The following is a 72,089-nucleotide window of genomic DNA, read 5'->3' as shown; positions in this document are numbered from 1 at the left end:
AGCTTCGGGTGTAAAAGACTATCTTGAGCACTTCGCAATGAAGGGCCTAGATATTTAAAAAACTCGGCTATTTTCAGACTCTTGTGTATCCCAAAATAAGACTAGTATTTTAATAGAATCTGTGGCACGTTTCCTCAAAAAGTCTTAAGTTTTCACATCAGTTGAACATTATTTTCCCATTCGAGGTCATAGCTTTTTGCCGCCAGATCGAGTGTTCGGGAACGTAGAGAAAAAATACAGAGAGAAGGAAGATATTGTATCGCCTATGGAGTATCATAGTCTACTCAGTGATCACGGACAAGTTTGAATACTGCAAAAAGATTGGAACATATATGATCTGAAGGCAAAATCAAAAAAGATTTTGAAAGGGAAACTACCTTTCAACATCACGAAAACCCGCATCATTCAATACAGGAAACATGAAAACTTCAAGGTACAAGTCGCTGTTCGATACACATACAGTGGTGAATCAACCATTGTAGAAATACTCAATAAAGGAAAGATTTCCTTCAAAGAAATGTACTTGGCTCCAAAAATGGAAATAGTAAATCACGTTAGTAAGGAAACGAGCCAAGATATGGCAAAATTAATGAAATACTTACAAATACCTGGGGAAGCTAAGGAGTTCTATGAAGCGGTCCTTAAAGGAAAACATACCAAGAACAAGCTGAATGTAAGTGATATGATGGAGGATACAGAAGTTGGAGAAACTGATTGAGAAATAAAGAGGTCTAGTCAATAAAGACAGAGATTCATTAATTTTATGTCTGTTAAATTTTGAAACACTGGTATCGTATATACTATTACCACTACCATTCTTCATTTATAGTATTGTGATAATGTCTGTGTGTAAATTCTGACATTTTATGTTTTTAAATTTGTATTATATATGCTGTGGAGGAAATTTTTACTCAACAGGATTATGCAATGAGTGAGTTTTGAAAAAAACCGAACATTTTCCCCTACTTTTTTTGTAAGAAGTATTCAAATTTGTGCTTTTGGCTATACTTATATCAGATTGTAACTAACAAATAAACTGTTTAAGATCTACTTTGTCAAAGTATCCTTTTTACTCTATTGTCTAACCAGTTTTTTGTCTCTCCTGAAAAAGTATGATTTTGCAAGGAGCGAGTTTTGAAAAAACGGTCCTCAATTGCACTCATTTTTGAAAGTAGTCTCCCATGATCCACCCTATCAAATGCTTTAGACATGTCAATCGCGATACAGTCCATTTGACCTCCAGAATCCAAGATATCTGCTATATCTTGCTGGAATCCTACAAGTTGAGCTTCAGTGGAATAACCTTTCCTAAAACCGAACTGCCTTCTATCGAACCAGTTATTAATTTGACAAACATGTCTAATATAATCAGAAATAATGCCTTCCCAAAGCTTACATACAATGCTTGTCAAACTTACTGGACTGTAATTTTCAGCTTTATGTCTATCGTCCTTTCCTTTATACACAGGGGCTACTATAGCTACTCTCCATTCATCTGGTATAGCTCCTCCGACCAAACAATAATCAAAGAAGTACTTCCGATATGGTACTATATCCCAACCCATTGTCTTTAGTATATCCCGAGAAATCTGATCAATTCCAGCCGCTTTTCTAGTTTTCAACTTTTGTATCTTATTGTAAATGTCATTGTTATCATATGTAAATTTTATTACTTCTTTGGGCTTAGTCTCCTCCTCTATCTCGACATCATCTTTGTAACCAACAATTTTTACATACTGCTGACTGAATACTTCTGCCTTTTGAAGATCCTCACATACACACTCCCCTTGTTCATTAATTATTCCTGGAATGTCCTTCTTGGAACCAGTTTCTGCCTTAAAATACCTATACATACCCTTCCATTTTTCACTAAAATTTGTATGCCTGCCAATTATGCTTGCCATCATGTTATCCTTAGCTGCCTTCTTTGCTAGATTTAATTTTCTAGTAAGTTCCTTCAATTTCTCCTTACTTCCACAGCCATTTCTAAGTCTATTTCTTTCCAGTCTGCACCTCCTTCTTAGTATCTTTATTTCTCTATTATAATAAGGTGGGTCTTTACCATTCCTTACCACCCTTAAAGGTACAAACCTGTTTTCGCATTCCTCAACAATTTCTTTAAACCCATCCCAGAGTCTGTTTACATTTATATTTACCGTTTTCCACCGATCATAGTTACTTTCTAGAAACTGCCTCATGCCTGCTTTATCAGCCATATGGTACTGCCTAACAGTCCTACTTTTAAGACCTTCCTTTCTATCACATTTATTTTGAACTACGACAAAAACAGCTTCATGATCACTAATACCATCTACTACTTCAGTTTCCCTATAGAGCTCATCTCGTTTTATCAGCACGACATCCAGGATATTTTTCCCTCTGGTTGGTTCCATCACTTTCTGAATCAGCTGTCCTTCCCATATTAACTTATTGAAATGTTAACAAGAATAGCTTGTCATGGAGTCATTGTTTCTTTAATTCATTCATTAGCCTCGGTAATGTCAAAGTTAACAAACGTTGCATCTTTAGTGACGCTTCATCTTTAATTTCTGATTTTACGCCAAGACACAATATCTTTCTTTCTTTCTTTCTTCATCTGTTTACTCTCCAGGGTTGGATTTTTTCCCGGGACTCAGCGAGGGATCCCACCTCTACCACCTCAGGGGCATTGTCCTGAAGCGTGAGACTTTGGGTCGGGGATACAACTGGAGACGAGGGCCAATACCTCGCCCAGGTGACGTCACCTGCTATGCTGAACAGAGGCCTTGTGGATGAGATGGGAAGATCGGAAGGGATAGACAAGGAAGAAGGATCGAAGCGGCCTTGGCCTTAAGTTAGGTACAATCCCGGCATTTGCCTGGAGGAGAAGTGGAAAACCACGGAAAAGCACTTCGAGGATGGCTGAGGTGGTAATCGGACCTCCCTCTACTCAGTTAATCTCCCAAGGCTGAGTGGACCCCGTTCCAGCCCTCGTACCACTTTTCAAAAAATTTCGTGGCCAAGCCGGGAATCGAACCCGGATCACTGGGGGTGGCAGCTAATCACACTAACCACTACACCACAGACGCGGAAAGCAATACCTTCTCTCTATATTAACATTGCTCTATCTGCCCGCCAGTCGCCAGCGGGAAACAGGAGAGAGCACCTGGCACAGAAGATGACTACTCCAGCAGTAGTCGAAACGTCTGGACGGAATGAGAAGAGTGGACCACGGCATAATAGCCCGGAAGATTTTTATTATAATGACACCGGCCGTGAAAGCCTTCACACTTTGATTGCTCTATTTCCTCGTCTGTCGTGGTCAAATGGACTGTATCGCGATTGACCTGTCTAAAGCATTGATAGGGTGGATCATGGGAGACTATTGGCAAAAATGAGTGCAATTGGACTAGACAAAAGAGTAACTGAATGGGTTGCTATATTTATAGAAAATAGATCTGAGAGAGAGTAGGTGAAGCTTTATCTGACCCTGTAATAATTAAGAGGGGAATTCCTCAAGGTAGTGTTATCGGACCTTTATGTTTTCTTATATATATAAATTATATGTGTAAAGAAGTGGAATCAGAGGTAAAGCTTTTTGCGGATGATGTTATTCTCTGTAGAGTAATAAATAAGTTACAAGATTGTGAGCAACTGCAATGTGATCTTGAAAACGTTGTGAGATGGACAGCAGGCAATGGTATGTTGATAAACGGGGTTAAAAGTCAGGTTGTGAGTTTCACAAATAGAAAAAGACATCTCAGTTTTAAATACTGCGTTGAGGGGGTGAAAGTTCCTTTTGGGGAACATTGTAGGTATCCAGGTGTTAATATAAAGATCTTCATTGGGGTAATCAGATAAATGGGATTGTAAATAAAGGGTACAGATCTCTGCACATAGTTATGAGGGTGTTTAGGAGTTGTAGTAAGGATGTAAAGGAGAGGGCATATAAGTCTCTAGTAAGACCCCAACTAGAGTATGGTTCCAGTGTATGGGACCCTCACCAGGATTACCTGATTCAAGAACTGGAAAAAATCCAAAGAAAATCAGCTCGATTTGTTCTGGGTGATTCCGACAAAAGAGTAGCGTTACAAAAATGTTGCAAAGTTTGGGCTGCGAAGGATTGAGAGAAAGAAGAAGAGCTGCTCGACTAAGTGGTACGTTCCGAGCTGTCAGCGGAGAGATGGCTTGAAATGACATTAGTAGACGAATAAGTTTGAGTGGCGGTTAAAAGTAGGAAAGTTCACAATATGAAGATAAAGTTGGAATTCAAGACGACAAACTGGGGCAAATATTCATTTATAGTAAGGGGAGTTAGGGATTGTAATAACTTACCAGGGAGATGTTCAATAAATTTCCAATTTCTTTGAAATCATTTAGGAAAAGGCTAGGAAAACAACAGATAGGGAATCTGCCACCTGGGAGACTGCCCTAAATGCAGATCAGTATTGATTGATTGATTTATTGATTGATTTCACTGAGAACATGCAATATACCGTAGATCTACTAAAATTTGGCAGTTTGGGTTATTGTTTGCAGAAGCCACAACCGTGTTCAGATTTGGCACCTCAGTAGAACTCGTGAACCTTATCGTATTTAACCTGCCTAGTATTATCGTGAACTACCTTTCATCTTCCCCACTTTTTTTGTGGGACTTCTCAGCGACCCTTCGGTGCCTCTCGTTCTTATTTAAAAATAGTGGACCTCGAAACTCTTAAAACTGACGCGGTATTTATTTTTGCTAGCGGTGTAACGTCGCACTAACAGACTGAAGACCGGGTGAGTTGACCGTGCAGTTAGGGGCGCGCAGCTGTGAGTATGCATCCGGGAGATAGTGTGTTCGAACCCCACTGTCGGCAGCCCTGAAGTTTTTTCCGTGGTTTCCCATTTTCACACCAGGGAAATGCTGGGGCTGTAACTTAATTAAGGCCACGGCCGCTTCCTTCCGTCTCCTAGGCCTTTTTATATCCCAAAGTCGCCATAACACCTGTCTGTGTCGGTGCGACGTAAAGTAAATTGTAATAATAATTTAAAAAAAAACACAGACTGAAGGTTTCCGGAGAAGAAAGGGTAGGAAGTGGCTAGGATTGAGAAGGAAGCGACCGCGGCCTTAATGACGTAACAGCCCAGCACTTGCCTTGGCGCGGCCTCATTTACTACCCAACTCACACGTCGTTCCGGATGTTCCTTTTCTTTTTTTTTTTTTTTTCAAGTATAAAAATAAATTTACCACTGTCTAACACCCCTTCCTTCTGAGCACCTGGCCACTCTTTCTCCGCATACACTCCTCCATAATTTTAAATAATTTTAAATTATGAACCCACTACACTAACACATAAGAATGACATTTAACACGCAGCACTTATTATAAAATCCTCTGTACACTGCTCCTTTCTGAGATTCGCTATGGCAACACACTGCGGCAATTTTGACGATTGAGCCATATTTCAAACGTTTAATTTGCTGGAAGCAAAGCTATTATAAATATTTTCAACATCTTGCCATATTCTATGACATTAACAGTGCAGAGTTGAGTAAATTTCCTTTCACTATAGAATATAACTTCATCGGACAAAAAATTCGTCACTTCTGAAGAAATAATTACAAGCATCAATTAGTACCGTATAAGTGGGCCTCTGGACTTGATAAACGCCTGGATTCGGTTAGGAAGAGAGTCCACCAGGTGGTGCAGGTATGTCGCATCCAGGTTAAGCCACTCGCTGAGAATATGATCGCGCAATTCCACCAAAGTGCGGGGATGCTAATGTCGGGTGTTTTACCCGCTGTTTCAACACGACCAGCAGATTTTCAATGGGGTTCAAGTCAGGTGATCTTGCAGGCCAATCGTGATGTAATAGGTTCGTGGGGTGGGAGTGTTCATAAAACCAGTCACATATGCGCCCAGCCCGATGGACTTTGCTGTTGTCATCTTGAAAAGTCGGGATATCAATAGCATACTCATCATGCAGATGTTGACTGAAAGGCAACACCTGATCATCCAGAATGTTTAAATAAACATGCTGGTTCATGTTAGTGGTCACCTCAGCGAACGGGCATAATCCATGATAAGAAAAACAGCCCCAAAACATCACAGACCCACCTCCGGCTTGAACCTGACCTTGCACACATCTAGGTTGAAATGTTTAATTTGGCCTTCGGTGCACTCGATGATCTGCGTCATTGGAATACAGCCAACTACTGAAGACGTGCAGCTTTATGCGCCTGTGTGAGCAATGGCCTCTTGCGAGGTGACCGACTCCAAATGTTCTCTCACTAACAAGTGGGGATGGACCTTCATGCTCTGACTGCAGCAATTGCGCGCGGGTTTGAAAGCGGTTTTGTTTCACAAGCCGTGTGAAACGCGTCTCCGGTACCTCTCAGTCAGGATCTTTTTGACGTCGTGTTTCATGGCCACGTGTTGTACACCACTGCTTGTAGACACGATGAACAATCCACTGCAAAACACTAACAAATCCAGCAACTTCACGGCACGGCCAAACACGATTGCCCCTTCTTGCCACTCTGACACATCCTTACATGTATTGTTCCCATGGTGACGTACACTGACCGCTTGGAACATCCTTGTCTCGCTGATCGCTACTGCCATGGGGTTGGGCGTGCGTGCGCACTAGGATAACTAATTTTGTGTCTGGTGAGCTTATTTACAGCTCCTCCCCCATGGCTCTACTGCCCTTGAAGGGTCTTGGCCTACCAAGCAACCGCTGCTCATCCCCAAGGCCTGCAGATTGCGAGGTGTCCTGTGGTCAGCACGACGAGTCCTCTCGGTCGGTATTCTTGGCTTTCTAGACCGGGGCCGCTATCTCACCGTCAGATAGCTCCTCAATTCTAATCACTTAGGCTGAGTGGACCTCGAACCAGCCCTCAAGTCTAGGTAAAAATCCCTGACCTCGCCGGGAATCGAACCCGGGGCCTCCGGGTAAGAGGCAGGCACGCTACCCCTACACCATGGGGCTGGCTTTTGTTATGTTAATACTTATAAAATCATTATTTGTTCATATTATCACCTAAGTCTCTATCGTTGACAAGTTTACGTAACTTAAAAAATACTGTACTCATATACGCATGATTCAAGTGATTTGATAGAATCTAGAATGTTCTTGTAGAACGAAACATGTCATCTTTGTATAATGATGTGTTCTTTACAGATATGTTTACAGTGTTATAGTTTATATTGACATTTTTTGTGTGTTTGACAGACCTGAAAGATTTTATGTTACATTTTACTAAGTTGACATTGGAAAGTATGGCTTCCTTCTTAACAAAAAATGAAAAAATTAAAAAAAATTCTCATCTACATAATTATCAGCATCTTTCCACCTCTTCTTTCTTATTAGTGCTAAGGTTATGAATATTGGAAGCCTTTACCTTCCACACCTTCATGGGCCTTCATAGACCGTGCCCAGGTGGCTTCACACTTATCACTGCATGCGATATGACCACGCATAAAACTCTTCGACTCTATTCTCTAAAGTAATTTTCTCACACCACGAGTCTCTTAAAAGTGACACAAGACCCCATTCTAGAGGAATATTTCGAGAAGTGCGTTGGTAAACTGAACGATGTGGGGGATGGCAGCCGCAAGTGGACCACTGGCACCTGCGGAATGTAACGTGACCCACTTAGGAGCTGCGCACGTGTTTTATGAATGGACAGCGCCGAATCTACTCATGACTTTACTGGAGCCTCGCAAAGGCTAACATCGCAATTAATTTATTTTCACAGATCAAACATTCTGATATTTACTAAGACAACTGTCAAATCCAAAGCCACTGTCTACCACAAAAATGATTGTCATTGGGACACCAATTACCGCTTATTCTTATGTCAGTTCAATAAACATAATGTTATGAAAACTGCAAAAAAATATTGTCATTACTGGAGTCTATACTTAAGTAAAATTTAATGTGCCTTAATACTGATTGCTATACTTCCTCTCATATCAAATATACTGTATTTCCTGCTTTATTTTCCCTGTTTGTCTTTCTTTTTACAGGTGTGTCGATTTAAGACTAAATACTAATAGATACGAAGTCAGGTGGTGCAGGAAATATTAGATTCGGAAACGAAGTCTTAAAGCAAGTAGTTGTACATTGTTACTTGGGTAGTACAATAACTGACGATGGCAAAAGTAAGAAGGACATAAAATGCAGATTAGGACAAACAAGGAAGGCTTCTCCTAAATAAAAAAGAAATTTGCTCACTTCGAACATTGATATAGAAATTAGAAAGGTGGTTTTTGAAAACTTTCGTCTGGAGAATGGCATAGTATGGAACGATAACTAGCTCAGAAAGAAGGTAAGGTAAGGGTTTTTCTGCCCGAAGGCAGGTCCGAACCTCCCCAGAGGTGTTCCTGAGCCGGAGTTTACGTGCGGTAGGGTGGCCAGTTCCTTTCCGCTCCTCCATTCCCTTACCCCCCCACCAACAGCGCGTGGCAACCCATCCAACTCCTGACCACGCCCAATGTTGCTTAACTTCGGAGATCTCACGGGATCCGGTGTTTCAACACGGCTACGGCCGTTGGCGATTGAATCACGAATGAATAGATACTGAATCGAATTGGTGTGAGGAGATCGATTGGGCTAAATTTGACCCTAAGAATATATATAATGATAGGACACATCTTAAGACACCCAGGATTTGTTCAGTTGTTTTTTGAGCGAAGTGTATGTGATAATAACGCTAGGGGTAGACCAAGGTTCATATGACAAGCAGATTAGAGCAGATATACGATGCCGTAGTTAGGTAGAAATGAAGAGATTAGCACAGGATAGGGTGGCATGGAGGGCTGCATCAAGCCAGTCTATGGACTGATGACTCAAACAACAACAAGAACAACAAAAACCACAAATAATTCTTAATTTCTTTCATGTTCATGTATTTCTTTTTAGATATTAAGTATTTTAGGTGATCTGTCTACTTCGAATTTGAAAAGGTATTAATGTGGCCCGCCTCCATGGTGTAGTGTTTAGTGTGATTAGCTGCCATCGCCGAAGTTCCGGGTTCAATTCACGGTTCTGCTACGAAATTTGAAAAGTGGTACAAAAGCTGGAACGGGGTCCACTCAGCCTCGAAAGGTCAGCTGACTAGAGGGGTTCGATTCCCACTTCAGTCATCCTCGAAGTCGTTCTTCGTGGTTTCCCACTTCTTCTCCAGGCAAATGTTGGGACCGTACATAACTTAAGGCCACGGCCGCTTCCTTCCCTCTTCCTTGTCTACCCTTTCCAATTTTCTCGTCCCCCTCAAGGCCACTGTTCGGCATAGCAGGTGAGACAGCCTGGCGAGGTACTGGTCCTCCTCCGTAGTTGTATCCCTCGATCAAATGTCTTACGCTCTCATTGCCCTTGATTTAATAAAGGTGAGACCCCTCGCTGCGTCTGAGGGGAAAACAACCCTAGAGTGTAAAATTATTAAGAAAGAAAGAAAGAAAGAAAGAAAGACTTCACTGGAGCCTAGAAAAGACTAACATCATACTTAAGTTATTATCTCGGAGTCTAAAGAAGGCCGAAATAATAATAATAATAATAATAATAATAATAATAATAATAATAATAATAATAATAATAATAATAATAATAATAATAATAATAATAGTAATAAAGATTATTACGGGGGTACCCGTGGAGCAGAAAGAGGTGAAAGAAGGTGCTGGGGTGAATGGGTCTAACTACGGTATCAAAGTTAATTTAAAACTTTAACAAAGGTTATATTTCTTTAGAATTTCAAAAATCAACAGCTAACGACGTAACAGGTACAATTAGCAATTTAGCAACAAGGCAAGGAAAATACAATATAGTGAATTCTACAAGTCCTGGGCTTCAAGCCGCTCGTTTTACGATTCTTGAGCTCTCAGCTCAAATTTACAAAGAGCACAAATTTACTCAAGGGCAGAAACCCCCTAATTCATGGAGCACTTGCTCCCAAAAGAAAACATCTAGCCTTCCAAAGGCACTCTACAATTACAAAATTTGAACAAGAGCTAACAGGCTCTCAGTTTCTTACTGCCTACTTAAGGCAACATCAACTTACAAATACTGGCCTCTCAAGGCACAACTTGCGATATGATAACTGATTTATACAGGTGTATTTAATACCCAACCTACGGGGGCCTTCATAGAAAAGGAACAGGTTAAATAACTGGCCCAAACACAAAGTGAATGGAGGCGTACCCTGCACTCCAAGGTAATAAACACTAAAAGCCTAAAGGGCTCTAGGCCGATGAAACAGGGGCTATTCCCAAACTACTGAGGTGACTCGTACAGAAATAACATTACCACGTTACAGAATAAAAAGCAGTTATGAAACATAGTCACCTCAAACCAAGATGAAGGGGAGCTCGAGAGGGTACATCACTCTCTATCCCCGATTTACAGTCAAAGATTTTATGAAACTTTTTACATTAGTCAGCAGAAGTTACGTTTAATAAACGTAGGTTACATAGTTAAAGAATTGGACCTTCCCCTTGGAAATAATCTGCGACGGCAGCGACAACAAGAAAGATGGAATTATGTGGCCATACCTGTTAGCAGTTCTAGCTGCCGACGAAAAGGCCGCCCGCCTCAAGCTTAACACACACACTCAGAAGATGTCGATCAATTGGCCAAGAAACGTGAAAATCCGCAGTTTATAAACCCTCAGGGAAGGTTCGAGACCATTCATGATTAAACTAGCCACACCCTCTCAAGTTTATTGCTTAATTTTAAAGTTACACTCAGAATCGAAGAAGAAGCCTGTGATAGGTGGAAAATTAATTACAGAGATTAGGAATTGGCTAGATTCAAAACTGGCGGAAATAAAAAGTAAATATTGCCAACCCAAAAATAAATGAACATCAATCAATAAAAAACTTATGAATACAAAATTTATTTGAATTATAAATTCTTATACCTCGCACCAGGGTGCATGATCATAGTTTTTTGTAGTGTCATCTGTGGGAGAATGTCCAAACTTCTTGATGAATGGAAAATAAAACACTGAGAAATTCACTCAGGTTAGGCAACTTCATAATATAAAATATCATAATATTTTAGTGGTGACATCTTGTGATTAAAGTTCCAAGTAGGTGTAGTTGCAGTTTCACTGTTTTACCAATAGAGGAGTTCTTTAAGCGCTGAATTTGAATGCGCGGTGTTGGGGTGTAACTCTCGGTATAATAATAATAATAATAATAATAATAATAATAATAATAATAATAATAATAATAATAATAATAATAATAATAATAATAATAATAATAATAATAATAAAAAGTAATAATAATAATAATAATACTTTTATGCCACCCTTATTTATTTTTCGTAGACTTGGAGGTGCCTGAACTTTTTCACGCAAGAGTACTTTTGCGTGCGATAACTTTACCAACAAGAGTTTGGTGAGCACCTTCAAATAGCACTGGACTTAGCCGGGATAAAACCCGCTAACTTGGGCTTGGAAGGACAACTTTCATCTGTCTAAGCCACTCAACCCGGCAAGAACTTTGACTAGCGGCATAGTCTATTGGTCGAAATGCAACATCGAAATCGACATAGTACCGAAAGGAATCAATCAATCAATCAATCAATCAATCAATCAATCAATCAATCAATCAATCAATCAATCAATCAATCAATCAATCAATCAATCAATCAATCAATCAATCAATCATCTGCATTTAGATCTGTCGCCCAGGTGGCCGATTCCCTATTAACAGCATAGGCTACCTAGTCGTTTCGTAGATGATTTCAATGAACTTGGAAATTTATTATGCCGGCGCTGATGTATAGGGATAACGTCCCTGCTTCTTACCCGGAGGCCCCGCGTTCGATTGCCTTTCAGGTCAGGGATTTTTACCTGGATCTCAGGGCTGGTTCGAGGTCCACTCAGCCTACGTGATTACAATTGAAGAGCTATCTGACAGTGAGATAGCGGCCCCGGTCTAGAAAGCCAAGAATAACGGCCGAGAGGATTCATCGTGCTGACTATACGACACCTCCTAATATGCAGGCCTTCGGGCTGAGCAGAGGTCGTTTGGTAGGCCATGGCCCTTCGGGGCGCTATGTCATGGGGTGTGGTGTGGTTTGGTTTGGTTATTTAATGTATGTTTCCCTTCTTAAATTATTCCAATCCCTGATACCTCGTCCTATAAATATTTGCCCCAATTCATTCTCTTGAATTCCAACTTTACCTTCATTCTTTCCTGCCTTTGAAAGCTCCACTTAAGCGTATTTTTCTACTTATACCATTTCACGCCACATATCCACTTACTGTTCGGAACAAACCGCTTAGTCGAGCAGCTCGTCTCCTTACTCAAAAGTCTTCCCAGCCCTAAGTGTGCAACATATTTGTAACACTTCTGTTTTGTCGGAAATCACCCAGAACAAATCGTGCTTTTTTCCTTCAGATATTTACCATTTCTTGTATCAACAAGTCCTGGTGTGAGTCCTATACACTGGAATCAGAGACGCATGCGTCCTCTCATTTACTAGGACCCTTTTAGTTTGACAGCCGATGTCGTGTTATCATTGGGTGGTTTGACATAACTCAGTTGAATTGATTTCTAAACTACAAAGCACGTCTTCAAACATGAATGTATTTCTGTGGAGTGCAGAACAGAAAGAACAGTATTGTGGTTAAATTGTAGGTGAGATATCGTGCAGTATTCGTTGCCCTCAATAATGACCGACTTGAGTTCTTCTTGTATACATGACCTATAAACACAGCTCGTAAAAAACTACCCGTTGACTGTGAATAAGTTTAAACAAACATTAATTTTAACTAATTTGTTGCGACTGGGATTTTAGTCGCATCTTAAACCTTGTAGTTTAAGTTGACTGTTTTTTGTTTACTTCGGGTCGAAGTTCATGACCTCTTATGTATTAGCTGGTGTAACAGGACGGGCATTGGCCTCACATGTTAACAGGGAGGATTCAGGTTTAACATCCACGGTATCGTCTGCCTGTTGTAAGAGGTGGACCAGCGGTTCTCAACTCGGCGCCCTCCTGTGGGTTGGCGACCACGGTTCTCCTAGCTGAGTCTGGCATCGATTCAACTTACTGGTGTTAGGTTCCTCACTTTCATCTTTCCTGTCCGGCCTCCCTTGGCCAACTCTTGTTCTCTTCCGATCCCGACGGTGTGGGTTTTCGAGGTCTAGGGAAACTTTCATTTTCATGCCTTTCATGGCCCTTGTCTTTCTTTTTGCCGATACCTTCATTCTTCGAAGTGTCAGACTTATTCAATTTTCCTCTTGATTAGTGTTAATAGTGGAAGATTGCCCAGTTGTACTTCCACCATCTGCAGAGGCCTCATACGGGCCAATAGGGGCCACTTTCCAAAAAAGGAAATCTTGTTTCTGAATTACTTGTTGCGAACCGAACCCACGTCCTTCCAGACAAACCGAACACTCATTTACAGTTTATTTATTTTATTGGCAGGGCGAATCAGAACCTTCAACTACTTTTACGATTTTCGAAGACGATGAGTTTCTGCAAATTTTGCCCGTTGGAATTATTTTACGATTTGGTACATTTACCAGTACGAAGCAGACCTTTTTCGAGCACCTTCAAATAACACAGGACTGAGCCCGGATCGAATACATTCAGAAAGCCAACGTTTTATCCTCTGTAACAGTCAAGCCAATTCTGTCATTTACAAAGTAGGCTATATATATCTTTCTCTTCCGCGTGGTTAACATTTTGTGTCTACGAAATATCGCTCACAGTCTTCTGTATCCTTCAGCTTAGTTTCTTGTTAATTACGCATGTAATTGCTTTTATATAGCACTCAGTTACCGAGTCAGAAAATTTGACTAAATACGGTTGAAGTCCGTCACCCGATGGGAACGGGAATTGAACCCAGGGTCCGAAGGCCGCTACAATGATAGCGAATCCACGTGGCTTCCCCAAGGTCAGATTTTATTATCCTGTGGTGCACTGCCCTTGCTATAATAATAATAATAATAATAATAATAATAATAATAATAATAATAATAATAATAATAATAATAATAAATTATTTTACGTCGCACCAACACAGAAAGGTCATAAGTCGACGATGGGGTAGGAAAGGGTTAAGAGAGGGAAGAAAGGGGCCGTGGCCTTAATTAAGGCAGGGTCTCAGCATTTGTCTTGAGTGGAAATGGGAAACCACGTAAAACCATCTTCAGAGCTTCCGACAGTGGAGTTCGAACCCACTATCTCCCGAACGCAAGCTCACAGCTGCGCGCCCTAACCGCACGGCCAACTCGCTCGGTGCTATTATTTTGCCCGAACTTCTTTGCCCAAATCTTGAACCTTGTTATCCTGAACTATTTAGGGTATCAAAAGAGTAGGATTTTTCGATTTTAACTTGTACATGAATGATGAGATCATTTCTTGTGCCCAAATACTCTGTTTCATTCCAGTGAAAAGTAGGTGGATTTTGAGTACCGTTACAGGAATAAAAGTATTTCACCATATCTGTCCAGGCAGAAAAGCAGGATAACTTCGGAGTACGCTCTAGTGTTTGCTCACAGAATTACAACTCGCTTGCTATAGTTTGTCAACTAAAACTTCGATGTTCCCTAATTGAAGGTCTGATTGCCAATGTGCGAACTCCTGGGGACAAGAGAACGTCTAAACTGATGGAAAAGTTTCTCAGATGGTGATTTGAATCTTCAGGAACGTATGATTTCTGTTCATGGTCTTCCATGTTTACGTGGTACCCGAAACAGTGCGAACACAGCTTTTAAAAAAAAGAAGATAGTCATTGGACAGAATTCGAAACACGCAATAGCGATCGGAATGTGTGACACAGTTCGTATGCGCAACGACATCAGTGTGGGAAAAGCGGTAGTAGAAGAAGAAGAAGTCACTGACCAAAATACGAACCACTCCCACACTGGTGAGATACAAGATATTGTGACCCTATCGGCACTATGAATATTTATTATGGAATTAATATATGGGAAGTATACATGCTTCGAGCTTATTTGTTCATAAGCAAGCTAAGTAGCATCATATTGCGGAACATCCCCGACTGGCTGGTGCCGAATTCAGGCGTTTCGTAGCTGAAGGAACCCCCAAAGCGAGAGCGCACGATGAGGAAAGACAAGGAAGAAAAATATATCTAGCTAACTCCGCCCCTAAAACAAAACAAATGCCGGATCACAGTAGAGCCAACGTGAGAAGGTGATTTTGGAAGCATACTTGGTAAAACGTCACCTAACTTATACATAAAACACACGTCAAAGTAAAATCGAGAATATTTGGTCCTTGGCAAAATTATAAATCAGGTTAATATAGCATTATTTATGAAATTACGCCACCAAGCAGTTTTGCAATCGACCGGAGCGTACCCACGCTAGCTGTGAACTAAGACCGCCAATAGGGATTCCCCGCTGGAGGCCTGGTATTGATGGCAAATTATAATTGAACTACTGTTCGGTTTGTGTTCCGCACCTCAGCAAGTAATAGTGATTGTTGGGTCACACAATCTGTCGCATCGCTATTACCGTAGACCTTGTATATCTTGAGATCTAGAAATTGGAGTAGCGACCTGCTCTCTGTTCACCTCCCACCCTGGGTGAAACCATATAAGCTTCCGCCTGTGAGGGTGGAAAGATAGTCATCGCCAAGTCTTTGAAGTAGCCACACGGCCGTTCTGTGGTCGCACTTTCCTTTGTTTGTGCGTAAAACCGTGCAAATAAACGGAAGTGTGGTAATTGCATACATTTATAGCACATTAACAGTGCAAACTTCGAATAAACGGTAGTGCCGTACATTCGCATCGCGAGATCATGACGCTGCATCGTGCCGAATATCACGTGAGAAATACTACTCTCTAGACAATGCCTTGTAATAGAGAAGGAGCCCGCGGTGTGTGCGTGAATAAACTGTGAAACCGTGTGGGTAAACACGCGGGTATCGAAGGAGGAAATTCCATGAAAAACAATGGGAATAGAATTTTAAGTTTAAACTGTACTGAAAAATTACGAAGTGATAGTCTTTGCGTGAAGAAAATCAGATATCTGAGGCAGGGTTTGAACATAGGAATCCAATATCACACTCTTTTAAAATTTCTTAAACTGTAACAGTGTCGTAACAGTGTTTGCTGTGTACTAACTTTGTCTGATTAAAGTATAAATGCTTTTGCCAGAGAGCGAAAGCAATTATTGAATTGCCAGTCTCGAGTAAATATAACTGTGACGTGTGGAGGAGTCTCTGTGAACGTGGTGTGATTAGTATTGTTCCAGTGCTCGTGAATTCAAGGACCATGGATACTTCAAGAATCAACGAGGGACATTTGGAACCCATGGCCTACCAGAGCTGCAACATGGAGTAGACTAACGCTGCGAGCCTTCCGAGGTTCGAACGATGGGCGACCCGACACAATGTTGAGTATGATTTTTACGATTTTTGGAATGCGAATATTCTTTATTTTAAATAGGTAGAGAATGATAGGATAGGATTAGAATAATTTGATAAATATTAAATTGTTAGATTAGATTAGCTTGGAATGGTCAGTAGGATTAAATTTTTTAAATTTTAGATTATGTGGGAAGGAAAAGTGTGAGGCTAATTTCAAGCACTTTAGTCCGATTTATTTAACTGCATGAGCATGTGTTTGTTTAATTTGTGGTCAAGAGTGCTTTAGAAAGGGGGAAAATTTCTTAACACTGGTATTAGTTTAAAGTAGTAGTCTTCCTCTAAGTTAATTATTCAATATGAGTCAGGATAGCATGACGACAGGGTCTTCGCCACTGCCTGTTGACTGTATCTTAAATGTGGGGATAGAAAAGGCACTCTATTCATAATCTTAAATTTTGTGGTGTAGATTGCATGTTAGAGTAATAAATAGCTGTATAACCTGTGTGTGAAGAAAACGACGTGCCCAGATTCGAAAGTTCGTCCTCCCAAAATGTAGCTAGGCCCATGTTTATTTCGTATTTGAGATTATATACTTTACTTTATTTAAAGTAAATTCATTTTCCGATCACATGTCTTTGTTCGAGGTAATGGTGATTTTAGCTTGCGAGAAAGAGGAAACCGTGGTTAAATCTCTGATGCAAGGAGCTGTGTCTGAACTCCGGCCTTCTGAGAATATGAGATGAATTAAAATGGTATAGGGGCATGATATTTTGAGATATTTAAAGAGTGTAATGAACGCACGAGCTGATTTGAGCATTGAGAGTGATGCTTCAGTGTTATTGTGTTGAAATAATTAGTACGGGGCGAGTTGGCCGTGCGGTTAGAAGCTGCTATGAGCTTACATCCGGGAGATAGTGAGTTCGAATCCCAATTTTGTCAGCCCTGAAGATGGTTTTCTGTGGTTTCTCATTTTCACGCCAGGTAAATGCTGGGGCTGTACCTTAATTAAGGCCACGGCCGCTTCCTTCCCATTCCTAGGCTTTCATATTCCATCGTCGCCATAAGACCTATCTGTGTTGGTGCAACGTAAAACAAAATAGAAATAATTAGCCGCAGAAGATGCATTGAGAATGTATTTATTTGTAGGGAAACTTGGTTTGACATAAAGTTCCTTCCTTGTGTCGTGGGCGCGGCTAGACTAAGATTTATGGCTGTCCGCTAGGCCTGGAGCGAAGGGGAGTTTTTGAAGGGACCGTCAAGCGAATAGAAATCTCAGTGTTGTATAAGATGACGGGTTTCTACACACAATTTCAGCTTTTTGTAGGAGATATGTTTCTATTTGGTTTCCGTATTTTAGTGACAAGGCATGATTAAATTAATGTCAGAATAACTAATTATTACCCCTATGGAGGCGATAGCTAGGATTTCCAGGATTCCCTACTGGTGGTGAAATCGAGGCCACCAGTTCGAGTCCCAGGGCACAAGAGGATTACCAGTCGCACAGCTACGTGTTAATACAAGAATACAGCCAATGTTTGTGTCATATGTCTTTCTTTTCCAGGTGTTATAGATGTCTGTGTATGTTCTATGTAAATGTTGCTTTGTTTGAAATTAGACTTCGGGAGATTCATTTGTAGTGTTCGTTGACGTGAAGAGGTTCTCATCCTCTCGACTTTGTACTGTTGGTCATCAAACGGGGTGAGATTTGTGTTTACGCTGGTTCAGTTTATTGTAATTATTAGTGGATTATGTGTCGTAATTATACGGGATGTGTTTTTATCTTTTTCTTCATCTTACGTTCTGTGTATAATTTAGTTGCGCTGTATTTAAAGTAGGCGACCACTCTAAAACTAATCCCAGATTAAATAAGTGTTGTTTGAATATGTAAATTGGGAATATTTTCGGGGAATATCTTCGCATTCGCAAAATCGTTAATCATGTCTAAATGGATGTTGTGTTTGGATGTTATTGTGAAAGGAGTTTAAAATTCGTACTCAGCAAGTGATAATTAAAAGAAGGTTTGATCAGTAGAGGAATCACTCAGTTATTTAATTAACAAACGAATGTAAAATTCCATTAACAATTTAATTGATTATTGAAACTGTTACCAGGATTTTGTGGATCGAAGAGAGGTGAAAGAAGGTGCGGTTCAAATCCCGTCACAAGGTGATATCTCTAATTTTATTATTATTTCATTCGTGATATTATTATTGTATCATTATTATTATTGTTATTATTATTTTTATTATTTTTATTATTATTATTATTATTATTATTATTATTATTATTATTATGCCCATACTATGATTATTTTATCTGTGAGATTACTATTATTGTATTATAATTATTATTCAATTCAATTCTGCAATGCTTGTCGCTTGCGTGATTGTAGTTAAATGTATGCATGTATACGTGTGTGTAGATTAACACTAAAAACATGTACAGTGAGAATTGCTATATATCAGATGTTGGATGTGACATTGCTACATTGTGCAATACTGCTGGAGTAAATGCAGAGTCATCGCTACGTCATCGCTACGTCATGGTGCACATTTAGCGATGAGCTCACGTTCTGGAGATACCTACTAGGAGCCGTCGGCGATTTCGCCATAGTGTGTAATATTTGTCGCGAGGTGGGAGTAGATCATAGTTATTTCTGGAGATTACGTAGGTGCGTCAACCAACCTATATAAGGTGGCTGCATAGTGTAGCGTCAGTCATTATTCAATTCGAAGCAGAGTCCACAGTTGGTCGGAGAGTGAACGAGATGGAGTGGCCCAGTCAGTCAACGGGAGCCATTAGTTAAACGGAAGGTGAAGAGAGAAGAAGTAAAGCGGATGGTGAACAGTGATGGAGTCATAGAAGGATACACTTGCAATGAAGTCATACCGTGCAGACTTACCAAGAAGTCACATGATACGGAGAAGAAGCAGTCACATGGATACATCACCAAATTAGGCGTGACACATCTACAGTAAACACCAGATCTAAGGAATACGTCGTAATTACACTCAACGTGTTGAAGGTACAGTCAAGTGAACCAGTGAGGGATATATTTCGTATAAATTGTTAAATGTCCGATCAAGAAGAATTCAAATTCATGCCTAGTTTCTTTCAGTTGCAATGTTATAATTTCATATTCTCATCTGTTTAAATTGCAGCAGTTCTCACTATTTTATTGAAATTATTTCAAGAATATATTTTGTTCTATCAAATTAATTTAGCGTTTCATTTCCAGAATACAATAACATTACCTCAAATTTAATGGGGAAATCGAACGCCAATCTCCTTTTCCCAGAACTTATATGGTATGTTGTCAAAAGTAAGCTTATTACCCCACACCCTAGAGAGAGTCAAGATTCTCATTCTATTATTGCTACACTGAGTGGTAGCTGGCGCCCATCAAATAACGTATGTGTAAGTAAGCAGGTAATAAGTAAGTGAGAGTACAAGGTCCGACGATTGTGTATTTTATTTAATGAATATTAATTCTCATATTTTCAATTTAAACGCAGTTTTATACTGTTAAAGCAAGCAGGAGAGTTAGGAACATCTCAGTCTTCACATAGTGAAGGAAAACCAATGTATCAGATACAATGACAATTTTGATACCAGAATAGAAAACCCCAGAATAGGGAATTTAACACATTTGGGCTTCAAGCCCCTAATTTACAAATTAACAATGTCGCCAATGTAGCGTTTACACAGATGAAGAGAGAAATCTCCCAAGACAGAGCACCTTGCTCCAACCGATACACATTTACAGCCTTCCAGAGGCACCCCTCAATATTACACAAAAACCAGAAAGATTTTACAATCTCTCCGAATTCAACAAAAAAGACTGGCTCCCAATTTCTTACAGCCCGCTCAAGGCAACATTACACCAAAAAAATCTTACAAATTTCTGGCCTCTCTAGGCCCATTCTACGATTTACAATTTTAGTACACAGGGGTATCTATTACCCAAACTACTGGGCCTTCGTGGAAAAGAAGAACAGGTTAAATTACTGGTCCAAACCCAACATGTATGGAGGCGTACACTTGCACTCCTTGAAACTCAGTTTAAAACCCTACTTGGGCTTGTGGCCCGATGATACACAGGCTAATCCCACACTACTGAGGTGACTAGAAGAACAAGTTACTTGGTAATTTACAGGAGAAAAACGGTTACAGAGTCGTAGTCACCTCAAGATAAATTGAAGGGGAACTCGAGAGGGTAACGCACTCTCTATCCCCGATTTACAATTTAAGTCTTTATGAAATTTTACATTAGCCGAAGGAAAGTTTATATTTTAGAAAACAGGAGGTTACATAATTAGAAATTAGAACCTTCCCCTCGTGTAAGTCTGCGAAGGTAGGTACAGAAATATAAAACATGTGGTCATTACCTAGGCTGCTGTTCAGCCTGCCGAAGAATAAGGCACCCCGCCTCCTGTCTTAACACACACACTCTCAGTAAGTCGACGATCAATAAAACAAGGTAGCTGGAAAAGCCGCAGCTTACACACCCGAGGGGATGATTCGAGATTGTTCTGGACTAAATTCGGACACACCCTCCCATTTTTATAGAAAAGTTTAAAAGGTACAAGAAGCCTATTATTGGTTGAAAAATAATTACAAAACATTTGTGATTGGCCAGATTCAAAAGCTGGCGGAATGAGAAGGAAGTGTTGCAAACCTTGAAATATAAAAATAAATAAGGGTTAGTTTAGTTGTGAAAACTTATAAACACAAAACTTCTTTAAGTCACTAATTCTTCTACCTTGCACCAGAGTGCATTAGATCTGTTTTTTGTAATGACATCTATGGAGAAAGGTCAAACTTCTTGACGTAAACCAAAACAAAACAAATAAATCCCGTCAGTTTAGGCAACTTCAAAATAACACATTACTCAATATGCAGTGGTGACTTCTGGTCAATGTCCCAACTTCATGCCGTAGCTGTTTCACGTTTTGTTTGATAGATAGAGTTCCTTAAGGTGCTTCTTTTAAATGTGCGGAGTTGAGGTGTACCTCCCGGTACAGAAACTATGAACTTGATAATCCAATTAATGACACTAGTGAAAGGTGCGATCAGTAATTTATTTGATTTTTTACAACATGGAGTTGAATCTCCATTGCTTCATTGAGTTTTAATTAATTTATTCAAATTAATTTATATTTTTTATTTTCATCAGGGTTGTAAAAATTTGGTTGTGTGTTTTAACGAAAGTAATTAAACCTATTAAAGCCTTTTGAAACCTTTTTATGCTTATCATTTGCCAAGAATGCATCCTAGTCTCTTCCGTTCATTTAGGCCTGTAAGTTAGATGTAAGTTGGTTATGTTTTCGTAGCCGCGGACGGATTATGGCCCTGAGAGGCCGATGCTCGTATCTCGGAACGGTGGAGTTGCGGCTGACCTCGCATTGTCGTAAGGGCATTTTTTATCTCATGAGCTCGGATTACTTTCCACAATCTAAATGAGGTGGCATTTGTCACTAGACAGAAAAGGTCCCTTGACTGTTGATCTCTGTGGTGCGTGGTCCCATCTGTTCATAACCCGTTCGGGGTAAATTTCGTTATCACATGGTCCCATGAGCTATGTGCGTTGATGGGAAAGGTCCCAATATGATGTCACTCAGTTATCCTGACACTTAAAATTAAACATACGTCCTTCCGGATGAACAAGCACGTCAATACTACCCTATGAGTGCAACCGAGAATATTGGCAGCACAGTAAGTTTACGGCTTATACAGAGGGTCCGGCTTGAATTTTCTTTTTCTATTGCTTTTCCTACATCTGTGGGGTCGCAGGTGCGGACTGTGTCGCACATGTGGATTTGGCCCTGTTTTGCGGCTGGACGCCCTTCCTGACGCCAACCCTGTATGCAGCGGTGTAATCACTATTGTGTGTTTCTGTGGTGGTTGGTAGTGCAGTGTGTTGTCTGAATATGAAGAGGAAAGTTTTGGGACAAACACAAACACCCAGTCCCCGGGCCAGATAAATCAATCACAGGCGATTAAAATCCCCGACCCAGCCGGGAATCGAACCCGTGACCCTCTGAACCGAAGGCCTCAACGCTGACCATTCAGCCAATGAGTCAGTGTTCGGCTTGAATGTATAATAAAATAAAAAATAAGATCTTGAGAAGTAGCCTCCGTGGCTCAGGCGACAGCGCGTCGGCCTCTCACCATTGGGTTCCGTGGTTCAAATCCCTGTCACTCGATTTGAGATTTGTGCTGGACAAAGTGGAGGCAGGACAGGTTTTTCTCCGGGTTCTCCGGTTTTCCCTGTCATCTTTCTTTCCAGCAACACTTTCCACTATCATTTCATTTCACCTGTCAGTCATTAATCATTGCGCCAGAAGAGTGCGACAGGCTTCGGCAGCCGGCACAATTCCTATCCGCACCGCAAGATGGGGGCTTCATTCATTCATCCCTGACCCGGCCACAGACTGGAAAACAGGTTGTAGGTTTCATCTTGAGAAGTAATAGGCATAATCATTGACGGTTTGGTTCTAGAGAAGAGTAGAGAAACTCAAAAGGTTTCTTTAATACCGAATACACCTCGATATGCCCATCATTAATGGTGCGACATACGCCGAATCTGTATTGTACTCCTCCCTCCCCCCATCAGCGTGCTTGGCGTTGTGGGCCGAACACGAAAGAGATCTGGCTGTTTCCCGAAGGTGTCTGTTCCATTGCTCGATTGATATGTACGCGCCGGGCTGACTGGCACAGACGGTTGAGGCGCTGACCTTCTGACCCCAGTTTGGCCTCAGTCCGGTGGTATTTGAAGGTGCTCACATACGTCAGCCTCGTATCGGTAGGTTTACTGGCACGTGGGACTAAATTCCGGCAACTTGGCGTCTCCGAAAACCGAAAATGTAGTTAGTGGGACGAAAAGCCATTAACATTATTATTAGATTATTATTATTATTATTATTATTATTATTATTATTATTATTATTATTATTATTATTATTATTATTATTATTATTATTATTATTATTATTATTATTGATATGTACGAGGGGAATATCGTCAGTTAATCGCAGTTGACACTCCAGCCGAACACGACGTTGTACAAGCGTGCTGTGTTGCGCAGCAGTCTGACCTGCCTAACCTTCAATGAGGAGAGACAGATGGGACACTTTTCTCGCGGGCCAGCTTTATGTTGGGATGATTACTAATTAATGAAACATTCACACGTTAGTTTTCACATTTAAATGCAGCTATCGCAAATGCTACAAAACACATGGAGAAAGGTGGAATACGGTTTCGACCTCTGTCACACCGTTAATGGTGCGCATATGGAAATGTATTAGATATGTAAAAAATGATTGAATTTCTCTAGTTTTAAAACCAAACCAAAAGTGATTATGTCTATCACTTCTCAAGTTATTAATTTTTATTTCATTATACATTCAATCCGGACACTCTGTATAGCTGTAACTTGTATTCAGGAGATAATGGGTTCAACCCCCACCGACATCCACGTTAAGTTACGCTCAGGACAACTTTCATCTGTCCGAGCCGCTCAGCCCTGCAGGAACTTAAGACTAGTGTCACAGCCTTTTGTTCGGAATGCAATATCGAAATCGACACACTATCAAAAGACTTCAATCAATCAATCAATCAATCAATCAATCAATCAATCAATCAATCAATCAATCAATCAATCAATCAATCAATCAATCAATCAATCAGACTTTCGTTTTCTCCAGCTGACTGTTGTTAGTATTTATTTATTTATTTATTTATTTATTTATTTATTTAAAACCTGAGATGAATGACCAAGTATTTCTTTCGAAACATTCATTGCTTTTTAATATGTAAGGGATTTGAAACCATCTTCAGGGATGACGATGGTGGGGATTCGAACCCACCATCTTCCGAATGCAAAGTCACAGTTACGCGACCCAAATCCCAGGGCAAACTCGCTCGGAAACTAGAAAAAAAAAAACATAGTGAAACGTAATTCAAATCAATCCAACTTAATTTTTCACGTACCTACCTCAAGTCTAACTCATTTAACCACTACTATTACTTCCCCACACGAGAGCACGTGATTACACAGTTTCGAACGGTCTTCACGGGTTTGTGAACCTACTGCCCATTCCAGTGTGTCTAATTCGATCAACGATCATTTTCGTTCCCGCTTTAATTTTAGCACCTCTTAATCTGGTCAAGCACGCACGTGTTCATCATCCAATTATATTGGTTACTCTGAAACGTATTTTGCAACCGTATCGTACCTTCTAATTTATTATTAGTACCCCGCTACATGTAGACCGGTCTACATACCACGGGACTGTACTTCCTGGTTCTAGCGCTACATTCTTCTTCTTTTTCTACCACCTTTCCCACACCTGTGCGGTCGCGAATGCGAACTATGTCGCACAAGTGGAATTGGCCCTGTTTTACGACCGGATACCCTTCCTGACGCCAACCCTATATGGGGGGATGTAATCACTATTGCGTGTTTCAGTGGTGGTTGGCAGTGTAGTGTTTTGTCTGAATTTGAAGAGGAAAGTGTTGGGACGAATACAAATCCCCGACCCGGCCGGCAATCGAACCAGGGACTCTCTGAGCCGAAGGCCTCAACGCTGACCATTCAGCCAATGAGTCGGACCCTTGTTATTGAGCTACGTAGCCAATCGAAATGATCCATTAACGATTGCAGTATAATGATAACTGTACCGAGCGGTACACCTCCACACCGTTTATTTAAAAGTTGCGCCAGTTAATACTCCTCTTCTGGAGGAAATCTGAACTTTATCTACGGTCTTAATTTTCAAATTTCTCAGAAGATGTCACTACCTGGAAAATTTTGAGTTTGTGAACTGTGTCATTTTCGATGTACTTTTGTTTTGCTTGTATTAAGAAGTGTGAACTTTCTCTTCTAGAGGACACTACTGAAGATCAACAATAGTGCAACCTAGTGCAGAGTCAAAGAACTATTTTGTTGGAGAAAATTTAATTTCAGGAGTTTGTTCTTTGTTAAATTTATTTCTATCATTGTTTAAGTTGGCAATATTTACCCCTTTCTTCCCCTTGCTTTGAATGTATCCAATCACGAATTTCTTCTATGAATTTCTGGCCAATCAGGGGTATCTTCCCCCAACTTGTATCTGTTGCGGGGTCCTACCCAATAAAATCTTTGTGGGAGGGTGTTTTCTTTCCCCTAACGCCTAGAATTCTCTGCGAGAGTATTTAAACTGCTGATTTTAGGGTCTCCGGGCCACTTCTGTTCCATCTTTCTGTGTATTAAGTACATAGCAGGAGGCGGGAAGCGCCTCTTTCCTCGGCAGCGTTCTACTACCAGGTAATGGCCTATTAATATCTTCTTTTCTTGCTAGGTCGGCAGTTTAACTCTCGCGGCGGGTTCGAAGCGTTTTCCATCATGTAACCTTTTCCTAAAATGTAACTACTCTTTTCTTCTATTCTCTTGTAAAGCCACATTATGGGATAGAGAGTGCTAACCCTCTCGAGTTCCCACTCACATCGTCTTGAGGTGAACTTATTTTTCTCACCCAATTCTCCCGTAATGTAATGTAAATTGCCATTAAGTCACCTCCGTAGTATGGGATTAGCCCTTGTAGTAACGGCCTAGTGCCAAGTAGGTCTTAAGCAAAGTGTATTAGGAGTGCAAGTTCGCCTCCTCTCAAGTTGTATTTTAGAGGTCATGTATTAATCTTTTCTCTCCTAATAGACCTCAGTAGGTTGGGTATTTTACCCCTGTGTATATGTCCTTTGAGGACAACTTGAAAGTTGAGTTTGGTGTGGCCTGGGAGAGGCTTAACTTTAAGAGCGAGTGGCTCTTTTCTAAAACTGAGAGTTGTATGCCTCGAGGAGGCTTTGCTGTGTAATTTGGAGCAAGGGCTCCAGGGTTTGATTGGGGTCTTCTGCCCCTTTTGTTGAAATTGGTATATCGTAAAGTTGAGCTAGTTGCTCAAGAATTGTGTTTTCAGGGCTCGAAGCCCAAATTCTTTAATCCCTGTAATTGTACATTTCAAGTTGTATTTCGGCTACTAAGTACCTATTCTATTTGTTGTTACCTAATTTTGAAAAGAAAATATAACCTTGTTAAAATTTTAAATTTAATTTCTCTTTAGTAGCTTGAGACCTATTCACCACCCAGCACCTTCTTTCATGCTTAACTACCACAAAAACACGGTAACAAGTGGTAGCAGAGCGTGGTTGAATGGGTCTCAATTTAGCCCCTTTTGACGGCTAAACATTGCTTTAATTCGAACTCTAACAATTTTCTCAGTTGCTGGAATTTTTTGAGTTTTTCAAAATTGTTCTGTCATCATGCCCGGCCCTCGCGATGTTCTCCTCCTTAATTACTTGCGCAAGGAGGAGTTGATATATGAATTGACTATTAGAAATGTGCAATCTGGAGGCACGGTTGCAATAGACACTAACAAGCTTAGAGAGTCCCTTGATTTGCCCATTTCCGTCCCCAATTTGGGAGAGAAAGAAATTGACGACTCTCTTTCCACGATCACGGAGAATATTACTGGGCTAGCTTCTGTAGTTAGTTTTTTTGATGAAAATGATCCATCTCCTAATCAAATTAAGCGTGTGCAAGGCAGACTATATCACTTTTCAAATAGAGTTAATGATCTGTTGTCTCTAAAGGTGAATGACGTTCAGAGGAAGGAAGCTAATACGCTCCTTGAAACTATTTCTGAATTGTCTAGTAAAGTCACTCTATTGTTAACGGGGGAGGCTCCTCCCAAATCTGATCAACCCTCCATAGTGAATGCAGGCAGTGAGGAAGCGCCTCCCAAGGGAGAAGTTAATAGGATAACCGTTGCTGCTCAAACTATCTCTGCCCCATTGGACAACGAGTCTGAACGCCGTGCATCGTTGGGTAACATCCGTTCTGAATTAACTTCTTTGCCATTGAAACCTTTACCTACTATGTCACCCGGGTTTAGTAGCTTGCCTCATCCATTGGCAATGTTGCTAAGAGGTATCTCTAAGTTTTCTGTCAACACCACCAGTGAAGTAATTTCGTTTTTAAGATTTCTAGTGGAATTTCAGGATCACGCCCTTGTGTTTTCTCTTTCCCCTTGTCAGATTTTGCAAATTATCTATCCGTATGCTATTGGTGTTCTCTCAGATAAAATAGTAAGAGCCATTGCTGAACAGTCATCTATTGAAGATTTTCACGCACACTTGCTTGCAAATTTCATTCCTGCCCGCGCGAGGTCATCTCTGATTCAGAAATACTATTATCGAGTACAGAGGTTGGATGAAAACTTGGCTGATTTCATACAGGACATTAAGTTTTATACTAGGGTGTTTGCCCTTCATTTTCCTGAAGATCAGATTGTACAGGCTATTGTAGAGGGAATTTCACCTCCCTATAGGTCATATTTGTGTTTCGCGGCGTGCCCGCAAACTTTCTCTGAACTTGAAGCATTGGCCGTTTCAGCGGAAGGAGTTAGATACGCCGATTCTTTGCGTGTCGCGAAAGAACCCCCGCCTTCCTTTTGTAACACTCGGCCTCCACCTCGCCGACCAGTCAATCCCCGTAAATGTTATGCTTGCGGGTCGCCTGACCATCTGCGGAATAAGTGTCCTCTGATCAAGTCTAGTAGGGCAAATAATGGAGCTGGTTCATCACAAGGCTGTTTTAAATGTGGGGCCTTCTCACATATCGCTAAGAATTGTCCCAATTCGAATAGCACCCCCTCCTGCTCAACTTCTGGTGTAACTTCCAACAACAATCAAAAGTGACTAGTGGCTTCGGCTGAGTCAACTAATTCTGCTTCCCAAGGCTCAGCCCCTGGCAAAAAGGTCGAGAATTCAGGGAACGATAAGTCTTCGAATACATCTTTTGAATGCCCCAAAGAGTGTCTTAGGATTGCGGCGGATACACCCGCACCTGTTCCTTTTCTTAAGGTTGAGTTAAATAATGAGCCTATAACAGCTCTATTAGATTCAGGCAGTGTTTGTTCCATTATTTCGGCTGTATGGTACTCGAAATTGAAATCTGTTTGTAAACTACCTGTCTATGACTCTCCTCGTATTCAATATGTTTCGGCTAATTCATCTCCATTAGAAATTCTAGGTTCCGTACTGGTCAAAATTCGTATTTTTAAATTTACCTGGAAAATTAAACTGTTTGTGGCTAAGCACTTGTCTTGCCCCATCATACTGGGAGCGGACTTTATTTCTCACACTGGTCTTGTGCTCGATCTCCAGTCTAGGTCGTGCACATTCAAATTTGCTTCTAGTTGTAAAATACCACTATTAAAGTGTAATTCTGTGTCATGTTCTTCTATTTCGCCTACCCAGGATGAGATGTTGTTAGACCTTAGACATCTACCTGAGGAGCAGGCTGATAGTATTCGCAAACTGTGTCAGTCGTTTCCCGAGGTGTTCTCTGATTCTCTTGGTGTTACTGACCTTATTGAATACAAAATTGAGGTTACGGATTCGATTCCTGTCCGTTTTCCACCGTATAGGCTATCTCCACCTAAAATGAAGGCTCTGAAAGAAATCATCGATCAGATGTTGAAGGATGGTATTATTAGGCCCTCTAAGTCGGCGTATTCATCGCCTATTTTTCTAGTCCCGAAACCCCAAGGAGGCTTCAGGCCTGTCATTGATTACAGGGCTCTCAATCGGAAGGTGGTGTTGCAATCTGTGCCCCTTCCCGACCTTCATTCTTGCTTTTCATGGTTTCGTAAGGCCAAGTTCTTCACTATCTTGGACTTGAATCAGGCCTATAATCAAATTCCCCTTGCCGAAGAGTCTAAACACCTTACAGCGTTTGCCACGGACTGGAATTTATATGAATACAACCGCGTGCCTTTCGGGCTCCCCACGGGAGCAGCTGTACTCACTAGGCTACTAGATAGGGTCTTCTCCGACATCAAATTTGAGTACTTATATCACTACTTGGATGATGTCGTCGTATTTTCAGAGACTTTTGAAGAGCATCTAGATCATCTGCGAGAAGTTCTCGATCGCCTTCGTAAGGCGGGGTTAACTGTTAAGTTGTCCAAGGTTGCCTTCGCTAAGCCCTCTATGTCTTTCCTTGGGCATATTGTGTCACCTGATGGTGTAGCTGTCGATCATTCTAGAACTCAGGCCATCCGTGATTTTAAACCTCCCAAGGACATTAAAGGTATCGCCAGGTTCATTGGCATGGTGAATTTCTTCAGGAAGTTCATTCCTAATTTTGCTAATAGAGCGGCGCCCTTAAACCTTCTTCGTAGGAAAGGCATCAAATTCGAGTGGGGACCTTCTCAACAAGCCGCTTTTGAAGACCTTAAATTAGCTCTTTGTAATGCCCCTGTTCTTGCTATGCCTGATTTCTCGAAGAAATTCATCGTCCAAACCGACGCGTCGTCGTCAGCGGTAGCTGCAGTCCTTCTTCAAGAGACTGAACTAGGGAGGCGCCCCATCGCCTATGCATCTAGGACTTTGTCGGCTCAAGAAGCCAAGTATTCCATCTATGAGCTCGAAGGTTTGGCAGTTTTATTTGCCTTAGAAAAGTTCCGTCTCTATCTGGAACATGTCAAATTCGACCTGGAGACAGATAACCAAGCCTTAAGCTGGGTCTTAGGTAGGCCGCGTCGTACTGGTCGTATAGCCCGTTGGGCTATCCGTATTTCTGCCTTCCAATTCGATGTCAGGCATATCAGAGGTACTGAAAATGTGGTTGCTGATGGACTCAGCCGTATGTTTTCAAACGACGTTGAGAACCATGAACCGGTCGACCGTTCATCACCTCCCGAGTCCACACTAGTTGAGGTTAGTGCCATTTTAACTGATGCCCCCATGCTCTTTAGGGATATCGAGAAATACCAACGTGAAGATCCGACGCTGGCTCCGATAATGGAAACCCTTTCTTCTGGGGAACATGTCGTCCCTTATGTTCTGAGGAATGGTGTTTTATGTTGCCCTTCGAGGCATGACAAGATGATGAAAGTTGTCGTTCCAGCTGTTCTCGTGCCTATGATCTTCAAATACTATCATGAGACCCCATTGGGGGGGCATCTTGGAATCTTTAAAACCCGTGAAAAGATTCGTGAAAGGTTCATCTGGAAAGGTATGGACGGTGAAATTCGTGAACTTGTAAAAGCTTGTAAATCTTGTTTGATCAGTAAACCCACCATGTCCACTAAAGTAGGCCTTTTGTCTTCTCATCAAGCGTCGCGCCCCATGGAACGCCTGTATATTGATTATGTAGGACCCTTCCCCCAGTCGAAGGGAAATGCCAACAAATTTATCTTTGTATGCGTAGATGGTTTTACCAGATTTTCTTGGTTATTTCCGACTAAGCTGGCTACCGCTCAGTCCACCATTACTTGCCTAAATTCTATTTTCGCTTCTTTTGGTCCGTGCCAATACATTGTATCTGATAATGCTAAGGCTTTTACATCTAATTTATTTCGTAAATTCTGTTTTGACTTGTCCATCTCTCATGTAACTACTTCTGCTTATTACCCGCAACCATCTCTGGCTGAACGAGTTAACCGTAATCTCAGGTCCGCTCTCATTGCTTATCATCATGAAGACCCTTCCAGGTGGGACACGTCCCTGCATTGGTTAGCTTTTGCTTTGAATTCGGCGGTTCATGAATCTCACAAGTTTACTCCAGCTTCCTTGATGTTCAAGTTTGTTCCCAACTCGCCGCTCTCTAACCTCTGGTTTCTGAGTGACATTCTGCCCGAGACAATAGATCCGGACAACATTAAAGATCTTTGGAAGAAGGCTAAAGCTAATCTTAAAGTATCTCATGAAAAGGTTAGGGAAAGGTATGATCGTGGACGGAGACCCACCACCTTGAAGGTAGGTGACCAGGTTATGGTCAAAAATTTTGTTCCCGCGGGCAAGCTTGCCCCCAGATTTCATGGGCCTTGTATCATTCTCGATTTTCTTACGCCGGTTACCTTATTGCTAAGTAATCCAGCCACCGAGAGGATATTTAGGGTTCACCTGTCCCAGGTGAAACCGGTGTAATTTCTGTGTTAACTTGCTTCATATTATTTTGAAAGGATATGAAGGTTATATTTTTTTTTTGAGTTTCACTTTTAAGGCATTCTGTCCCTTCTATAGGATTTTGTTTCTTATGTAAGCATGTTTGTGAAACCTGCCCCGACCCATTAAACTGCCATCCTGTCTTTGCCACGGCCATTACCACGCTCCCGTCTCCTGCTCCACTCTACACAGTGGCTTAATGAATTCCATGAATATCTGCACGCCGCTGGCCCCTCACTCTCTCTACAAGCCTGTACCCTCAAAGAAAATGATTGTCCAACACAATTCTGCCGCCTAGCTTTAATGTTTCAGCGCCCCCGCAGCCGCGCAGCGCCGTGCAGCGACTGGGGAGGGGGATGGGCCCCCTCCTCTCCAGCGAGGACGACATGTGCACGGCGAGCCGGAGCTCACCTCCCGGCCAAGGCTGATGTGCGGCGCACGCCCTGCTACTGGCCCGCAGCCTGTATATGTTCACCGCGGGCGCGGCGTGCTTCTACACCTCTGCTCCCCTCATAGTGCGGGCGAGCGGTATCTCAGGGTACTTAAGGGGTCCGAGCGGCCTCCCTTGGACGCAAGCTGCAACGGCCGGTCTGGCCATCCTTCTTAATCTACATCAGCTATATGGACTGTCACCCTAAGCAATAACTACTCTTGGAAATTCAGCAGCAATATTGGGTGGACATTGCAAATTTTTCCTTCACCTTTAACTATTAAAAGCTTATCTTCAGAAATTCAACTTCGATAAACATAAAAACCTTACGTTACCAACTGCAACAAAAATTTTGGAACTGAATTAAGAAATTTCTCAAAAACTTCTGCAAGTTATCTTAATATCAACATCAAAACTTGGAACTTATTTTCAAACAAACGTTTATGTTCTTCTGTGTTACCCCTTGGATGAACTTTTGGGGGGGGAGGTCTGTACCGGGCGGTACACCTCCACACCGTTTATTTAAAAGTTGCGCCAGTTAATACTCCTCTTCTGGAGGAAATCTGAACTTTATCTACGGTCTTAATTTTCAAATTTCTCAGAAGATGTCACTACCTGGAAAATTTTGAGTTTGTGAACTGTGTCATTTTCGATGTACTTTTGTTTTGCTTGTATTAAGAAGTGTGAACTTTCTCTTCTAGAGGACACTACTGAAGATCAACAATAGTGCAACCTAGTGCAGAGTCAAAGAACTATTTTGTTGGAGAAAATTTAATTTCAGGAGTTTGTTCTTTGTTAAATTTATTTCTATCATTGTTTAAGTTGGCAATATTTACCCCTTTCTTCCCCTTGCTTTGAATGTATCCAATCACGAATTTCTTCTATGAATTTCTGGCCAATCAGGGGTATCTTCCCCCAACTTGTATCTGTTGCGGGGTCCTACCCAATAAAATCTTTGTGGGAGGGTGTTTTCTTTCCCCTAACGCCTAGAATTCTCTGCGAGAGTATTTAAACTGCTGATTTTAGGGTCTCCGGGCCACTTCTGTTCCATCTTTCTGTGTATTAAGTACATAGCAGGAGGCGGGAAGCGCCTCTTTCCTCGGCAGCGTTCTACTACCAGGTAATGGCCTATTAATATCTTCTTTTCTTGCTAGGTCGGCAGTTTAACTCTCGCGGCGGGTTCGAAGCGTTTTCCATCATGTAACCTTTTCCTAAAATGTAACTACTCTTTTCTTCTATTCTCTTGTAAAGCCACATTATGGGATAGAGAGTGCTAACCCTCTCGAGTTCCCACTCACATCGTCTTGAGGTGAACTTATTTTTCTCACCCAATTCTCCCGTAATGTAATGTAAATTGCCATTAAGTCACCTCCGTAGTATGGGATTAGCCCTTGTAGTAACGGCCTAGTGCCAAGTAGGTCTTAAGCAAAGTGTATTAGGAGTGCAAGTTCGCCTCCTCTCAAGTTGTATTTTAGAGGTCATGTATTAATCTTTTCTCTCCTAATAGACCTCAGTAGGTTGGGTATTTTACCCCTGTGTATATGTCCTTTGAGGACAACTTGAAAGTTGAGTTTGGTGTGGCCTGGGAGAGGCTTAACTTTAAGAGCGAGTGGCTCTTTTCTAAAACTGAGAGTTGTATGCCTCGAGGAGGCTTTGCTGTGTAATTTGGAGCAAGGGCTCCAGGGTTTGATTGGGGTCTTCTGCCCCTTTTGTTGAAATTGGTATATCGTAAAGTTGAGCTAGTTGCTCAAGAATTGTGTTTTCAGGGCTCGAAGCCCAAATTCTTTAATCCCTGTAATTGTACATTTCAAGTTGTATTTCGGCTACTAAGTACCTGTTCTATTTGTTGTTACCTAATTTTGAAAAGAAAATATAACCTTGTTAAAATTTTAAATTTAATTTCTCTTTAGTAGCTTGAGACCTATTCACCACCCAGCACCTTCTTTCATGCTTAACTACCACAAAAACACGGTAACAATAACAATAAAATGAGTTTTGTACAATTAGTTAATGATATTAACACGAACAGGGTAATTTCAGCCGCTTGAGTAAGGGTGTATTGTATTAGAAAACTTCGCGACCTAACATAAGAAAAACCGGGCGAGCTGGCCGTGCGGTTAGGGGCGCGAAACTGTGACCTCGCATCCCGGAGATAGTGGGTTCGAACACCACCGTCGGCAGTTCTGAAGATGGTTGTCTGTGGTTTCTCATTTTCACACCAAGCAAATGCTGGGGTTGTACCTTAATTAAGGTCACGGCCACTTCCTTCCCACTCCCAGCCCTTCCCTATCCTATCGTCGCCATAAGGCCTGTCTGCGTCGGTGCGACGTAAGAAAAAAGAAAATCCCACTGAATGTAGCCCCGATTTGAGGTGTTCACAGTGAATAATTTACAAACTACTGAATAGCCAAGGTAGGATCTTTCTTTTATGAAATAAATTTAAAATATTGCAAGAAAAATTTTAAGATGCTTTTAGTGTTTTGGTTAGTGCGCGTATATTGCCGACAGTAGGCCTATTTAATTTACGATTAAGTTTAATGTCTCAATTGACGGATAAAATAGGAGGCTACTAGTTGCAAATAAATAAATAAATAAATAAATAAATAAATAAATAAATAAATAAATAAATAAATAAATAAATAAATCTGAAACACAATTTTCATGAAACAGCGCTTCAAAGTAAAGCAACACTTGTGCTCAATATGTGACGTCACACGCATGCTCTGTTATAAGATGGCGCTGTGTTCACTCGCGCGTTGTTGGAGGTTAGCCGTCGTTGCGAATATAATACATCGTGGTCACTTGCATAGAATAACAAATTAAATAGTGGAAAAGAGATGTTTGATTAGGATTCGGCAAAAATGTGCAAAAGAGAGAGTTGAACGAAAAAAGTGAATTGTGACATTTTCTTGTAATATTACTTGCGAACCCTGAAATCATGCGTCTTATTTCTCATATTACAGACCCATGCTACACCGAATTATCACCCACATTCCGAGTGTACCACGTTCTATTAAATAAAATGTAGTATCCGCATAATATTTGCGTGTTATTTCTAATCTAATAAATAAGTCTACGAGACCCTCAAAACCGCGCGGCCTTACAGTAGTGACAGTTTGTTTATTAATAACTTTATGTACATGGCAGGGCTTAGGCTATGAATCCTGCTATTATGACAAATCAAATAATTATACACCTAAAAAAGCAGTCACCTCCGTACAGGCCATGAAGGCCCTTGGAGGAGTGGAAGGTAAAGGCTTCCACCATTGTTAACCTCGGCACGTGATGGGTAGAGTGGTTAGCTATACGCCCGGTTGCCTTTGCCTCCAGGAATTAACCTGGTACTCATTTTTGGTATAGGCTGAGTGAACCTCAGGGCCATATGCACCTTCGGAAGTGAAAATCTCGTTTCTTAAATTTTACGACTTCCTGACGGGGATCGAACCCACGTCCTTCCGGGCCAACCGAGCACGCCTTTACCGCCTCGGCCAGGCAGCCCCTAATTATACACCTACATAAACATAATATATTGAGCCTTAAAACTACGGTAATTAAAATTAAAGAATAAATTTAGTACATTTTAAAGTTAACGTAAAACTTAATTTAAAGATGCCTCTGTGGTGTAGTGGTTAGTGTGATTAGCTGCCACCTCCGGAGGCCCGGGTTCGATTCCCGGCTCTAACACAAAATTTTTGAAAAGTGGTGTGAGATGAGAAATGGAACGGGGTGCACTCAGCCTCGGGAGGTCAACTGAGTAGAGGTGGGTTCGATTCCCACCTCAGCCATACTCCAAGTGGTTTTCCATGGTTTCTCACTTCTCCTCCGGCCAAATGCGGGGATGGTACCTAACTTAAGGCCACGGTCGCTTCCTTCTCTCTTTCTTCCTAACCCTTCCGATCTTCCGAACTCCCACAAGGCCCCTGTTCAGCACAGCAGGTGAGGCCACCTGGACGGGGTACTGGTCGTCATTCCCAGTTGTATACTCCCGACCCAAAGTCTCACGCTCCAGGAAACTGCTCTTGAGGCGGTAAAGGTGGGGTCGCGAGGTTGGAACATTTGCACGGAGCCTTTGCCCTATCTACTGAAAAATGAAATGGCGTATGACTTTTAGTGCCGGGAGTGTCCGAGGACAAGTTCGGATCGCCAGGTGCAGGTCTTTCGATTTGACGCCCGTAGGCGATCTGCGTGTCGTGATGAGGATGAAATTATGACACCCAACCCCATGTCAGCGAAATTAAACAATGATGGCTAAAATTCCCGACAATGCCGGGAATCGAACCCAGGACCCCTGTGACCAAAGGCCAGCATGCTAACCATTTAGCCGTGGAGCCGGAAACCCTATCTACTAACATAAATTAATGAGTCAGAAGTAGGATGGTGATACTTGCACTGAGCCTCGATTTTCGTATTCTCCGGTATTAATAGACGCGCACAGTACTTCTCAAGCCTCGATCGAAGAGCAAGGTGTAAATTGTTGAAATATACTCTCTGTTTTCCCCGCACTTTTCTCTTTTTGGCTACACATTTTCTCACTTCATTCGCCGCTTCATCCGCATTGTAAACGTGACTTGCCTTGCCTAAAACTATATTACTTTTTCTTGTTATTCTTACTTTAAAGCCGGGCTGAGTGGCTGAGACGGTTAAGGCATTGGCTTTCTGAGCCGAAGTTGGCATGTTCGATCCTGGCTCAGTCCGGTGGTATTTGAAGGTGCTCAAATACGACAGCCCCGTGTAGGTAGATTTACAGGCACATATCGGCAACTCGGCGTACCCGAAACCGTAAAAGCAGTTATCGGCACGTACACTAATATCATCATCATTATTATTATTGAAAACCTACAATCTGTTTTCCAGTCTTTGATCGGGTCAGTGATGTAATGAATGAAACATATATAGGCTATTATTACAATGGGGTCGCCACTTCCAAGTTGATTTATTTATGAGTGATAAATGCTATGAAATGATATTGGAGAGTGTTGCTGGAATGAAAGATGACAGGGAAAGCCGGAGTACCCGGAGAAAAACCTGTCCCTCCTCCGCTTTGTCCAGCACAAATCTCACATGGAGTGACCGGGTGAGAGGCCGACGCGCTGCCGTCTGAGCCACTGATTCTATTATTATTATTATTATTATTATTATTATTATTATTATTATTATTATTATTATTATTATTATTATTATTATTATTATTATTATTATTCCTTTACATTTATTTTTCTTGAAATCTGTGCGGTGATTAGTCAGTTGATCTTTACTGGTATAGTCCACAATGTATTGATGCCCATTGTAAATGAAAAAAAATATCCCCTTGGTGGTCTTAGTGAACTCCATAGCTGTGGAAAAATATTATCACCAATTCAGCACGGAACAAGAGTTGTCACCAGGTATCAACTGAAACAGTGAACTCTAAAAACTTCTATCTATCTATCTATCTATCTATCTATCTATCTATCTATCTATCTATCTATCTATCTATCTATCTATCTATCTATCTATCACGTGAGTATTCCCTTCCCTTGATTCTACTTTCCAACACTCCTTGGTCCTCTGTGCAAGTGTCACTGTTTGACATAGGTACCCATGCTTCGTAATTTCCAGGAATATTTGGCGTTCCGTGCAAATGTCACAACTTCCGAGTCCCTCGCTGAGTCCCAGGGAAAAACCAACGCTGGACACTAAACGTATTAAGAAAGAAAGAAAGAAAGAAAGAAAGAAAGAAAGAAAGAAAGAAAGAAAGAAAGACCGAGCTCGATAGCTGCAGTCGCTTAAGTGCGGGCAGTATCCAGTATTCGGGAGATAGTAGGTTCGAACCCCACTATCGGCAGCCCTGAAAGTGGTTTTCCGTGGTTTCCCATTTTCACACCAGGCAAATGCTGGGGCTGTACTTTAATTAAGGCCACGGCCGCTTCCTTCCCACTCCTAGCCCAATCTTATCCTGACGTCGCCATAAGACCTATCTGTGTCGGTGCGACGTAAAGCAACTAGCAAAGAAAGATCGATAATTGAATTTCAATACAGGCTGCATGAAATGATCCTTGACGATTATTTATGCATGATTTCTACGCTGGCCCCGTGGTGTAGGTGTAGCGTGCCTGCCTCTTACCCGGAGGCCCCGGGTTCTATTCTCAGCCAGGTCAGGGATTTTTACCTGGTTTGAGGGCTGGTTTGAGGTCCACTCAGCGTACGTGATTAGAATTGAGGAGCTATCTGACGGTGAGATAGTGGCCCTGGTCTAGAAAGCCAAGGATAACGGCCGGGAGGATTCGTCGTGCTGACCACACGACACCTCGTAATCTGCAGGCCTTCGGGCTGAACAGCGGTCGCTTGGTAGGCCCAGGCCCTTCAAGGGCTGTAGTACCATGGGATTTATTTTTATATTTTTATTTCTACGCTACGATACAATATAATTTAGTTAATTGGAATTGAAGTTTCAAACATTTGCTAACCAGAGTTTCTTATAAGAATGCCATCAAATTCATTCCGTGAGGTAAAGTAGTGGGAGGAAGATATAGAAAGAAGTCGGCATCTGCCAGAAGGAACGGATTCCATCTCTAGACTTGCTGACAGAAATAGAATATGAAGAATTACCCCGCAAAATGTACTCAATAATCAACAGATAAACTGAGAGCCGAGTCGCTCTAATTACTATTATTATAATTCAGATTTGTGTCGCATTGCCAATTAAGCACAATTTGCTATTCTCAGAAGAGTTAAAAATAGATGGCAAGTGTTTTGACTGCCGACATTCCCAGACTGCACGCAAGGTATAACGAGTGTCATTAGCGGACCTACTTTAGACATATCTGCTTGTTTTGCTAATAGACCTGCCGGCACCGAGAATTCGCACATTCCAGAGTGTCTTCCGCGAAGAGAGGAGGGAACACGTATCTTAGGAAAGACCTCTCCTTTGAGCGATCCGAGACCAGTTCCTTTTAGGCTTTTGTTGCCGACGTAAAGCTGCTCTGTTTCGTGAAAATTCAGGGAACTTCATAAATGAAAAACATTGCAGTTTTCATTCGTTATGGAATATACTAACATCTTTAATCTGGTAGAAAAAATGCCTTCACAACGTACTTCAACATACCGGACTCTGTCATATGTCCATTGCTCATTTTACACACAGTGTTAAAAACATGTGGCAAACTTTGTGCTGGAAAGACATGGGATTAAGGAGATGAGCTGCTCGACTAAGCGGTATGTTCCTAGCTGTCAGTGGAGAAATGGCGTGTATTAACATTACTAGACCAATAATGTTGAATGTTGTTTTATAAAGTAAGAAAGATCATAATGTGAAAATGATGTTGGAATTCAAAAGGAAACATTGCGGGAAATATTCGTTTATAGAAGGAGGAAACTGCCTGCTGTCATTTCTTGATGGTTACAGTACTTTTGCATCCATCTCTTGGTAGAGGCCAGAGCAAAGTGTAGCTTCCACTGAAGTCCCAGTCTCATCCATGACTGTGACAATATGGAAGCTGCTGGGGTATGGGTGGTGCTGATTAATGACATTCAGAGCACAACCAGTGTGTCTGAGTGTCATGAAAGGTGTTGCTCATAGGGTTAGTTGTGCCACAATAGCACTGTCTGGCCCAGTGAGGAAAGCAATGGCAAACTACCTCACTCCTCATCTTGCCTAGTAAGCCTCATTTTGGTACTGGTACTCATTTTGTGGTTTCCCTATAACTGCATAGCCTTTGGTGATGCTATTTGAGGATCCAACCAGTCTCTGGGCTGATGACCTAACAGACAGACAGGCAGCAGGAGGAATTAGGGATTGGAATAAATTAGCAAGGGATTCATTATCTAAAGGCTAAGCCTTGTCGCTGCAGCCACATCCCACGGTCTTCAGCAGTCCTTTTCATCGTGACATAGGAAGCAAAACCCAGCTGAGTGATTTTCCTAAGGTATGAGAGACGTGGAATCCTCTCGACTTCTTCCCTAGGACCTTTCCTTCGAAGAGATTCTGGAGAAAGATGTCATGTCGTAGGACGTGTCCAAGAAATGTAGCTATCCTCTGCTCTATTGAATAAATTAAGGCCCGTTTCTCATTAACGTCATTCAAGATTTGGATATTAGTCCTTTTTTCTTTTCTGTCCAACTCGTCCGTGTCAGTGTTCTCCAGAACCACATGAAATGTGGTATCAAGGGATGTTCGATAAATTTCCAGGCTTTTTGAAATCGTTTGAGAAAAGACAAGATGAACCACCTACCACCTGGGCGACGGTCCCAAATGCAGATCAGTGGTAATTGATTGATTGATTGATTGATTGATTGATTGATCGATCGATTGATTGATTGATTGATTGATTGATTGATTGATTGATTGATTGATTGATTGATTGATTGATGTGTACATTCTGGTTCAGTGAGAAAGCAGCGGGAAACTACCTCTCTCCTCATTTCCCTAGTAAGTTTCTTCAGTACCACAAAGGTTTGAATGGCAGCTCATGGTGGGTGGGGTCTTCGAGGATCTACCAGCCTGTGGGCTGAGTAGTCCTACTCAACGAACATACAATGATTGTACTTACGTTAACCATATTAAATACGTTGTAAAATATGAAATAATTTTAGTTAAAAACTATAGTGGACTGTATTGACTGGTTCTGTTCCAGGATACATGAAGATATACAATCATTTATTACAAAATAACCTCAAAGGGAAAAAACACTCTCATTGTAGTGGCCAGGGGGCGTTTGGGAGGCCAATCTTGCCAGCGCCAGAGAGAAGTCAACTGACCTTGCAATAAACGAAAGGAAGTGTTGCTATCTACAGGCTAATATAATATTACAAACACATAGAAATTCGTTTACGTCTCGTAATAGGCTACATGTTGTTCGTGAGCTATAAAACTTAAGGGAGAGATACACTTTAGTAAAACTCGAATGTTTATAAGTCAGCAACTACAAATGCTACTCAAGTTAAATTTTGCATCCTAAACACATCTTCGTCATTTAATGAAATAATGTTGAAAAAGTCGTTAATTACCTGTAAAAAGAGTATAAAATTTACACATAGATTTATTTCAGACAAATGTGCTTTCTGCCATAACGGGTACTGGTGTCTATTTTGAATGTTCCAGCCGCTGCACGATGGACACAGGTGCCCACTGGTTCAAAATTGTGTGCTGTTATTATGTATTACAATGTACATACTTTACCGCTTATATATATCTCCTGTATTGCAAAATATCGGATAACATTCAAGTCCCATTCGGCTACAATACACTCAACAGGCTCTGGTATTATATACTCTAGTGTCCAAAAATTAAGCATAAGTTACGAGTAAGCAGGGCAACAGGAAACAGACCGCAAATCGCACGACATATGCACCTACCAACCTTACGTGTTCGCTCTGTATAGGAAAGGAGTGTCCTCTGCTTTGACTAGCGGCGTAACCGCAAGGTAAACACAGCCAGTGTCTGCGCCCCATATTCCCTCAGTCGTGTTTGCCCTGTTAAAGTGTGCGGAGTGTAGCCTCGTGGTGAACGTGACAACATAATGGCACAACGACGCCATTTGGACCCCGTTGTTCAGGATCGCCTGGAGGCAGACCAGACTCAGACCGAAGTCGCCTTATCCTTGAATGTGCCACAAAGTGTCATTTCCAGGCTTTGGAGATGATTTCGAGTCACAGGAGATGTTAGTTGTAGGCCAGTACCAGGTCGACCAAGGGTAACCACCCCACAGCAGGACCGATATCTGGCCGAAGTGCACCTGCAAGTCAATTGTCGGCGGAGCTTGCAGCCGTCTCAGGGGTTGCCGTTTCCCGGTAAACTGTGTACTGGAGGCTCAGAACAGCAGGACTGTTTGCCCGACGTCCAGCGGTGTGCGTTCCGCTCACTCCAGCATAGAGACGGGCCCGTTTACTGTGGAGCCGTCAACATCGAAACTGGACCATGAATGAATGGAGGCATGTGCTCTTCACATTTGAATCCTGCTTCACTTTTCAGAACGATTCCGGTCCCACATTAATCTGGAGAGAACCGGGTAGCCAATATAGCCACAGGAACATCGTGGAACGGGACCAGTATGGTGGTGGTGGCGTCATGGTGTGGGGCGGCATCATGTTGAATGGCCGTACGGACCTGCACATCTTCATGGGTGGTCCGAGGAACACTGTTAACGCTCGTAGATACAGGGATGAGGTACTGAGACCACATGTTCGACTCTTCAGAGGCGCAGTTGGTCCAGACTTCCTCTTAATGGACGATAACTCCCGACCGCATCGCGCTGCTCTGGTGGATGAATTTCTGGCTGGGGAAGACATTCATCGCATGGATTGGCCAGCGAGGTCTCAGGATCAGAATCCTAAAGAACATACCTGGGATGCATTGGGGAGGCGAATTGCATCCCTTCAGCCTCCACCAAGGACCCTCGAAGACCTTTGCATTGCCCTTTCGGAGTAATGAGATTGACTGCCACAATAGCTCTTGGACCATCTGATAGAGAGCATGCCACGTCGCTGTGAAGCATGTGTGGCCGTTAGGGGTAACCATACTCCCTATTAACAGCATATTTTGTTGTGGAAGACATTGTAGAGTTTTGTTAGTTGTTGTCAAAGGTGTACCTTAGCTATTAGAACCTTTCTGACACTGTTTTCTTAGACAAGTTGTGTGACATATGGTGTGTGATTCACCTTTCGTTTGTTCAGCAATCCGTCTGACATTCCTATCAGGCGATATGGCCTCGTTTAGTGATTATTAGAGCCCGGTTTTCCATGCACTATCAAATCTCAAAATATGCATGCATTCATGTGGCGAAACAGGCACAATAAACTGAAAACTATACACTATCAAAATTCAGTTCCTTTTCAAACTTTGTTCAACTACCGTAATTTCTCCAAATTGTCTTGATTTAAGCTCATACGTTTATCTGTCAGCACATTCTTAAGCACAGAGAAAGCTTTTATAAGCTTGACGAATTCAAAATAAGGATTTCAACGGATCACTCCCGTCAATGAGTAATGCACAATTTACGATTCAATTTATAGAATTGTATTACTGGGACACCTTATTCCTAAGAATTACAGAGATCGACGTAGGGCCTTGCGGCTTCCGTCAATTTTTACTCAAGCAACAGATAAGAAAGTGGTTGGTTGATTGGATTATAGGACCTCTACCGTATGTACCAACTTTGGTCGTCACATAGGATACCGAGCTCGATAGCTGCAGTCGCTTAAGTGCGGCCAGTATCCAGTAATCGGGAGATAGTGGGTTCGAGCCCCACTGTCGGCAGCCCTGAAAATGGTTTTGCGTGGTTTCCCATTTTTACACCAGGCAAAAGCCGGGGCTGTACCTTAATTAAGGCCACGGCCGCTTCCTTCCACTTCCTAGGCCTTTCCTCTCCCATCGTCGCCATAACACGTATCTGTGTCGGTGCGACGTAAAGCAAATAGCAAAAAAAAAAAAAAAAGTCACATAGGATGCCAGGCATACATTCTCTCCGTCTCTCAATACTGGACATGTGTATAACGAGGGAAAATGGTCCAGAATTCTGCAAACCAACATTCATAAAAGGCACTCTCATGCAAGGTAACATTATATATGCGCTAAAGTCAGAACAAAAGTCATATAATGAAATATTAAACGCCCAAATACATACATACATACATTATCATTATATCCATTATTCTCCTAGGTAACCTATCCTCCTCCATTCGCCTCACATGACCCCACCACCGAAGCCGGTTTATGCGTACAGCTTCATCCATCGAGTTCATTACCAATTTAGCCTTTATCTCCTCATTCCGAGTACCCTCCTGCCATTGTTCCCCTCTGCGTGTACCAGCAATCATTCTTGCTACTATCCGCTATTAAATCTAAAATGTTTAAAATATGCATTATGCATGAATTTTCTCCTAAAGAGGCCAAAACATGCAAACATGCACGGAAAATGAACGGTTATTTGGAATCGTTAAGTCACACAACGAAAATCTGCGAAGTTTGAGAACTGTAACCAGCTTATTTAAAAACATACATTTGCATGGAAATCCGGGCTCTAGTGATTATGCTTAACTTTTGGACACCAGTGTGTTATACGAGTGCAATAGTGCAGTCAGATACGAGAAAATTAATTTATTATATCATATTAGCATATGTACCCGTTCTTCGTACGGGAATTGGTAATTTTTCCACCGGCAGCCCAGAAGATGGTTTCCCGTGGTTTCCCATTTTCACACCAGTCAAATGCCGGGGCTGTAACTTAATTAAGACCTATCTGTGTCGGTGCGACGTAAAGCAAGATTGTAAGAAGAAAAAAAGAAGAAACTAGTAATCGATTTCACGATTCTTTAATGCATTGATGCGAAGTTTCATGCCTGTATTCAAAGGTTTAATACGTCATGTTAAACTGATATTTTCCTACGAAGGCACGTGGCAGTAACATGAAGTACGATAAAGCTGAACAAAATGGAGACAGAATGAGGTAGATCAGAGTTTATTGAACGATACAGTTCCTGGCGCTGTGGCTTATTATCTGTTCTATCGAAAAGACTAAAATGGCTCCGTTAAACTATTTAACCCAACTTGACATGACACGACAGACTGTAAAACAGTCCGTTAATGATAACTCCCTTGTAATCCTCCTATGGAAAAGATGCACATGAGACAAAACTTTTAGAAATTGATTTCCATGAAGGCTGGTAGTTTTCCATTAATGTTGGCCATGTATATTTTATGGAAGGGTAAAATCACTGTTTCGAGTTCCTATAAAACCCCAAACAAATCCGGGATTTAGAAATAATATTGACGCTAGTAACTACCCAAGGACAGATGTAAAGTTTGGTAGAAATATGTAGAGTAGTTTGTCAGTTGTAAGAACTCAACAAACGGACGAACAGACAAATCGACAAAAGTCGGACTGAAAAACGGTTCGTAAATTATATCTCCCTTATTAATTCTCGTATCGAAATGTTGCATATAATAAAAAAGTTTTAGAAATTAATTTCCATTAAGGCAGGTATATTTCCATTCAGTTTGGTTGTGTAGGCCTATATTTTGTGGGAGTGTAAAATCACGGTTTCTATTTCGCATAAACCGCCAGTCATTTCAGGGATTTAGAAACAATATTGGCTTAAAACCTACCTAAGGACAGATGGATTCTAAATATGAACTTTGGTAGAAATATATCCAGTAGTCTTCAAGTTATAAGAACTCAGACAAACAGAAAAACAGATAAACAGACACCGAAGCTAAAAATATGTAGATGGCCATTATTACACTTAAAATAGATATCTGAATGAAAATTTCGCCAAAATAGTCAAATGTATAGACACACGGTGGTAACGATTTTATTTATATAGATATATCATCATTTAGATACGATGATGCTTTCTTTAGTTTCCAGCTTGCGTGATATTCACTCACACTCCATTATTCAACATTGCTGTTCAATGTTGGGCTCGAGTTCGCACAATGGAATGCAGGAAATTTCCGCGAGGATATGTTTAACAGCCCGAAGTGAGACAGGTGACATTACCATTGCTGCCTCGCCGACGGCAACGCCTGCGTAATGCATTGTGACGTCTTCCGAGCCGCGTCTTATTGGAAATTTAACATGTCTTTCAAGAGAAGGTTACCTTAATATCTACTGTTCGTGTGACAGAGCGGTGTTATTCACACTGTGTACTGTTAATTCCAGAAGTTTCTCTCAGATATAATTCTTCGAAGGAGAAACACTTCGCCAGGGGAGGGATTTGAACACGGACCTTCGAGCTGACAGTTTCGAGCTGTAGCAGCTACGCTACAGTGACACCGCCAGAAATCAACGGTGTGCATGTGTGTTTGATGCTAGCCTAATATCTCGGCATGGCTCTCAAGCTGGTTGTGAGCCACGCGCAGATTTGGCAACATTGCCTTGCAAAGCTTACGCGAATTCACCCGCGAAGCGATATGGTCGGCTAATTTCCGCAGCTGGTAAAATGACAACGAAGCAAGATACCGAATTATTTTTCGTAAATTCTTTATCAGTATGAAATTAAATGGCGTATGGCTTTTAGTGCCGGGAGTGTCCGAGGTCATGTTCGGCACGCCAGGTGCAGGTCTTTTGATTTCACGTACGCAGGCGACCTGCGCGTCGTAATGAAGATGAAATGATGATGAAGACGACACATACACCCAGCCCTCGTGCCAGCGAAATTAACCAATGATGGTTAAAATTCCCGACCCTACCCTGAATCGAACCCGGGACCCCTGTGGCCAAAGGCCAGCACTCTAACCATTTCGCCATGGAGCCGGACATTTATCAGCATGACCAACCTTCTAACGTTCAAATACCCTATTCACGTTGTTTCCGATCACCCTGTACATATCCTAGTGCAGGACCCGGCTCAAGCAGATTTCCCGCAATCTCATAACAAACAAACAAACAAACAAACACGCAAACAAACAAACAAACAAACAAACAAGGAAACAAACACATAAATGCAAACAAACATTGAACTGAACCTACTATCAACTTTTGTAGGATTATTATTATTATTATTATTATTATTATTATTATTTCGGAAATACCGTAGAGCACCAGAAGTAGAACATGAAGGTGTGCTGTTAGAGGAAGTACAGTTTTTGGCCAAATGTGAAAATGACCCATTCTAAAAGTATCCCTGGGTTGGCCCTGCTCCATGTCTAGTTCCATTAGATTTCACAAATGGACACTTATTTCGAAAGTGTTCTGCCGATCGGCACGCATAACACTGGCGTGGAGATTTGGTTCGGCGAGGAGGTGGCCGAGAACTATTAGCTGATGGAGGAGGCTCCCTAGCCACTCGTAAGGTGACAGCATACCTAACTCCTTTCGCAAGCACTGCCATAGTCTCGAGTTCGGAAAATGTTTGACGTCGAGAAGCGAAAAATAAAATAAGACCTGCAGGATGGAGAACTCTCTTCGACGATGGTCTGTACCATCTGACCTTCTGAGTAATGAAGGGCGAACACCCTTGTATAGAACTTGATAACTTGAATAAAATCTGCTAGGTTCTCGTCTAGTCTTTGAACTCTTGTATCAGAGATGACATTGCTCTTGCAGGAGTGAAATTAGCTAAAAGATGTGCATGGAAATCTTCTATAGAGATTCTATCTGCTATTGCTTTTACGATCTTGTCAGATAGGACACCGAGAATTTACTGAAAATTTAGAAATGCCTTTACGCAACATGGGTAAGGGGTGAGGCAAACTACTGAAACGTGGTGAAATAATCGGAGACGGCATTGGAGGTTGAGGGGTTCGAAATTTGCATTACTGATGATAAATGTTGGAAGATGCGGAGGATGATTAACTTGGTCAGATGGGGCAGAAATTTGTTGTGGGTCAACAGGTTCCCTACTCTCATAGACTTACTCGGGTCCTCTTCAGTCTGTACATTACTGGAGGAAGGTAGTCACATTTAGCACTAGCGGTTCCAGACAACAACTGATTAACCTTATTTGACAACTCAAAAATGTGTTCGACTAGAGTATTAGTCATAATCGCATGATCTTCCTTAAGTTTCAGAGACAATAGGTCCCTAGCCCTATTATAGAAATGAAACAATCTAGCTTGAACACGGTTTAGCTGATTTCCAGGGGTTCACCTACTTCAAAAATACTTAGAACAGAGGCAAGATAGGTGATATTAGCGGTGATGGTGGACAGAGCCTCATCAACTTCCTTTTCCCAATACACAGTCACACAGATAGGAAGATCTAAAGATTCTTTAAGTACAGCCGTGTCTGTTGCAACCGTGCCACCAGACTGGACCTTTCTGATTAAAAGTTCATAAATAAGATCTTCCTTGCGCAGATACCACGGTGCAATGACTTCTCTAGAACCAGACATAGTGAAGGAGAAACTGGCCAAATTTTGAAAATTCCAGAAACGGAAACATTTTTAGAGTTCGGATTCAAATTCTATGAAAAGCTGTCAAAAGGGGCCTTGTCCAGACCCGTTAACCACGCTCTGCTACCACTTGTTCCGGAAATACTGTGGAGCACAGAGGCGGGCATGAATGGGTGGACAGAGAAATTATCAAAGTATAATTTAAAACTTTAAAATTTGAAATCTTAATTATTTCCTTGTTTTTTTCTCTTTTCAGATTTTAACCTTTGTTAAACAAATAATAGTTGGATAGACAGAAGGTGAGATTTTCATCTCTTGTAATAATAGTTATTCAAATCAAGTACAATAGACATACTGATTTTTAAGAGATGAGTTAGATAGCTCAAACGTTAACATTTACTCACAGCACTACTGCTCGAACCAATTACAAGTAAGGAGACGGGGCTCCAAAATTTACAACATTCGAAACAGCGTCTTTGCTCCACACAATTAAATAGGAGACTATTCTCCAAAATTTGTAAGATTCAAGCCTCTCCAAGGCACAATCTAACTTTTACAAAAAACAAACAGTTGTCACAGTTGACTAAATTCCGGGACTAAGTTACATTTAAATAGGAAATTAAATAAGAGTAGTTAACTTTAAGAGGCAATAAGTGCCTATTCTACATGGCCTTAGTGGAAAAAGAAAATATTTGCTCGTAAATCAAACTGTTAGGATGCGAACACTTGCTCTCCTTTGAAATTCACTTGGAAATTTTTAAGAACCTTTGTGGTCCGAAGTTACTGAGGCTAACCCTATACTACGGAGGTGACTAGGTGGAAAGAAAAGGATAAGTTACAAAAGGAAGAGATAAATATTAAAGTTTACGAAATCATAGTCAAGCTGAAGGGGAATAAAGGAGGGTTCACACACTTTATTCCCTAAGTTAGACTAAGGTCTTTAGACTTGGTTGAAAATTTACATTGAAAGATTGAATTTTACATTAAGAAAGGATTTTGAAACCTTCTCCCAAATTAGTTTTCTGTAACTATTGCGGCCGGACTGAATGGCTCAGAGGGTTGAGGCGCTGGCCTTCTGACCCCAGCTTGGCAGGTTGAATCCTGGCTCAGTCCAGTGGTATTTGAAGGTGCTCAAATACGTCAGCCTCGTGTCGGTAGATTTACTGGCAAGTAAAAGAACTCCTGCGGGACTAAATTCCAGCACCTCGGCGTCTCAGAAAACCGTGAAAGTAGTTAGTGGGACGTAAAGCAAATAAAATTATTATTATTATTATTATTATTATTATTATTATTATTATTATTATTATTATTATTATTATTATTATTATTATTATTGAAACTATTACATGATTTAAAGATGTCTGCCATTAACTTGAGCTGGTGGGCCTTCCGGAGGTGGAAAAGGCAAGCCCCCTTCCTCCTCTACGAACGCACTCTACACCTTTTGACTGGTGCGATCGAAAGACAATATGTTCCAAAAGATCCCAGATTTTATAGCGGAGAGGAAGGTTCCAGAATTCTCTGGGCCGAAGTCCTATACACACCTACAAATCCTATTGGTTAATTAAATAAATATAAAAAATTCTTCATTGGCTAAATTTTTAAGCAGGCGGGAATAGATGGAAGTGCTAGTAACCTTAGAACAGTCCGACCCCGCGGTGTAGGGGGCAACGCGTCCGCCTGTCACCCGGCGGCCCCGGGTTCGATTCCCGGCCGGGTCAGGTGTTTTTAATTGTAATGATTAATATCCACATCTCTGGCCTGGGAACTGGGTGTTTGTGACGTCCTTAATCTTCCTTTCCTCACACACACATTCCACACTACCGCCATTCCAATTACACGCAGGTTCATACAATATGGTGCCAGTAGGGGCAAAAGATCCACATGGGTCGACGCCCCGAACAAGTAGCATTTATGAAAAACCTTAGAACACCAAAAACCAATCTACAAACATTTCAGCCAGACACTTGGTCGGTGATACAACTGGAGTGGAGTACTTGTACCTCACCTAGGCGGCCTCACCTGCTACACTGAACAGGGGCCTTGTGAGAGAAGGGGAGATTCGAAGGGATAGACAAGGAAGAAGGAAGGAAGTGGCCGTGGCCGTAAGTTACATATCATCCCGGCATTTGCCTGGAGCAGAAGTGAGAAACCACGGAAAACCAGTTCGAGGATGGCTGAGGTGGAAATCGAACCCCTCTTCTCCGTTGACCTCCCGAGGCCGAATAGACCCCGTTCCAGTCCTCGTGCCACTTTTCAAATTTCGTGGCAGAGATGGGAATCGAACCCGGGCCTCCGGTGGTGGCAGCTAATTACACTAACCACCACACTACAGGAGTGGACTTCATAGGCTTATACCGAGGTAAAACAAAGGATGAGAAAACATTTTTCGTGAACAGAACAAATTATAACTTAATTTTTTATAGATATAGATATCGAGAAATTTCGGATCCTTGGCTGGTTGGTCAGTGAAGTGATCTTCGGTTCACAGGATCCCAGACTCGGTTTCTGGCTGGGAAGGGGAATTTACGGGTGTCTGATTAATTCTTGTGGCTCTGGGGATGGATAATTGTGACCTCAACAAAATTTTCATTTCCACGCACCACACTATGAACCATCACAGAATCACGCAGTAGTATCCTTTATTATTATTATTATTATTATTATTATTATTATTATTATTATTATTATTATTATTACGGTAATTTCCGCGGAGCAAAGAGGGAAAGAAGCGTGAAGGGGTTGTGGGTTGGGGTTGAGTGGCTAGACAAGTCATCAACCGAAGTATAAATATTGCTAACAAAATCTATGAAATATTTTTGTTTCTTCTCTAATGACTTGAAAACGTTTTACCAAAACAGCTTAATAGATAAAAATTTACAAAAAGGGAGCTCGAAATGGTGAGAAATTTTTACAATAGTGGAGATTGTAAGCTCAGAAAATTTACAGGATTTGGGAGGAGAACTCCCATCTCGAAATAGTTAGTCATAGAGTTATGATTAGTAGGTCTCATAAATTTTCAGTTTGAAAAATAATTGAAAGAAATTAAGAATGAAAGAAAGAAAGAAAAAAGGAAGGAATAAAGAAAGAAAGAAAGAAAGAAAGAAAGAAAGAAAGAAAGTAGGCTAGCCTGTACATAAATGATAAAGGTAGACCTGATAAATTTCAGAGAAAGAAGCCCTAGCTTCTAGAAGACATTTACACCGGACAGATCTCGAACCCTGGAGTTCAGTTTACAATCACTTAACACACACCTTTATTGGGCCACGATGTTGCACTTATGTTAAAGGTCTAACACTTGAGGCATCAAATACACTCCGCTTTAATAAGTTAGTAAGTTAATATCTTCGCTACCCCAATATTATAGGAAGATACACTCGAGAAAGGATCGAATAATCCGTACGTTAACAGAGGCCGAAGGCTATAACGCACCGCCAGAAAAGGGAAAGAGAAAACAATTAACGGATAACTAGAAGGCGGAGAACAAAGTGAGAATGGAGGCTGTAACACTTTAGCACTCCAAAACTTAAATTCAGAAAAAGCACCCAACTGGGCATAATGGCCAACGACACAAAGGCTAAGCCATACTACAAGGTGACTAAGGGGAGAATATTTTAAGGTCAGAAAACAAGGGAATGCATTTAGAAAATCTGCAAAACTTAGTTATCCAGGAATGAAAGTAGAAGAAGGGGGTAAACACTCGTGCGTCGTTACATGTTTTTACCAAATACCAATTAGTGGAGAAACTTGAAAGTTCGAAGACTGCCTAGATAAACTTATATTCAATTCAAGTTTTAAAACACAGAGCCCTACATTAACATTAAAGAAGCACAGGACGACCTAACAGTTACATACTAAAGTGGAACGCTGGAATCTTCCCTATCTTCACACGCAGCAAGTTTCACGTAGTAAAAATACATACGTACCTCTGTTTATTGCCTCCTTCTCATTCCAGCCCCCGCCCCAGCAATCTCCCGAGGAAGATCTTCTCAGTCTTTAACCACGTAGAGCACTCAATAATACGTACACTGTAGCAAGACGACTTCGCTAAAAATTTCACAGCTTTGAGAGGGGCTGGCAGATAGTTATAGATCAATTCTGTAATACCATCCTTGATTGAATGAAAACGTTTTGATTTCAAAGTTTTTGTTGGCAGAGTAAACCATAGTGACGGTAACTCCAAAATGATAAATAAGTAATTGAATGTTGATTAGGTTACCCAACTTCCAAATACAGACATTCTCGATGATACTGCAGTTGTAGTCGGTTAATAGCAGGAAGCACACGAAAATTGATGCTAGGGACATCTGATCCCAAATGGTAAAACGTTTATAAGGTAAAATAGTTCAGTCAGTTCTGAATATATACCAGCACAGTTGGAGATTCGGCGACAAGTAAAAGAGATGGCGAGGCCTTGCCACAATTATTATTATTATTATTATTATTATTATTATTATTATTATTATTATTATTATTATTATTATTATTATTTACAATTTACTTTACGTCGCACTGACACAAATAAGACTTGCAGTGCGATGGGATAGAAAAGGGCTAGGAATGCGTAGGAAGCTGTGTGAAATAGAAAGTGGGAAAATGAGAAACCACGGAAAACCTTCTTCAGGGCTGCCGACAGTGGGGTTCGAACTCACTATCTCCCGAATTCAAGCTAAAAGCTACGTGATCCAAACCGCGCAGCTGCTTATCGGTAAAGATGCAATAGTGAGAGTCTCCCTACACATAGGGTTGGGTTCAGAAAGGACATCCGACCGTAAAAATGGGCGTAATCCTCACCAGTACGGACCCTAGATAATTGAAAAAAGGTTTGAACCGAGGAGGAGGAAGAAGAATAGATTTCATAACGTGAAGAAGAGGCTTGCAGACTAAACTCTAGAAAACGTAACAAACTTTATCAATAATATTAGTTTATTATGGTTACTTTAAATTATTAACTAGATCTCTGTTATCATTATTTTAGTTCCGAACATAGAATTCTGGGGTTTGTATTTAAAGCGCGAACTTTGACAGATGTCGCGTGCTGGCAGGTTGTTGGGATGTGTGTGCTACTTACTGCTCCATCGCTTCGGCATTTAAAATATGTTAATAGCATCCTCACTTTCCAAAACAGCTACATAACTGTACCAGATCGTAACTCAAATCTGGGCTTCCTACATCCTGGGAAGAAAAAATATCAGGTCCACTTACTTCTTCCCTTAGAATACTTTTACATTTATTAAATATTGGAACTGGTTTTCACTGTTTACTGAAGTCATCTGGTCATAACGAATGCAGACGGGAGCTTCTAATGGTTTGAATGTTCAGAGTTTGATTTATGAACATGGCAGAGTTTCCTTAATATGTAGTTGCATGCTCCCTTCTATCTAAGCCGGCCCCGTGGTGTAGGGGTAGCGTGCCTGCCTCTTACCCGGAGGCCCCGGGTTCGATTCCCGGCCAGGTCAGGGATTTTTACCTGGACCTGAGGGCTGGTTCGAGGTCCACTCAGCCTACATGATTAGAATTGAAGAGCTAACTGACGGTAAGATAGCGGCCTCGGTCTAGAAAGCCAAGAATAACTGCCGAGATGATTCGTCGTGCTAACCACACGACACCTCGCAATCTGCAGGCCTTCGGGCTGAGCAGCGGTCGCTTGGTAGGCCAAGGCCCTTCAAGGGCTGTAGTGCCATGGGGTTTGGTTTCTTTTTCCCTTCTATCTTACAAAAGAAGTGTCCCTTATAGAAAATTAGGTTAAACATAAAACTATCTCAAGATAAACCATCCCAATTCGTGCATAATATTTTGATATCATTTACAGCTGTACACAGGAGAAAGAAGGAATATTGTTTGTTGTTTGACCAGCCCTTGTCCCGTTTCCCTACGGGGTCATGTATCAGGTGAGATGGATCTGTTGTGGGAGATTTTTATGACCGGATGCTCTTCCTGACGTCAACCTCATCAGAGGAGTTAACGAGATGAAATGAATGACGTAATATATGATAGTAGGTAGAGGGTGAAACCCGGTGCCGGCACATAGCCTACTCCCGTCGAATAGCACCAAGGGGTCTGCTCAAGGTTTAACGTCCCCATCCGACGGACGAATCACCGTCAACAGCGTCATATGCCCTCACTCCATATGAGCACTGCGGAGAGGTTTGGAATTTAATCCAGGCTTTTGGCACGCAATCTAGTGATTAGAAATTGTATACCACCACCTCCCGTACCCTACCGGCCAACATTCTGATAGTGAAAATTGTTTCGACCAACGGGACTCGAACCGGCTAACCTCGGTGTCAGACCTTTTAGACTTCAGCGTCTTAACGATCACTGCCACCAGGCGGGCAGGAGAAAGAAGGAATAATAATAATAATAATAATAATAATAATAATAATAATAATAATAATAATAATAATAATAATAATAATAATAATAATAATAATACTTTTCAGAACAACCATCGTGACTTTTGGGGCATTCCGGGATGTGAAGTGGTTAATTGGTACAAAGTGGTCGGATAAACGCCGTGTTCCACACATCGCGCTAATGAAAACCTACTGGATCAATCGCAAACTACTGAGTAAACGCCAGAATGTATACTCATGTTCATAAAAACCAGACCACCTTGAAAGACTAGAGATAGTAAGTTCATATTCACAGGACATATGCATTAGTATGTTCTGCAGAAATGATTAGCATTTGAACCATGTCGACCCTCAGGTTCAAGGTCCACATCGATATCTCCGTGCACCACCACCGACTGATAAAATGTGCCTGCGGATCTCGTTGTCGATATAAACCGAAAGCAATGGATCAGTGTGACTTGAGAAGACGTGCAGGATGCCTCGCAGACGTATGCGAGAACCGTACCGTCAAATGAGTAAGTTTGAAAGAGGGCGCATTATTGGCATCAGAGAACGTGATGTATCCATCCGGGGAATTGCTGCTCGTGTGGGACGAAGTGTGTCGGCTGTGCAACGGAGGTATACAGAAGGTCGTAGAACACGACGAGATGGGTCTGGTCGTAACACCCAGACCACCCGCCGAGAATATCGACACCTCATCCGAATAGTAATGCAGGACACTGTGACCTCCTCGGCTCTGGCGTAACAGTGGAACAGTGTAACACATCGTACACTATCAGGAGTGACAGTCCGTCGCCGTTTATTACCGTCTGGTTTACCGGCGCGTCGTCCACTTCTCCGCCTACCTTTGACTAATGTGCATAAACATGCTAGACTGCAATGGTGTATGGAATGACGTCACTGGGGACAGGAATGGCAGCAGATAGTGTTTTCGGACGAATCCAGGTTCTGTTTGTTTGAAAATGATGGTCGCAGTTTGGTTCGCCGCAGACAGGGGTAGAGGCATCACATTCACTGCATTCGCACGAGACATACAACGCCAACTCAAGGCCTTATGGTGTGGGATGCTATTGGGTACAACCACAAATCACAGTTGGTGCATGTCCAGGGCACTGTGACCAGTTTGACCTATATGAATGACATCCTGCGACCCGTAGCCATACCCTTTCTGTACGACACCCCAGACTCCATATTTCAGCAGGACAATGCGCGACCACATGTTGCTGCACGAACACGTGCCTTCTTGTTGTCACAGGATGTCACACGTTGCCCTGGCCCACTCGATCACCGGACTTGTCGCCAATCGAAAATGTGTGGGATATGGTGAAACGATGGGTGCGGCGCTGTGACCGTATGGCAAACAACCACCAAAGATGAACTGTGGAACCAGGTGAATGCAGCAAGGATGGCTATATCCCAGGACGTTATTCGCTCCTTATACGCGTCGATGGCATTGTGCATGGAACAACTTATCAGTGCCCATGGAGGACCCGGTGGCTACTACGCAACAGGTCACATGCTGAACCTAGGTGACTAAAATGCTGATCGTTTCTGCAGAACATACTAATGAACATGTCCTGTGAATATGAACTTCCTATTTTTAGTTTTTCAAGTTGTTCTGTCTTTTATGAACATGAGTGTATAATGAAGCTTATAGTGACCTCTAGTTGGCCGATTAGCGAATAAATAAATAAATAAATAAATAAATAAATAAATAAATAAATAAATAAATAAATAAACAACAATAGACTGGTTTGATGCAGCTCTCCCTGCCGACCCATCCTGTGCTAACTTTCCATTTCTACATAAATCCTACATCCTACATTTACTGTAATCTGTTTGTCATATTCATACCATGATATACCCCCGCCGCTCTTACTATCTACACTTCCCTCAAAAACCAACTGAACAAATCCTGGCTGTCGTAAGATGTGAACCATCAATCTTTCTCTTCTTCTGGTCACATTTTTCGAAGCCATTCTCCTCTCCCCAATCCGATTCAGTATCTTTTCATTCGTGATTTAATCTAATCATGCAGCCTTCAACATTCTTTTTTTAACACCGCATTCAAAAAGCTTCAGTAATATTCTGTTTTAGTTATCATCCGTGTTTCACTTCCATACAAAGCCTCGCTCTAGGAAAATGTCTTTCTACTTCCTAACTTCCTACATCAATGTTCGAAGTGAGCAAATTTCTTTTCTTAAGAAAGACCTTCCTTGCTTGTGCTAGTCTGTATTTTATGTCGTCCTTACTCCTGCCATCGTCAGTTATTCCACTACTCAAGTAGGCCTAACAATATTCACTTACTGTACTTCTTTTAGGACTTCGTTTCCTAAGTTAATATGTCCTTCTTCACCCGACTACATCTCTCCATGACTTTGATTATGGATTTATTTTTCATCTTGTATTCTTTCTCCAAGACTCTGTCCTTACCAAAGAGCAATTTCTCCTGATCTTCTCCAGACTCAGGTAAAATAACTTCATCGGCAAATCTCAGAGTTATGATTTCCTATCCTTGGATTTTGATTCCCTTTCCAAATTCCTCTTTGATTTTCTCTACCACCTGTTCTATATAAATATTAAAAAAGAGAGGGGCAAACTGCAGCCTTACCTCACTCCATTCTGGATTGCTGCTTTTTCTTCATAGCCTTCGATTCTTACCACTTCAGACTGAGTTTTGTACATATTGTAGATAATTCTTCTTTCTCCGTATCTGATCCCAATCACCTCCAGAATTTCAAATCGCTTGGTCTAATCAACATTATCAAACTACTTTTCTTGATTTTACGAATACCATATATGTGGGGTTGTCTTTCTTAAGTCGGTCCTCTTAAAATAATAATAATAATAATAATAATAATAATAATAATAATAATAATAATAATAATAATAATAATAATAATAATAATAGAATTTTCAACCTGGCCCTTTCATTAAAAACCAAGAACAGATGGCTTCGTGATATTGAAGATCTCCAGGAAATCAGCATCTCAGAAGACATTGTATAGGACAGATGTAAATTCAGAACCAAAATCGACAATCACCACTTTGAAGACAAACCCAACACCAGAGCTACTATAACTTGGACAGAAGAACGAAGGAAGAAGCTCAGTGAGAGGGTGAAGAGATTTTGGGAGGAAAAGAAGGCCAACACATCAGCTAAGCAAGTTCAACCGTGCTCCTGAGTAGGGCATAACGATGTAAAATAATAATAATAATAATAATAATAATAATAATAATAATAATAATAATAATAATGGTTCATGTTCATGTTTGTGGGTTACTGTAGTCACGTCCTAGTTCGTGAACCATGGGCAACGGCTGAGTGGCCTAGTAAGTGGTCCTGAGAGTCGGGATACCAGTTGCTATGGAATGGGAGTGGGCATCTCGGACATATTCTTAGTCCTGCCCCTCCTTGTGCTCAGGCGGCTAGGACTATACAATCCATCGGTGGTCCATAACCCGTTAGAGGAGAGATCCTCACTTGGACTATGTACAAGTAGGGCAGCATCCTGCTTCATGAATCGACCGAGCTCAGAACATTTTAAGCAAGCCTCGGACCTATGGGAGTAACGGAGTCCCACTCCCATTTGACAGGCGAGGGACTCCTTGGAAACAACTTGGCGAACGAAATGGAATTCGATGGGGAGCTATCAATATTAATGGGGCTTATGGAAGAAAGAAAGTAGAACTGGCTGAGTCAGCAAAGAGGATGCATCTGGATGTGCTAGGAGTAAGTGATATTCGGGGTAAGGGGAGATAACGAGGAAGAGATAGGAGTTTATTAAGTGTACTTGACGGGTGTTAGAAAGGGAAGGGCAGAGTCTGGGGTAGGGCTCTTTATCAGGAATACCATTGCACGCAACATAGCTTCTGTTAGGCACGTAAATGAGCGAATGATGTGGGTAGATTTGTCAGTTGGAGGAATTAGGACTAGAATTGTGTCCGTGTATTCACCATGTGAGGGTGCAGATGAGGATGAAGTTGACAAGTTTTATGAAGCATTGAGTGACATCGTAGTCAGGGTAAACAGCAAGGATAGAATAGTGCTAATGGGCGATTTCAATGCGAGAGTTGGGAATAGAACTGAAGGATACGAAAGGGTGATTGGTAAATTTGGGGAAGATATGGAAGCTAATGGGAAGCGTTTGCTGGACTTCTGTGCTAGTATGGGTTTAGCTGTTACGAATACATTCTTCAAGCATAAGGCTATTCACCGCTACACATGGGAGGCTAGGGGTACCAGATCCATAATAGTCTATATCTTAACAGACTTCGAATTCAGGAAATCTGTTAGGAATGTACGAGTTTTCCGGGGATTTTTCGATGATACAGACCACTATCTGATCTGTAGTGAACTAGGTATCTCTAGGCCTAAGGTAGAGAAAGTGAAATCTGTCTGCAAACGAATAAGGGTAGAAAATCTCCAGGACGAGGAAATTAGACGGAAGTACATGGATATGATTAGTGAGAAGTTTCGAACAGTAGACATTAAGCAGGTTCAGGATATAGAAAGTGAATGGGTGGTATACAGGGATGCTGTAGTAGAAACAGCCAGGGAATGCCTTGGAACAACTGTGTGTAAAGATGGGAAAAGGCGAACATCTTGGTGGAATGATGAAGTGAGAGCAGCTTGTAAACGTAAAACGAAGGCTTATAAGAAATGGCTCCAAACAAGGGCTGAGGCAGATAGGGAGTTGTATGTAGATGAAAGAAACAGAGCGAAACAAATAATTGTTGAATCCAAAAAGAAGGCATGGGAAGATTTTGGTAACAACCTGGAAAGGCTAGGTCAAGCAGCAGGGAAACCTTTCTGGACAATAATAAAGAATCTTAGGAAGGGAGGGAAAAAGGAAATGAACAGTGTTTTGAGTAATTCAGGTGAACTCATAATAGATCCCAGGGAATCACTGGAGAGGTGGAGGGAATATTTTGAACATCTCCTCAATGTAAAAGGAAATCATCCTGGTGGTGTTGTGAACAGCGAAGCTCAAGGGGAGGAGGAAAATGATGTTGGTGAAATTATGCTTGAGGAAGTGGAAAGGATGGTAAAGAAACTCCATTGTCATAAGGCAGCAGCAATAGATGAAATTAGACCTGAAATGGTGAAGTATAGTGGGAAGGCAGGGATGAAATGGCTTCATAGAGTAGTAAAATTAGCGTGGAGTGTTGGTAAGGTACCTTCAGATTGGGCAAAAGCAGTAATTGCCCCTATCTATAAGCAAGGGAACAGGAAGGATTGCAACAGCTATCGAGGTATCTCACTGATTAGTATACCAGGCAAAGTATTCACTGGCATCTTGGAAGGGAGGGTGCGATCAGTCGTTGAAAGGAAGTTGGATGAAAACCAGTGTGGTTTCAGACCACAGAGAGGCTGTCAGGATCAGATTTTCAGTATGCGTCAGGTAATTGAAAAATGCTACGAGAGGAATAGGCAGTTGTGTTTATGTTTCGTAGATCTAGAGAAAGCATATGACAGGGTACCGAGGGAAAAGATGTTCGCTATACTGGGGGACTATGGAATTAAGGGCAGATTATTAAAAGCTATCAAAGGCATTTATGTTGACAATTGGGCTTCAGTGAAAATTGATGGTAGAATGAGTTCTTGGTTCAGGGTACTTACAGGGGTTAGACAAGGCTGTAATCTTTCACCTTTGCTGTTTGTAGTTTACATGGATCATCTGCTGAAGGGTATAAAATGGCAGGGAGGGATTCAATTAGGTGGAAATGTGGTAAGCAGTCTGGCCTATGCTGACGACTTGGTCTTAATGGCAGATTGTGCCGAAAGCCTACAGTCTAATATCGTGGAACTTGAAAATACGTGCAATGAGTATGGTATGAAGACTAAATTGATGTCAGTAGGTAAGAAATTCAACAGAATTGAATGTCAGATTGGTGATACAAAGTTGGAACAGGTCGATAATTTCAAGTATTTAGGTTGTGTGTTCTCCCAGGATGGTAATATAGTAAGTGAGATTGAATCAAGTTGCCGTAAAGCTAATGCAGTGAGCTCGCAGCTGCGATCGACTGTATTCTGTAAGAAGGAAGTCAGCTCCCACACGAAACTATCTTTACATCGGTCTGTTTTCAGACCAACTTTGATTTACGGGAGCGAAAGCTGGGTGGACTCAGGATATCTTATTCATAAGTTAGAAGTAACAGACATGAAACTAGCAAGAATGATTGCTGGTACAAACAGGTGGGAACAATGGCAGGAGGGTACTCGGAATGAGGAGATAAAGGCTAATTTAGGAATGAACTCGATGGATGAAGCTGTGCGCATAAACCGGCTTCGGTGGTGGGGTCATGTGAGACGAATGGAGGAGGATAGGTTACCTAGGAGAATAATGGACTCTGCTATGGAGGGTAAGAGAAGTAGAGGTAGACCAAGACGACGATGGTTAGACTCGGTTTCTAACGATTTAAAGATAAGAGGTATAGAACTAAATGAGGCCACAACACTAGTTGCAAATCGAGGATTGTGGCGACGTTTGGTAAATTCTCAGAGGCTTGCAGACTGAACGCTGAAAGGCATAACAGTCTATAATGATAATGTATGTATGTAATGTATAATAATAATAATAATAATAATAATAATAATAATAATAATAATAATAATAATAATAATAATAATAATAATAATAATAACATATTTTACGTGCTAGTGTATCTACTGACACGAGGCTGTTATATTTGAATACCTTCAAATACCACCGGGCTGAGCCGGGCTCGATCCCATCATTTTGAGCTCAGACGTCCAGCGCTCTACCATCTGAGCTACCCACCTGGTAAGAATGATGGGAATTTTACGTTTCGGTGGTTGGAAAAACATCTGCTTCTAAACAGGAAGATGAAATACAAATTACGGTACATTTCTCAAAATGGTCATTGTCCGAGTTCACAAAATGATAGAAGCAGATTTTTTACTTGTACTGTGAACAGTGATTGATGAAGTAAGTAGTAAAGATGTAAAGGAGAGGGTGTATAAGTCTCTGGTAAGATCCCAATTTAGAGTATTGTACCAGTGATGGGACCCTTACCAACTAATGGCACTAGACGCCATCTCTCCACTGATAGTTTGGAACATACCACTTAAAGGAGAACAATAAAACTTTGATTTCCACCTATTCAATACATTAAAAGCAATTTATTGCTGAATTATTAAAAACCTACGACATGTTTCGTTCAAAATTTGAATAATTTTAATTTTAATAATTTAGCAATAAAATAAGGATGAGATCCTAATTTTAGAATTGCTTTGAATAGGTGGAAATCAATGTTTTATTGTTCTGCTTTAACAGACTTTCAACACGGAAAAATGAGGATAGTCTCTTGCAACATACCACTTAGTCGGAAAGCTCGTCTCCTTTCTTTCAAGTCTTCCCAGCCCAGAGTTTACAACATTTTCGTAACACTACTCGTTTGTCGGAAATCACCCGGAAAAATCGTCATTGAATAGATAAAAATTCGTGGAATATAATAAACAAGGTTCATCTTATGCCTATTGCTCACGGTAAAATGTTTCGTAAAATTTGTTGTACAATTAATTTTATAAAAATTTGGTGAAAACAAGTTGTGTTGCTCACGGTAAAATTATTATATAAAATCCGTGGAAACATCAGGATGGCCATCTATGAACTTACTTCTGAACTAAGATATGTATGTGCTGCCATCTATCGATAAACTTTTAAACCAAGAATCAGCTGTTCAACTTACAATGTTTTTGAGAGTATGGCTCCAACAAACAAAGCAAAACTTGCTGCTTTAGCTGCAATTATATGTTGTACAGTGGTAAAAAGAAAGAAAAGAAATGCCAGGAAATGCTGGACCCGGGATTGGATCAAAAGAAGAGAAGGAGGTCCTTGGTCGAAAATTAGTTGAGGTTAGAAGACCAGTATTCATATAGGAATTCGCCGTTTGTGTTTTTTGCCTCTCTTCTTGCATTTCTACTGTGGTAAAGTGGCGTTTTAACTTCGTACAAACAAGGATATTTCTGGTATTCGCCAGTAAAACACTAACAGCTTCCTTAGTCCACCCGGATCCTGCCATTTTAGAAAGAAGTGTTTGTTTACAATCGAGCTTCGCAATCTTCTCACGGCGTAGCGCCAGTATCACCATGATGTCAGCTTCGCTGATTGGTTCGTTTCGTAAAATTAATTTTACGGAATAGAACATGTCCTATTTTATGAAAAGTTTTATCAAAGGTTTTATAAAACTGGAATTTGACCGTGAGCAACAGAAATTTTATAAAATTAAATTATTGTACAATAAATTTGACAGAAAATTTTACCGTGAGCAACAGGCATTATTTAGTCAGTGAAGTGGCACATAATCAAGTGCAAGAACGTGAAATATAGTATAAATTTAAAAAACTCGACAAATAATTTCTTACAAAAATATGGAAAAGTTCGCATCACACCTTTTGGTTCGTGGAAGCAAACCGTTTGTGGAACACTGGTTTAGTTTATAACAGAATTGTATAAACATTACTTCGATGACTCCCGCTACATATATTTTTTTTTGCTATTTTGCTTTACGTCGCACCGACACAGATAGGTCTTATGGCGACGATGTGATAGGAAAGGCCTAGGAATGGGAAGGAAGCGGCCGTGGCCTTAATTAAGGTTCAGCCCCAGCATTTGCCTGGTGTGAAAATGGGAAACCACGAAAAACCATCTTCAGGGCTGCCGACAGTGGGATTCGAACCCACTATCTCCCGGATGCAAGCTCACAGCTGCGCGCTCCTCACCGCACGGCCAACTCGCCCGGTCCTCTACATATTAACTTTGTTAGTGCCAATCGAGCTTCTACAGGGTCTTTCACTCAAAGTTGGACCGGCCGGCGCAGCGCAGCGGGTAGATGGGAGAGCTGAAGGTCAGACGAGCACAGATGTTGAAAATGTCCTCCACCTGCACCGACACATTTCTGGCTTCATCTTAGGAAATTTTCGTTCATACACATTAGTTCATCTGCCAAGATAGCCTCAATTTCTCTTGAGATCCCAGGGAATCACTGGAGAGGTGGAGGGAATATTTTGAACATCTTCTCAATGTAAAAGGAAATCACCATGGTGGTGTTGCAAACAGTCAAGCTCATGGGGAGGAGGAAAATGATGTTGGTGAAATTTTGCTTGAGGAAGTGGAAAGGATAGTAAATAAACTCCATTGTCATAAGGCAGCAGGAATAGATGAAATTAGACCTGAAATGGTGAAGTATAGTGGGAAAGCAGGGATGAAATGGCTTCATAGAGTAGTAAAATTAGCGTGGAGTGTTGGTAAGGTACCTTCAGATTGGGCAAAAGCAGTAACTGCCCCTATCTATAAGCAAGGGAACAGGAAGGATTGCAACAACTATCGAGGTATCTCATTGATTAGTATACCAGGCAAAGTATTCACTGGCATCTTGGAAGGGAGGGTGCGATCAGTCGTTGAGAGGAAGTTTTATGAAAACCAGTGTGGTTTCAGACCACAGAGAGGCTGTCAGGATCAGATTTTCAGTATGCGCCAGGTAATTGAAAAATGCTACGAGAGGAATAGGCAGTTGTGTTTATGTTTCGTAGATCTAGAGAAAGCATATGACAGGGTACCGAGGGAAAAGATGTTCGCTATACTGGGGGACTATGGAATTAAAGGTAGATTATTAAAATCAATCAAAGGCATTTATGTTGACAATTGGGCTTCAGTGAGAATTGATGGTAGAATGAGTTCTTGGTTCAGGATACTTACAGGAGTTAGACAAGGCTGTAATCTTTCACCTTTGCTGTTTGTATTTTACATGGATCATATGCTGAAAGGTATAAAATGGCAGGGAGGGATTCAGTTAGGTGGAAATGTAGTAAGCAGCCTGGCCTATGCTGACGACTTGGTCTTAATGGCAGACTGTGCCGAAAGCCTGCAGTCTAACATGTTGGAACTTGAAAATAGGTGCAATGAGTATGGTATGAAAATTAGCCTCTCGAAGACTAAATTGATGTCAGTAGGTAAGAAATCCAACAGAATTGAATGTCAGATTGGTGATACAAAGCTAGAACAGGTCGATAATTTCAAGTATTTAGGTTGTGTGTTTTCCCGGGATGGTAATATAGTAAGTGAGATTGAATCAAGGTGTAGTAAAGCTAATGCAGTGAGCTCGCAGTTGCGATCAGCAGTATTCTGTAAGAAGGAAGTCAGCTCCCACACGAAACTATCTTTACATCGGTCTGTTTTCAGACCAACTTTGCTTTATGGGAGGGAAAGCTGGGTGGACTCAGGATATCTTATTCATAAGTTAGAAGTAACAGACATGAAAGTAGCAAGAATGATTGCTGGTACAAACAGGTGGGAACAATGGCAGGAGGGAACTCGGAATGAGGAGATAAAGGCTAATTTAGGAATGAACTCGATGGATGAAGCTGTACGCATAAACCGGCTTCGGTGGTGGGGTCATGTGAGGCGAATGGAGGAGGATAGGTTACCTAGGAGAATAATGGACTCTGTTATGGAGGGTAAGAGAAGTAGAGGGAGACCAAGACGACGATGGTTAGACTCTGTTTCTAACGATTTAAAGATAAGAGGTATAGAACTAAATGAAGCCACAACACTAGTTGCAAATCGAGGATTTTGGCGACGTTTAGTAAATTCTCAGAGGCTTGCAGACTGAACGCTGAAAGGCATAACAGTCTATAATGATAATGTATGTAATGTATGTATGTATGTATATTTTGTTTGAGTTCATCTACAGTGTGAGGGTTTGTTGCATAAACCTTATTTTTCAAATTTTCCCATAAATAAAAATCGCAAAGCGTAGCATCTGGGGATCTTGCGGGCCATAATGGTTTACTAATTACCCTGTTGTCAAAAATTTCCTCAAGTAAACTTAATGACTCGTTAGCCGTATACGAGGTTGCCGAGTCTTGCTGGAAATATCCAGACTGACATTTCATTGCCCGTTAATTGTTAAAAAATGGTACGAGAATGTATTTCCTGTATCTCTGCCCAGTGATTGTGGTTTCAAAAGCTATAGGCCCTTTTATCCTGTCTGCAGTTACTGCTGCCAACACTCTCATTTTCACACTTCTATACTCTCAAATTTATTGGTATCTTGATGCATCTTCCTTTTCATTTTTAATTCTGATGCTGACCGCTTATTTTACAAATAAATGAAAAATTATTGAACATTCGTAAAGAAAGCTCCCATTCTAGAAAAACGCAAATTTTCATTTAAATTTTTCGTTTCTACCACTTTTCAGCGTAACAAGTATGCATTTTAACAAACTAACACGTCTAGTCCAATGACTTGCCTTTGGTTATCGGGGCCTCGTGTTAGACTCCCGGGTTCGTCGAGAGGTTTTAACTTCAAGCAGTTAATCTTTGGCTCGGGAACTGGGTTTGTATGGAACCCAACATTCCTGCAACTCACACTCTACACACAACTCTTATCACATAGTTCGCTACACCGTCGTGGAATGGTCTGCCTTACATAGGCTGCACCAGGCCAAGGAATGGCCACACGAAATAATAACACAATAAAACAGGTTTATAAAGTGTTGTGTTTTAAAACCGACTGTATTACTGTAAAACAAAAGAACTAAAACAATCGCCCAGGTGGTAGATTCCCCATCAATCGTTTACCTAGCTTTTTCTACATACACTGACTGACAGAGCAAATGCAACACCAAGGAGGAGTGGTTCGAAAGGGATGAAAGTTGGGGAAAAAACAGAGACGGCACGGACGAATAATTGATGTTTATTTCAAACCGATATGCAGGTTACACAATGCGCACGGCATCGACGCAGTAGGATGTAGGACCACCGCGAGCGGCGATGCACGCAGAAACACGTCGAGGTATAGAGTCAATAAGAGTGCGGATGGTGTCCTGAGGGATGGTTCTCCATTCTCTGTCAACCATTTGCCACAGTTGGTGGTCCGTACGAGGCTGGGGCAGAGTTTGCAAACGGCGTCCAATGAGATCCCACACGTGTTCGATTGGTGAGAGATCCGGAGAGTACGCTGGCCACGGAAGCATCTGTACACCTCGTAGAGCCTGTTGGGAGATGCGAGCAGTGTGTGGGCGGGCATTATCCTGCTGAAACAGAGCATTGGGCAGCCCCTGAAGGTACGGGAGTGCCACCGGCCGCAGCACATGCTGCACGTAGCGGTGGGCATTTAACGTGCCTTGAATACGCACTAGAGGTGACGTGGAATCATACGCAATAGCGCCCCAAACCATGATGCCGCGTTGTCTAGCGGTAGGGCGCTCCACAGTTACTTCCGGATTTGACCTTTCTCCACGCCGACGCCACACTCGTCTGCGGTGACTATCACTGACAGAACAGAAGCGTGACTCATCGGAGAACACGACGTTCCGCCATTCCCTCATCCAAGTCGCTCTAGCCCGGCACCATGCCAGGCGTGCACGTCTATGCTGTGGAGTCAATGGTAGTCTTCTGAGCGGACGCCGGGAGTGCAGGCCTCCTTCAACCAATCGACGGGAAATTGTTCTGGTCGATATTGGAACAGCCAGGGTGTCTTGCACATGCTGAAGAATGGCGGTTGACGTGGCGTGCGGGGCTGCCACCGCTTGGCGGCGGATGCGCCGATCCTCGCGTGCCGACGTCACTCGGGCTGCGCCTGGACCCCTCGCACGTGCCACATGTCCCTCCGCCAACCATCTTCGCCACAGGCGCTGCACCGTGGACACATCCCTATGGGTATCGGCTGCGATTTGACGAAGCGACCAACCTGCCCTTCTCAGCCCGATCACCATACCCCTCGTAAAGTCGTCTGTCTGCTGGAAATGCCTCCGTTGACGGCGGCCTGGCATTCTTAGCTACACACGTGTCCTGTGGCACACGACAACACGTTCTACAATGACTGTCGGCTGAGAAATCACGGTACGAAGTGGGCCATTCGCCAACGCCGTGTCCCATTTATCGTTCGCTACGTGCGCAGCACAGCGGCGCATTTCACATCATGAGCATACCTCAGTGACGTCAGTCTACCCTGCAATTGGCATAAAGTTCTGACCACTCCTTCTTGGTGTTGCATTTGCTCTGTCAGTCAGTGTAATTTCAAAGAATTCGTAAATATATCGAAGATTTCCCTTGGTCAATTATTCCAGTGCCTACCTCCTATAAACAAATATTAGCTCCTATTTTTCACTTGAATTCCAATTTCGTCTTCATATTGTAAACTTTTTCTGCTTTCTAAAACACCACTCAAACTTATTCATCGACTAATATCATTCCACCCCATCTCACCACTGACAGCTCGGAACATACCGCTTAGTCCAGGAGCACGTCTCTTTTCTGCCAAGTCTTCCCAGCCCAAAGTTTGCTGCGTATTCGTAACACTACTCTGTTGACAGAAATCACCCACAACAAATGGTGCTGATTTTCTTTGGCAAGAGTAATTTTATTTTAACATTTTTAACTTGAGTATTTACACAACCATTATACCGTATGTGCCTATAGGTAAGGGTTATTCTGCCCAAAGGCAGGTCCGAACCTCCGCAGAGGTATTCCTGAGCCGGAGTTTACGTGCGGTAGGGTGGCCAGTTCCTTTCCGCTCCTCCATTCCCTTACCCCCCCCCCCAACAGCGCGTGGCAATACATCCAACTCATGACCACGCCCAATGTTGCTTAACTTCGGAGATCTCACGGGATCCGGTGCTTCAACACGGCTACGGCCATTGGCTATGTGCCTATAAAGTATACACATTTCATAACCACCAGACAAATAGTTTTCCAGATATATATATCGCGTCCAGCCCGACTCCATGGCTGAATAGTCAGCGTTGAGGTCTTCCGTTGAGAGGGTCCCGGCTTCGAATTTCGGCTGGGTCGGAGATTTTAATCGCATCTGATTCATTCTCCTGGCTCGGGGGCTGGTTGTTTGTGTTTGACCCAACACACTCTTCTTCATACTCCGACAACACAGTACACTACCAACCACCAAATAAACACTCAATAGTGATTACATCCCTCCATATAGGGTTGGCGTCAGGAAGGGCCTCCGGTCGTAAAACAGGGCCAAGCCCACAGATGTGATACAGTTCGTATCCGCATTTCCACAAGTGTTGGAAAAGTGGTAGAAGAATATATATTGTGCCATGTCATCATAACGTAAAATTCACTAGGTTCTGAATTCCAGTCACAGTAATTTGGGATTCGCGGAGGTACAATAATTTCGTTAGCATTTCCATTCATGAACGGTAAAGAAATTGAGTAACGAATATAAAAGTAATTATTTTTATCCAATAATTTTCATGAGTCCGCCTCTGTGGTGTAGTGGTTAGCGTGATTACCTGCCACCCCCCGGAGACCCGGGTTCGATTCCCGGCTCTGCCACGAAAATGTGAAAAGTGGCACGAGGGCTGGAACGGGGTCCACTCAGCCTCGAGAGGTCAACTGAGTAGAGGTGGGTTCGATTCCCATCTCAGCCATCGTCGAAGTGGTTTTCCGTAGTTTCCCACTTCTCCTCCAGGCAAATGCCGGGATGGTACCCAACTTCCCTCTTCCTTATCTATCCCTTACAATTTTCCCATCCTAACCACAAGGCCCCTGTTCAGCATTGCAGGTTAGGACGCCTGGACGAGGTACTGGTCATTCTCCCCAGTTGTATCCTTGACCCAAAGTCTCACGCTCCAGGATACTGCCCTTTAGGCGGTAGAGGTGGCATCCCTCGCTGAGTCCGAGGGAAATCCAAACCTGGAGGGTAAACAGATTAAGAACAAGAAGAATTTTCATGAAATATTAAACTCACGGCACAAGTAATGATTAAATTAATTCATATAATTTAACGGTTAGAAAAGTGAAATATGTAAAGAAAATAAATAAATTATAGTTATCACCTTGAGTAGCGGAATGAGATATTGTGAAACACAATCTGCGAAAGAGAGTAACCGGTAAGTAAAAACTGTACGAATGGCTTTATGGGTAATCATACATACCCGACGAACTTTCGGAGGTTGTTCCGGGATACCTTCTGAGTATATTAGTATGAGGGAGGGACCCGTGCTTTCTGGTGGCTCGTTACAGAGTAACAATATAATTATATTTATTCGGTCTGTCATCTTTGTTTCTCTGAAAATACTGTAATATGCAAGAACAAAATCGTAGTTGTTCATTTAAATGCAATTTACGGGAGGGATGAGGAATGAAAAAATTACCCGGCGAGTTGGCCGTGCAGCTGTCAGCTTACATCTGGGAGATAGTGGGTTCGAATCCCACTATTGGCAGCCCTGAAGAAGGTTTTCCGTGGTTTACCATTTTCACACCAGGAAAATGCTGGGGCTGTACCTAGGCCTGTACCCTAGCCCTTTCCTATCCCATCGTCGCCATAAGACCTGTCTGTGTCGGTACGACGTAAAGCCACCAGCAAAAAAGAAGAAGAATGAAAATAAAAATCCACAGCTTGTTTCCAGTTTCAAACGGGTCAGGAATGAATGAATGAAGCCCCCATCTAGCGGGAGGATAGGAACTGTGCCGGCTGCCGAAGGCTGTCGCACTCCTCAGGGACAATCAATAATGACTGACCGATGAAGAGTAATTATACTGGAGAGTGTTGCTGGAAAGAAAGATCGGAGTACCCGGAGAAAAACCTGTCTCGCCTCCACTTTGTCCAGCACAAATCTCACATGGATTAACCGGGATTTGAGGCGGTGAGAGGCCGGCGCGCTACCACCTGAGCCACAATGGGTGACTCTTACGGGGAAGATATGAATAGTAATAACAATTCAAATAATAAAACATATGTTAAACGGATGCTTTTGCAAATAAATATTTTAATTATATTTTAGTATCTATTTATAAAGAGGAGGTGCCTGGCCGAGGCGGTACAGGCGTGCTCGGTTCGCCCGGAAGGACGTGGGTTCGAATCCCCGTCAGGAAGTCGTAAAATTTAAGAAACGAGATTTCCACTTCCGGAGGTGCATATGGCCCTGAGGTTCACTCAACCTATACCAAAAATGAGTACCAGGTTAATTCGTGGGGACAAAGGCGGCCGGGCGTACAGCTAACCACTCTACCCCATCACGTGCTGAGGTTACGAATGGCGGAAGCCTTTACCTTCCACTCCTCCAAGGGCCTTCGTGGCCTGTACGGAGATGGCTTTGCTTTGTTCTGCTTTTATCTATTTATAAAGAGTGTGTGCAAGCGCCTCATTGGGAAGGGGGTATATTTCCATTATCCTCCCTTATCTACGCCACTATACCGCCCCCCGCCCACAGGGAGAGTGAAGGGGCGTGTATGGAGAAAAATACCTAGTCCCAGAGTCAGAGGAGTTAACTGGACGCAAATAAAGTCCCAGTTCCGACTGAGAAACGAACCCGGAACCCTGTGAACTGAAGTTCACGACGCTGACCATTCCACCAAGGAGCGGATAGTCCTGAAACTGTTATAGAAATAAAAATGAGCTCATTAGTTCTGTACAGGACTTTCTGCACTCATTAGAGCGATGACTCAGACTATTGATATCAGATCTGAATAGAGGAATGATCGAATCAGACGCACGTCTAGTGGAATTCGTTCGAGTATTTAAGAAGAAGCGTGCTGCTGGCCTACATCAGAGCCGGTCTGCGAGCTCTATCAGGGTCACTGCTTGTTCCTACCTGTTCTCACGACAAGAGTGAAACTACCGCCAGGAAATACTCCAGATATTTAGTAACACAAAAGACATATCCACTGTTATATCACATTGCGTAAGGAATACTTACTGCCAGTTTACAAGCGTAATTCGTACGAGTATTAACTTATGTCCACAAGGCTTGATACACACTTCCTTGCGGTCCCGGCGGGAAGAGAAATACAAGGCCTAATAATAATAATAATAATAATAATAATAATAATAATAATAATAATAATAATAATAATAATAATAATAATAATAATAATAAATTCTCCATCTGAACTTACCATTGATATGAATAAAATCGCAAGAGTAAAGGAGTCCGCCTCCGTGGTGTAGTGGTTAGCGTGATTAGCTGCCACCCCCGGAGGTCCGGGTTCGATTCCACGAAATTTTTCAAATTTCAAATGGAACGGGGTCCACTCAGCCTCATGAGGTCAACTGAGTAGAGGTGGGTTCGATTCCAGCCTCAGCCATCCTGGAAGTGGTTTTCCGTGGTTTCTCACTTCTCGTCCAGGCAAATGCGGGATGGTACCTCACTTAAGGCCACGGCCGCTTCCTTCCCTCATCCTTGCCTGTCCCATCCAATCTTCCCATCCCCCCACAAGGCCCCTGTTCAGCATAGCAGGTGAGGCCGCCTGGGCGAGGTACTGGTCATTCTCCCCAGTTGTATCCCCGACCCAAAGTCAGAAACTCCAGGACACCTTGAGGTGGTAGAGGTGGGATCCCTCGCTGAGTCCGAGGGAAAAACCGACCCTGGAGGGTAAACAGATTAAGAAGAAGAAGAAGAAGAAGAAGAAGAAGAAGAAGAAGAAGAAGAGTAAAGGAAAGTACTTAGGTAAATGGGCCACAGAAAATGGCAATGAAAATAAATCAGTAGCTTCAAGAATTCGGAAAATGGAAATTGCTTTTCAACACACAAAGAATATTAACAAAAAATGCTTGTCCTGGAACAGAAAAAAATCGTAATTACGTAACAGTGATCAAACATAAAGCTCTTTATGCTTCAGAAACGCTTATTTACAACTAAAATATTTAAAGGAACAATAAGAGATTAAAAAAGCAGTCACCTCCGTACAGGCCATGAAGGCCCTTGGAGGTGTGGAAGGTAAAGGCTTCCACCAATGTTAACCGCGGCACGCGATGGGGTAGAGTGGTTAGCTCTAAGCCCGGCCGCCTTTGGCCCCAGGAATTAACCTCGTACTCATTTTTGGTGTAGGCTGAGTGAACCTCAGGGCCATATGCACCTCCGGAAGTGGAAATTTCTTTTCTTAAATTTTACGACTTCCTGACGGGGATTCGAACCCACGTCCTTCCGGGCCAACCGAGCACGCCTTTACCGCCTCGGCCAGGCAGCCCGTAATAAGAGACTAAAGAAAGGAAAATGACGAGAAAATATCAGGGCCTAGAATTAAAAATGTAATACATTACCCAAAACCCAACTTGGAAATATATTTAAACATTTTTACTGATACTATGAGGCTGCGACGAATTAAATTTTTAAGCCATTTGGAAAGAATGAGTAACACCGGACTTACTTACCAAATAATGAAATGCCGTATGGCTTTTAGTGCCGGGATA

The sequence above is a fragment of the Anabrus simplex genome, chromosome 1 (assembly GCF_040414725.1).
Source record: "Anabrus simplex isolate iqAnaSimp1 chromosome 1, ASM4041472v1, whole genome shotgun sequence".
NCBI classification, from domain to species: domain Eukaryota; kingdom Metazoa; phylum Arthropoda; class Insecta; order Orthoptera; family Tettigoniidae; genus Anabrus; species Anabrus simplex.
Note: the sequence above shows the minus strand (reverse complement) of the source record.